At 42.8% G+C, this 71,769-nt stretch overlaps 1 protein-coding gene across 3 annotated transcripts; it reads left to right on the top strand.

Moving 5' to 3' along the window:
* Positions 1-20,351: 20,351 nt before the first annotated feature.
* ST8SIA5 (ST8 alpha-N-acetyl-neuraminide alpha-2,8-sialyltransferase 5) lies at positions 20,352-66,494 on the top strand. Of its 3 annotated transcripts, none has more exons than XM_050328796.1 (8): positions 20,352-21,399; positions 35,819-35,926; positions 47,361-47,453; positions 49,662-49,748; positions 52,933-53,077; positions 55,362-55,474; positions 58,559-58,651; positions 59,717-66,494. In XM_050328796.1, the coding sequence occupies exons 1-8, from the start codon at positions 21,269-21,271 to the stop codon at positions 60,177-60,179; spliced, it is 1,233 nt and encodes a 410-aa protein (XP_050184753.1). In that variant the 5' UTR covers positions 20,352-21,268; the 3' UTR covers positions 60,180-66,494. The 3 variants fall into 3 exon arrangements, with proteins under 3 accessions (XP_050184753.1, XP_050184754.1, XP_050184755.1); XM_050328798.1 differs by lacking the exon at positions 20,352-21,399 and adding an exon at positions 21,985-22,107; XM_050328797.1 differs by lacking the exon at positions 35,819-35,926 and having other exon boundaries at positions 20,357-21,399.
* The last annotated feature ends 5,275 nt before the right edge of the window (positions 66,495-71,769 follow it).

Here is a 71,769-nt window from a genome sequence, read left to right as displayed (position 1 = left end):
TGTTGGCAAGCTGTTAACACCTGCAGTGAACAGAGTTGCCAAAAAATCCTGGAGTATTTAAACAGTTCAATTACATTTTCATATGTTAAGAGAATGGTGTGAGACTGTAGAAGCAAGATATAAAGGGGGATCATAGTGGAAACTGACTGTGTAATGAAGTGTAAACAAATCAGAAGTCAAATTAAGTCCTATTAAATCTAACTCAAAGATGATTTGCCTCAACTTGACTTCTGTGGGGTTGGAGGGTGTTTTCTCCTGCGCTACCTAAATAGTATCTGAGCATTGTGCAGATGCTGCTGAGTTAATCAAACAAACACTCATTTGAGCAGCAATATGAGTTTTTAGGGATGAGTGACCAGGGCGTTTGCTGAGGCTGCAGGTCACACAGGACCCCCTCAAATTAAACATCCCATGAGTGGGTGGGAATGGCAGAAAAAGAAACCTCTCTCTCGGCATCTGACCCTACAAACGTGACACTGGCTCTGCCCTTGAAGAGGGAGATTTAAGATCTTGTTTCCTGGCTTCAGGTAAATTTCTTATCTAGGATCTGGTATCCACTATCCACCAGCATGCTGAGAGAACGCAATAATGAATTTTTCCATCACATGCAGGGGAGGCTGATGGCAGCACTGAACCTCTCTGGCATTACACGCTCTAATTACACGCCAGGTTTTCAAGAGTGCTGAGGCATCACAGAAGAGAGAAGAAAGATAAAAGGCAAGATTCCAAAAAAAAAAAAGAAAAAAAAAGAAAAAAAAGACGGGCCAGGTCAGACAAACACCAGCGGAGGAAACGCAGCTCGTTTCATGGGCACAGAACAGCTGTCACAAACACAGGCTGCAGTAGCTGGAATCCCTGCAAATCTAAATCTCTGCCTTTGAAAAGTGATTTTGTTCTTGGCTGTTATTGTGTTTACTGTAATTATAACTTATTTTTAGGAGTCCACTTCATGTTTCAGGCACAAGTATGTTTCTGAAGTACTGAAAAACAGCAGTGTTCTCTTGTCAGGAAAAGTGAGAAAACGGGAATAGCCAGTATTCGCATTTATATAACATCTTCACTCAAAGGATGTAATACTAAGTTGCCCAAGATCCAGGGAATTTTCATTAAGAGGTTGTGTGATAGCTGCAGATCTATCCCTGACTGCACTGAATGGGATGGAGTCCATGCAGCCTCAGACCTCCAGGATTTGCATGGGAAAGAAAACTTGGAAAAATGGGAAGGCAGAGTACTCTGGATTACACCAGGGGAGCCATGCATTAAGAAAGGGACAACCTTAAGCTGTTGTAAAGTTGCCAGGTGGCTTTTACAGCTCCGGATTACCTGCCCAGAACTTTGGTGCTGTAGACAATATTGGTATAGGATTTAATTAGAATAATCCCTTTCTGTTGAGTTCTGGGAGCACCAGTTTGGTAATTTTACCTCTATCTCCTTTTCAGACCGGCTTTTACTTGGAAACTATTTTTTAAATTGGGATGTGGGAGGCTTGCTAGGTCACTGAAAGTGACAGACTGGAGGTTTAATCAATTTCTGGGAAAGAGGGTGCCAGAGGAGGTGATGCAGGACAGGTGAATTGCTCTAATGGGGCTCAGAGTCATAGACCGAGAAAATTACTTTTTATTGCCTTTGCTCATCATCGTCATTTCTAACCCTCAGTGTTCATTTATTAACTTTGCAATGATTCTCCAAAGAATTGGGCTGCATTTGCCTCACAAAACGCTCAAGAGTGTGATTCTTGCTGTTTGGGTATTAAGACACTTAGTAAAATATTTAAATTTATTGATTATACCTGTCAATACAGTCTCTGTTAGGAAAATTAGCTTTAATTAGTTTAAAAAAAAAAAAAAAAGCACTCACTCATAATCTCACTGAGTCTCTCTGGGCTTACCAGTGAGGATGTAGAATCACTAAGGAGCTTCTACCCCCTCTTTTGCAAGAACAGAAAGGGAAGTACAACCTCTGAAGTGAAATCTCAGCTACTACCTTCGCCCTTTAAGTTGGAAGAGAACCCGTGTGTGTGCCAAGTTTAACCACAGGCAGTATTTTTTGCATTCTTAGCGACTCATGTGGTTTTAGTAAAACGCCACTTTTTGGAGCTCTAGGACTGGGCAGATCAGCAGTTCCAGTTTGTGAGCTCAGTTATATATATATCCCATCTAGAGATCTGAGAAGGAAATAGCTGCTGGCCTGTTTTTACTGGCAGTGTGAGAACTGTGTGCTCAGTTACCAGTTCCTTTTTGCTGCTGCTCCTGTCAATATCCTTTTTTGTTGGATGGACTGGATGTTCCATGTGATCCCAGCAAGCAGTCAATAGTTTGTAGTTCCCAAACTATTAACTGCTATCTTCTCTGTTAAAGGTCTTATGTTTCAGTCATTCTCATTTTACAGTTAATTTTAAAACTTTATTACTTTTAGTATTTCAATTGTGAAATACTTTTTAGTGTCCTAGTAAGGGGCTTTTGTCTATCCTTGCTTAAATTACATAATGTATGACATTTCAAGCTTGCAACATTCTGTTCTGAAAAGTGAGTATCATTCAGTTTCAGTGTCTGTGTTTGTACTTGTTGATTTAAAGGTGACCATATATACACTAAAAACCTCAAGTTCAATGGGTAACTTAATTTTGGAAATAAGACAACAACTGGTGCAATTTCTTAGCATGGGCAGCCTCCTAGACCTGCAGCTGAAATTGATACACTTCCCAGTTAGACAGCTAATAATAAAAATACCAGTTTCAAAGAGCAGGTTCAAAGTAAGTATAGATCTCTGTCCACTTCACCCCTCAGTAGATCTGTTTTTCAAGAAGTTTGTATTCTTTACGATGAAACCGAAAAATATTGCTGTGCTGTATGTTGGAGCAATCCACATCTTCTGGTGGTTTCTGGCCTGGAATTAAAAAAAACCCAGAAAACCAGGAGTGTCGTTGGTTGCAAAGCAGTTTAATCTCAGCAAAAAATGACATGGCTCCTGCTTTTCATTTAAGCTTTTGATATCTCTTAAGGTTTAGAACAGAATAAGAGGTATTATTATTTAGGTAAATGAATCCCATCTGCAGCACTTTTCATTATCTGACAAATTAAAAAAAAATGACTTCATTTGGAATTGTTTTTTATATGAGATTTTCAGTGTTGATTATTTTTTGGCAGCGCTACATAGATAGAGAGAGAAAAAAAAAAAATCTGTCCTGAAACAGATTAATAAAGTTCTGTAGAATTTCAAGGCAAATTTATTAAGTGGACTCATGGGAGCATTCATTCAGCATTACAGGAGGTTTCTAGGAGAAACTGTGGAATTTCCTTGGTGTGTCTCTGAGCAAACTGCCACAGTTTAGAGCAGACCTTTCTCCCAGTGGAATGTAGGAATAGAGAATGTCCAGAAGTTCCAACCTTCAAAAAATTGTCCCTGGCCATGGCAGGTGGGGGTTCAGACCAGATATTTTTCCAAAATTTCAGTTCAGAAAAAAAACACAGAATGTATCCTTAATGCTATCAAGATTGAGTGTCAATCAGACTTTTTATTTGCCACTTCTAATGTAAGAAGCTTTTTCTTAAAAAAAAAAAAAAATCTTCCTGTATAATGTGACATCCAGAAAAACTTAGTTTCTATTATTTGCAGTAAACAGAGCAAAGACAGGTAAAGCAGGCTAGTGCCTGACCTTTGGTTGTTTAACATGTAAAGAGAGGACAGTGGGATCATGAACTTAAGGAGGTGAGTACATTTTTTTAAATGACATTTTCTTTGTCAGATGGTAGTCTGAAAGTCTTCTGTACTATTTTCAGTTAAAGTATTTGGGTGAATGGACCTTACATTACTGTTTTGTGTTAATAATTATCAGCGTAAAACAAGAACAGGGCTTGTAGTTCTCCTTAATCTACATGTAGGACATTCCATTGGTTCCCAGGGAAACCATTAAGGTAGGATTTGAAGAGTGCAAATGAAAAAAATGTGATGAAGCACAGTTGGAGACACAATCTCTTACAGAAGACTCCGAGAGTGAGTGAGTAACCCTAAATAATAACTAGATTTGAGGTGGAGTTTCCCATTAGTGAATGAGGACCTAAGAATTGATCCTAAGAGAACGCAGAGTATTAAATGATACTAAGAAAAGTAATTTTAGAGAGGTGACGTAGTGTTTTCAGTCCACATAAGACTTTAATCCTCAGACCTACTATTCTAAAACTATCAGCTGGCGTTAATCAGGAATGCTTACAGCAGGGATTGAAATGACCAGTTCACTCCTTTTTTTTTCCAGTCAAATTTTGCTCTCAACCACACTGCTGCCCCGTGTACTTGTGAAGGTAGGATTTGGTACATCATTTGATCTTCTTTTGATTGCAAGACAGATGAAAAATTGTGTTTGGCTCATTTGCTATACAACCTGGTTAGTTTTCCCTCTAGATATTCACTAGACTGTATAAAATCCACCATTTTTTTAGGTGATTTAAAATATGTTGTCAGAGTGTTTTTTAGATATCTGGACAGAGCTGAGGAGCTGTTCCTAACCTTGTCCTGTAGTGGAGTAGTTCCACAGGAAGGGGAATTTTTCAGTCTGGCTGGTTCATGTCACTGAATTTGTGCCTCTGACTTCCAGGTACCCTCCCAGCCTCTTACATCTTCTCCCCTGGAGTTTTCCTTATGCAAGGCAGGAGGGATCATACTGGGGTTGTAGATTAGACCCTGGGGACAGGCAGGAAGGCAGGCAGTGTCACCTGCCGAGTGACACAATTTCAACATCACTGTCTTTATCTGCAGGGAAGCAACACCTCTTATTAACTAACCCGTGTGGGGGTGCTCACCATCCTTTCTGGGTCAGATGACCTCTTTCCTTGGGGCTGGAAGGAACTGCCTTGGTGACAAGATAAGCCAAGTCCTTGCCTCTCTCAATAGCTTGGCTCTGTTTTTGCTCATGATAGATGACTCTCCAGACTCCGAGAAAGCTTTGTCTATTACCCTCCCACATCAGACCAACATTTGATCAATAGCCAAAGTCAGTGGCTCCAGGTTGTTGTGGTTTTCAAATCAGACAGTGAATGATATGTCTGTTACTTTTTCTGGAAGGGACAAATCATAATGTGCCACAGCCAGGGCTGGCCATTGCATAGCCACACTAAAAGCTATCACTCAAAAACTGGAGAGACTCTTAAGGTTCATACCATCTCCAGGGGTTGAAAGGTTGCCCAGCTGGGGATGATGAGTCTGGTCCTCTCTTTCACAGAAATTCCAAATGGTTTAGACTGGAAGGGACCACAGTGAGTCATCTGGTCCCACCTCCCTGCTCCAGCAGGGCCATCCCAGAGCACATGGCACAGGATTGTGTCCAGATGGTTCTGGAGTATTCCCAGTGAGGAAAACTCCACACCTTTTCTGAGTAACCTGTTTAGTGCTCAGTCACTACACAGCAAAGAAGTTCTTCCTCATGTCCAGGTGGAACTTCCTCAGTGTCAGTTCCTGCCCGTTCCTCTTGTCCCATTACTGGGCCCCCTCCACCGAGCAGAGCCTGGTCCATCCTCTGACCCCTCCCTGCAGACACTGACAGACATGGGAGAGGGCCTTTCTCAGCATCTACTCTCGAGGCTGAACAGCCCCAGCTCCCTCAGCCTTTCCTTGTCAGGAAGATGCTCCAGTCCCTTCACCATCTCTGTCACGCTCCACTGGACTTGTTCCAGGAGCTCTCTGAGCATGGAACGCTGCTGGATACCCTTTTTCCTGTGCAAGCACATCCCTCTCTGACCCATATTAAAAATATTTGCTGCACACTGGCATGTTATGAGCTTCCTGGTGGACATTGTGCACTTCTCCATGTGCAGGGATGCTGGGTGGACATGCAGGAGCCTTGGTACAGTACAGCTTTGCAGTGGGTGGGGTTCATAACCAGACTGTTGTTCTAAAGGCTTTTAGCTTTTAGTAGTGGAAGCATCATGGATGAATTCTTCATCCACTCTAACTAGATGAAATTTCATTTACCGTCAGAGATCCCTGCTTTTCAAGAGTTTATTCCTGTTCATTTCATGGCTGGAGACTTGAAAAATAAAGTTCACATCTTGTTAGTTTATCGTCATTTTGAGAACTCCTTCTCTGAAGCCCAGGGTTGTTATTTTGCCTGAATCTTGCATTGTGTAATAGGGAAGAGTTTGTGCCCTTCAGAGTGGCCTTAAATAGCAGCAGCACAAAGGGAAGCGATCAGATGCCATTAGCAGCCTTCTGCTGTATTAATGGCCAGCAAAATCTGGTGAAGGTGCCTGGAGCTTTCTAGCATCACTGCTGTGACTTTGGACATAATTGCCCACGAGCAGCTACACAACATCCAGCTCTGTTACACAACACGCAGCTCAGCCACAGCACCCGCACGTCCCTCCCCACCAGCTTTCACAGCTGAGGCAAACGGAGGCCAAGCCCCTCTCCTCAGGTGTCACAAGGTGAGGCAGCAGCTCCCCTGTGGTCAAAATCCTCCATCTCCACGTGGCTCCCGGGCTTTCTGTCCTGGCCACGTGAGCGAAATGTCTTTATCCTGCTGCCTGCTTGGGCGGGATGGTTTTGTTGGAAAATCAGCCAGTGCTGTGCAAAAATAGAGAGATGTGATGCTGTGCTGTCCAAAGATTTCAACATGGCTTGCTTGAGAATGCCACAGGTCACTTTTTTTGGCCATCATTTTGCAAACACTTTCAGCTGGCAGAAGAATCCAGTATTCTCACCCCTTCATCTCTACCTTCCTGCCTAGCATCCCTTCTTCTGTTGTTTTGGGGTCTGTTTGTGTGCTGGGAAGCTAACCTTTTAAAATTGATTTCCTTCTGGGTTTATTCTAAACTGGATTACCTCTCTGTTAATCATGAAAACCCATGGCAACACTGATGCTGTACAAGAGAACGAGCAGTGCAGGAGCAAACACAGGTAGCTGAGAACACGACAGGTTTTATTTTTCCATTTGTATTTCAGCTTAAGCCAGGTTGTACTGCTTTTAATGCTGCATCTTCATGTTTTCTTCAACCATTTAGACACCATTCTATCCTGGCACACAATGAACTTTTCCATAAAATATCGTACTCTGGAATACCTGATTTGAGAAAATCATGTTTATTTATTTTCTTTTTAATTATGACCTATTAGACCAGATGCTGCACTCTCATTAACCAATCACACGGATGCAGGAGAGTCAAAGAAAACCCTATCTGTACCCAAAATATAAAATAATTATATAATTTAGTCCCTTCCAAGTCAGGAGATGCTGTTTCACTCCAGGGTATCTTTCAAGCAAATGCACAGACCAGGCTGCAGACTCAGAAAATGTGAGGGGAGGAGAAGAGGCCTTTGACAACCTCCCCAAGCTGGGAGGCAAAGGTCAGAGAGGGGAAGGGAGCTGTTGTACTTTGGATGTTCGGCTTGTCAGAATTTGTTTAGTGAAAAAACAGAAATGTTTCCCAAAGCTCCTTTCCTGGTCCCTGGATATATCTGGGGTTTTTTTGTTTGTTTGTTTTTTGTTTGTTTGTTTTTTTTCTTTTCAGAAAATGAACTAAAATAACACAGGGGGAAAAAGTTAACTCCGTAACATCAGACACAGACAAGGAGTGATATCCACTTCTGGCTACCCCATTCTGTCTGAGAGGGGGGAATTGCCACCCTCTGCCCACCCTGGAAGGTTTGAGAACAAAGAGGTTCCCAGCAGCACGTTCAGGAGATGATGTTACCGTGGAACCTCTGGAAAAGAGGATCTGAGCAGCTCCTGGAATTGCCTTACCCCCAACTCAGTGGTCATTCTGTGATGTAGCTCATCTTCAACCCGAGTGGGATTTTCAGGGGGAAACACAGACTTTTAGCCATGACAGCCTGCTTGGAACCAGTGAAAATCCCAGCTACCTTCCCTCTTAACTTGTCACAGAGCATCTGTAAAAGACTGTACCCCAAGCAAAATGAGTCAGGGACATGTGGGGTTTGAGATTCCGACAGAGCCTTTCACAAGGCTGAAGCAGGAATGGGAGTAGGGAAAACACAACAACGTCACTTGGAGCCAAGCAGGAACTCATCTGCACTAAAAAATACCTCCTAAAGAACACAGTCTTTCTTCTACGCTTGCTGCCAATTGTACTTGATTAATCAGGTTTCTGTGGGGGTGTTTTCCTTCGCTCCATTCCTAACAGCTTATTTTTCCATAAGTGATCTCAATCTCGTCTCAGATAATTTGTCGCCCACAAGATCATGACTCTTCCAAAAAGTTTTGACACTTTGCCCTCAGAAGCCAAGAAAACTCGTGTTGAAAAGTCCATAAACACCTTTTTCAAGGCATCAGTCCCACAAAGGTGCATTTTTTCTTTTTTAAGTGATCACGGTGTGTTTTCCTCCCCGCTAAAAAGGTGGGGCAGGAGTTTGACTGGGTTTGATTCCCGTGAGGCTGATTGAAGTTTTCCTGCTGGAGTCCAATGGATAGTTTCAAGCCAGGGAGCATTTACATACAACACACCTGTTTCCAATAGCTCCACCACCTCTGTAAAGACAGCTGCAGCAGAAAGCCCTGCTCACCCTGGGGAAAACACATTTTATAATAGCTTCCCATCCCCCGGCCAGATGGGATCAAGCTGAGGCAGCTGCAGCCCAGGTCCCACGAGAAATACTACAAAAAGTGCAATTAAAATAATTAGTTAATGCCTTTTTATCCAGCATGGTAACAAATAGGGAAAGGAGCTTGAAACAGCTATTCTGTGTATCAGTCCAGTGCGATATTGGATGCTTCCCAGGGTTGCTGTAAGCTCTCCCTAGGGCCTTAAAAGCTTGTGGGTGCTTGGCCAGTTGCTGAATTAAGGATTTCTGTTACTGCTGGTAGCAGGGGGTGGGTTAAAACCACTTGAGGAGTGGATTTTGCTGTGAGAACATTAAAAAAAAAAAGGAAAAAAAAGTGAGTCTGAATTGATAATAAAGTGATTTAGATTCTGCTCCCTCCCTTGGAAATCAAGATTGCCTCCCATTGATTTCAGCATGTACTGGCTTAGGTTCTGATTAAGCAGAATTTGCCTGATGATTCAACTTTATGGGGGATGTACAAACAAAAAATACATGGCCAAATACGTCCCTGGCACAACTCAGTGAAATCTGGCATTTACCCAGTCGTTGGCTGCTTGTTGTTCGAGGGTTTCTCTGCTACCCTTCACATTGTACAGCAAGTGAAGGTTTCTTTGCAGGCATTCAAATTCCTTTTCCTGAAGTGTTCTTAGTAAATAAAGCAGTGCACCAGGAGCTCTGTCCCCAGTAAGCTGTATTTGTTATTGCCATAGCAGGTGTTATTTATTCTGTAGGCAAGTGAGATGGCCAAAGGGTGAAACATAACCTAAAAACCAGGGAAGAGTCTCTTAATAATCTTTAGATTCTTCAATTTAACTCTCAGACTTCTTCCAGGGGCTGAATTATGCAAACATGAGTATTTTTTTCATTTTATATTCCTGTCATCATTCCCTGTCATCCCTGTGGGGTGACCTGGAGGTCAGGCATGTTAGTGAAGAGCATGAAAATAAGGAAACGTTGAATAATAAATGCTTCAGGTCATGCAGGCTGTCCCTATCTCCCACCTTCCTGGCAGATGATTGCAGAATAGCCAAGTAGAGGAAGGTCTCAGTGGCTCACACAGTGGTTCAGGGGTGTTTGCACTCAGCCTGTGAACCTGTCAGTGCTCTTACCCTTTGTATGGGTCATCAAAGGAGTTTTCAAAGCACAGTGAGCCCTTTGCCTTGAGGCTGGAAGTTTCCAAAACCTACATGCTATATAACCAGGCATTTCCTTTCAGAGGCTTCAAATTATTTTGTTATTGTTGCTTTTGAAATTCTTTCAGTTCTATGAGAAAAGGCATTTTAAAGTATCTGATTTTCTTGTGTTGTCTGGAAATGTAAATCCCGGCCTCTCCGCATCCCAGACCGGGATTTCTTAATGTTACTGGTGGGGAAAGAAATATCCCAGATTCGCCTTGTCTTCATTCTGTCTGTGAGAGGAGGGTTAATAATAAAAGTGGGAAGAAGGGTTAGCAAAGGGGAGTGCTAATCATGTGGACAGAATGCCAGCAGCAAAGCTGGCACATGTTGTTCCATTCGCATGAAAGTATGTTTTATTCATTTGCTGATGGTCATCTGCAGTAGCTACGAGAGAGAAATAAGAGGGCCAGAGTATAGCTAGGTGAAATTCCATGGCTTTGCCCCCCTTCGATGGTATGAGGCTACAGGAAACGTGATCTTCTGTGGTAGCTTCACTCGATTTAATATAGGCGCTTTCGGGGGATTAAATATTAAGGGGAAAAACAATCATAACTCAATTCTGTATGTTATTTACTTGACATCAACTTGTTTCCATGCTGTTTTCACACTAGGCCCTCTTGCCATCCCGCCAGCAACTGAACTGGTCACCCCAAGCTCCCACTGTAATCAGGAAAGACAAAAGCATTTTCAGGATGTCAATCATTTGACACGTCTTTGAGACACCTTGGGATTAAAAGAACTCTTTTCTCCATGGAGTGTGTTGACTAAATCTCAGCTAACTGCATGGAGGGTTTTGGTAGGTGTAGGCACATACATTGGTGGTGGGAGTCAAGTATATCTGTGTTTAGTGCCAGTAATACCAAGATTTCCTGGTTCCCGTGAGCCGTGATTGATTTTGTCTGTCTTAACCAGATGACCCAGGGGCATGTCATAGATGGAATTGCTTGGGGAAGTGAGTCTTGTGCCCGGTCAGATGGACCCTGCTCTTGTGGTCTTCAGATTGACAAAACTGCAAGTTACAAGACAGAGGAGGGTTTTTTTGCCTTATGCAGTAAATGGAAAGTTGTCCTTGTTGCTCCTGCAATACACCTGCAAGGCCAAGAAATGCTATGATTGCTAGTTCAGAAATGAGGGAAGAGATGCTGAGGAGGATAAAGAGTGCACTGCACGTGGAGTGTGAGGTGAGCTGATTAAGTGGTAGATGACTCCACTCCACCGTGCAGAAATCCCAGTTCAAGTGCTGAAAGCAGAAGTGTCTTTTTGCCTTCCCAAGCCAGCACTGTGGTGCAACTCTGCCTGCAGTCACGAAGAAAGCCTGGTAAAACACAAAGCTCTCAAACCAAGCCTTCAGCTAAAGAGCTCCTGTCCCCTCTTTAACGAGGATAAGAATGAACTTGGCCTTTGGAGTACTGGGAGAAAGTTTAAGGTGTTATGTTAAAAAAGGAGCGGATAGTTCTGCAAAAATAACAAAACCGTTCACAATTTTTTTAGTTGAAGCTTTTACATTTAAGATTAGTAACCGATTAAAACCGACGGGGAACGAAGCCCTTGGAGCTGCAGTTTGAAATCAGCCTGGGTGGATATTGAACTGTAACTTTTTTGCAGCTCTGTAACTTTTCACTGTTTGCTGGGGAGATAACACTTTTAACAGGAACACGTTAATTTCTGAAGCACGGACGTGCCATAATGGGAGAGTGGAGATTGCAAGGAAGGGCAGCGGTTATGAAATGCAGAGCTAATGTCTTTTCTGCGTATTTTAGGGAAGGGTGATGTGCTGGCTCCAGGTAGCAGCTGTTGAATTCAGGTGTAGGGCTGGTCAGAACTTGCAGTGATTTGCCAGGTGCGTGGCCCGGAGCAAGGTGTGTATTCCTGTGGAGCTGGTGACCATCCAGATTGGATCATGTGCCACAGCAGGATGCTTGTTGTGAAAACACTAATTTTTGAAGTGCCAGCTGGCTCTGCTTCATCATCTGGAAGGAGCAATGCTGAGGAAAAAGGTTTGTCCTCCCTTTCCCCAGAGAAATGGATTGTCTGTGTGTAAACTTGGACTAAAACTTCCTTGGATTTTCAAGACAAAGCTGAAGTGGTATCCAAGGGGAGGGGACAGCACCTGAGCATGAGCTGTCTGAGGGAATTAGATGACTGTGCTGTGATGAAAGACCCTAAGTTTCCTATTGTTTTGTATCTGAAATGGTGAATTTTTCCATCTGGGAAAAGTCAGTGGAAAACCTCTACCTGGTGCAGCAGATTATGAGGGATGTCCCCAGGCCTAAAGGAGGAAATTCAAGAGAAACTGTGAGACTAGAAATCTGTAAATTCAAAAAAGGCTAAGGGTCACTCTTCCTATACCCTTTCCACCTTGCTTTTAACTTCTTTGTCTGACAATTTAGTGTGATTATTGCCCCTCTTATGAAGCAAATATTTGGCCTGTGATTCCAGTGGAGGTGAACTCACAGCTCCGTTCTTGTTTGCCAGCTACTTCCACAGACTGCAAGGACCCACAAACAGTGCTTGTTACGACTTTTGTTGTAACATCAGGGAAGAGCACTCCTCACCAATTAGCCAGTTCTTGGACCTGTGACACCTTCAGTGTAATCTGACACAGTGGTTCGTTGTGTGAAGTGCAGCATGGGTTACAGAGGAGGACTAGAAATACCGATTTGGGCATTCCTGTGTCACCCATCATCCCGTGAAACGGGAACCAAAATGACATCACAAGATCAAAAGGGCAGATTTTAAAGTGCAGATTTTAAAAGTGCAGAACATTTAATTATAAACAGGTGATGGAAAAAAAAGCAGCAAGTTGATGCAGGAATATTTTCATTGGTGAGTTTTCACTGTTGAATGTCTCAACATACTGAATCCCATTTGAAACTCATATGCAATGAAGAATATTTTGGTAGTCTCTGAGCCCAAACAGCCGTGGTTTTACTGTGTTTGAGTCCCAGATTTATCTTCCTCCTTTACCCAGGTCCAAAGCCTTGCTCTCTCACTGCCACTGGCTATTTTCTTGCTGCTGCTTGCTCATGTAGATATTATTTATTGTCATATGACAGAAACCAAAATTGCAGTTCAGAAAATGCTTTACCAAGAGTAATTTGTTCCCAGCAAGACCTTTTAGCTGCACAGTAACATGAAAGCATCAAAATGCCAGGAGAACATTACAAAAATAAACTACCCTGGTGCTAAAATAAGCTTTAATTGATTGAGAATTGCACTGAGCCTGACAATCTGAACCATTTATTATTATTTTCCTTTCAAGCTTCAGCTACATGTGATTTAAATTGACTGAATTACAGTTCCCACATACCTTCCTGCCCACAGTGCGTGCGAGAAAACCCACGCACAAATTTCTTAGCTCCAGAGGAGCCTGCTGGATACACCTGGAAGAAAATAAAAAAGCTGATTGAAAGTGAAGTTTAAATAAAGGGGACAGTGATGGGAATGCTCTGAAAAAAAACCCACCCCAAAACCTAATCTGGCTAAATGCCATGCTGTGCTTCCCTCTCCTCAGAGGAGAGCTCTCCAGGGGATGTCTCTCCCTGGCAAAGGCATTTCCTTAATTTCTCTTGGTAGATCCTGTAGGCCTGTTGCAGCTCCCTGTGTTGGAGGTTGATATTGGCTGTGGATAAACTACCATTCTGTCTTCCCCACTTTAGGTTCTTAAATTAAAACCACAAGCACTTGACTGTACTCAGCTATTTAAGTGAATAACCTGTTGCAGGCTCTCCAGCAAAAGGTCAACATGACTAAGGAAGACTGTGTATAAATGTGAAATACTTTTTGTCTGATGGATAGGAGGCTGTACTGGGGGTCCTGGGCTAGAGAGAAGAGGGTGGAATATCGTAAATGACAATGGGATCATCATAAAATCATGGAACCTCAGAATGGTTTGGGTTAGAAGGGACTTTAAAGCTCATCTAGTCCCACCCCCTGCCATGGGCAGGGACACCTTCCACTATCCCAGGTTGCTCCAAGCCCTGTCCAACCTGGCCTTGGACACTTCCAGGGATGGGGCAGACCCATTTTCTTTGAGCAACCCATGCCAGGGACTCACCACCCTCCCAGAGAATAATTTTTTTCCAGTGTCCCATCTAACTCTGCCCTCTGTCAGTGTGAAGCCATTCCCCCTTGTCCTGTCACTCCAGGCCCTTGTAAAAAGTTTCAGTCATGGGATTTCTTCTTGGCATTTTGTTGCAAAGGATGGAAGTGTGGTCAGACGCTCATTAGTGGTAACTGGTGGTGCTTTCAGAAGTGTGTCAGCCGTGCTCGTGGCATGTTTGGTTGTGTGAGCGGGGAAGGCGCAGACCTCTGCCTTCAGCCTGGAGAGGGTTTTTAGGCTTATGCTGGGGCTCATGGGTAGCTGTAATTTCCCCAAACGCCCTACCATGTTCAGGTCAGACAATCCCCAGACCTGACCCAAGCTTTGGCTGAGTTTAAGATCTCATTGTAAGTCCTCATTCGAATTTTAGGCCTAGACAACTCACTTGCAGCCAAAAGCTGAACAAGGGTTTTCATCCAACTCAGGAAATTTCGAGAGGAGGAAGATGCATAAGTACCTGTTTGTCTGTGGCCCTCCATCTCCCTGCCTGTGTCAGCACTGCCTGTGACAGTGCTGTGATATTTATGTTTAGAGCCAGCAAAGCTCAAGTTGCTGGTAGAGGTTAGGGGTGATCCAGGCCCTGTCCATGGATGAATTTCTCTCCCCTTGAAACTCCCAGGCTTGTTTGTCACCAAAATGGACTAGGTTTGCCTTGGTTTTGCATCCTAGCACATCTGAAAGCTGAGCAAGTTGAATGCTGTCAAACACGACTTCTAAATTGCAACTCCTGCTCTCTGCCAAGGGGGCTAATAAATCCAAGGGGGCTAATAAATCCAAGGGGTCTCATAAATCCCTCTCTCACCTTCCCTTCTTGCCTGCTTAAATTATGAATGCTTGTGGCAAGAAGTGGCTCAGCTAATGCCCAGCAGCAGTGTCCAGCTGCTCCAGGAATGGTCTTTGTTTGTTACCCTAACACAGATAATCAAGACCCAGGGATTCGTGGCAGATCAAAGGTCCAAAGGAAGGGATTTGAAAGGGTGGCCAGTTTTATTAACAGCCATCTCTGTAGCCACATGCATGTCAGATCAGACACTGCAGGGCTTAAAAGTTGAATCCACACTGTCATAGCATGGGCAGAAATATGTGTCTGGTCACAGTGATGTTTCTGTTCTTTAGGAGGTCTAAGTGGTCCAGATTCCAGTGAGCACTTCCACAGTGACAGAAGAGCAAAATAATAAATGTTTCACGAAGAATGAGCATTTTTGAAGATCACAGAAGACAGATTTTTTTTTTTTAATTTGTAATTTTTGTCGTGGACTGAACTGAGCATGGACTAGCATGGATTATTTGAAATATCATGATTTGTCTGAATATTTGCTTCGGGTAGAGGAGTAACTCAAGTGAACAGGTAGACCACCCACGACAACACTGGTTGCTACAGGGAGGAGTTAGGAATGTTATCAGTGCTGTAGGACGATATCATAAGGAAGGGTTCAAAAACTGAGTGCCTGAGCAGCTCGAAAGGTCATGTGAACAGAAGATGGTGGTTAATTCAAGAGGAGTATACTTCATTCCTTTGAATACAAAATTAGTGCATAACTGAGATAAAAACGCACAGGTAACTTTTCCTAAATAATTTTCCATAATATGTCTTTTCTGCATCTTGATTCTAAGCATAGTGTAAAATTTTTGAAGTATTTAATTAGCTGATTATTCAGACAAATAGTTTCTTTTTCATATTTACCCCCAGTTCTGATTAATTCAGTGCTACTCACTGAAAAAGCAAAACTTACTCCAAAATCTGACACATTGTCTGTGAAAATTAACCTTTGTCACTGCAAATGACTTTATATACCACACTATAGATTTTTTTAAATATCTCAGATTAACATTTTTATTTTTGATGTAAAATATATTGTTAAAATAGTGAAATAATTATTACTTGTGTTTTTGCAGCATTAGATATATATATAATACTTATTCTGGTCATGGGAAATATTTGTTCATTGTAGTGTTAATGCTGGAGTGTTTTCTTCAAAAAGAAGTATCAAACTTTCAACTGCCATTAAACTAGAAAAGTGTGTGCCACTGATTCCAGCACTTTCCAGGCTTTCAATGGAAGGTTTTAAACAGGGTTTTGATGAACTAAGTGGGAGTTATGACTTGCTTGGGATAGAGGCAGGATCATGTTCCTCCTCTGAGAGCAACTGTTGGCCATGGAAACCCTTGGACTCCTCTGTGGTTCTACCAACATCTCAGTTGTCTTGATTTGGTGCTAAATCCAAGGCTCCCAATGCTCCAAAATCGAAGTAATGCTTTCAGCAGATGATTCCTGTAAACAGAATTTCATCCTGTTCCTTTTTTCCCGCAGGGACCATGAGGTTCCGCAGTTCTCAACTATTTGCAGGGTTGCTGTTGAGAGCCTGAACAGGATCATAACCATCACACTAAATTTCCTGTATTTTCTAGGAATCTGGAAATGCCAGTGGCAAAGCAAAGCTCTCCCCACCATTGATCCCAGCTTAGTTTTGCACTTGGCTATACATTTTAGCAAAGGAACTGTTAATAGTAAATGTACAGCACGACAGCCATCGAAGTCTCTGCATCAGAGCTCCCTACCGGCGGGAGGAAGATGTCATTCCTTTGGGGAAGACTTCATTCCTTTTCCAAGAGGGATGGTGTCAGCACCGTAAAAGAAGGGGTATTTTATGTTGTTCTCCCTATGTGACCCACAACTGGAAGGAAACTGGCCATGATTCAGCAGATGATGTAATGTATATCCAGTGTACAGACTATATGTTATCTTCAGGACATTTCCTCTAATTCAGGCATCTCCACAGGTAGCAACCAACCTGATGCCAAATTAGCCATTATCATCTCCCTGTGGCTTAACGCAGCTCAGAAGGAAATAAATATTTACATCTTAGCTGAATCCTTTCATCTGCCTTCAATATCTCAGTTTAAGACATATGGATTTGTGGCAGTGATGGGGGACTAGACGTTGTGTTAAGCACTAGATTATGCTAATAAATTCATGTTTTATATCTGCAAAAGAATTAATATTGATAAGCATATGTTTATGAGTTCCATATTCAGCAGAACCTACTAGTCATATACCTATGTGCCAGCTCTTTGCAAAGTCAGGGATCTAGCAGTTTACACAAACGTAGAAACTGTAAATAGACGTGACTTAATTTTAATTTGGGGAGGAAAATGAGATGTGAAAAATGTTCTACTCAAATCATTTACAGCCTGTAGTATTCTGCTATACTGGGTGTGAAGTTCGTTAGTCAGTGATGAAAAGGAGAGCGGCTGAGCGGGCAGGGAGAGAAAAAAACCCTAATAGGGAATGTGAAGCATGTTTTGTTTTACTCTGAACCTGTGCAATACTGTGAGTTTAACATGTCCAGTTATGTGTTCTGTGGTTTAAACCACCAAGAGACAGATTCTAATATCCCAGGCACTAAGTGCCCTTGCTTTCAGCTGAAATTAGAATGCACGTTCAGTCAAACACTAATTCAAATGACAGGTTCAGTAAAAGATACTTTAAAAAATTCCCAATCAGACCTGCCTATCAGAAATGAATTTTTCTGATTCATTTACATTAAAAAACAAACTACAGCTTAGTTGTAAGGGCTGTACATTGTCCTTTCAGCAGAGAGAGAGAGGTAGAAATGTGCTTATTCTGACCCCCCAAGAGAAGTAGAATCTGACTCTAACAGGTTTTGCCCTTTGGCCAATTCACCTTTCTTTGTGTAGAGCTTCGGTAGCACGGCCTTGGTTTCTGTGTCTTCAATATTTAAGTTCTTTTCAAAAGAAAAACTGTGATCTGCTTCATTTGGACTGAAGAGCAAATGATGAACTCCCATGGGAGGTATCACCGGAGGGAGCATGTTTGTGTTTGTGTTAGAGGACTCAGAGTCTCCCTGCTCAGGCTGGAGGAGTTTCCTGTGACAGATTATCTCTGATGATATTTAGCAAGCAGCTCACATGCAACAAATAAAGGCCAGACATGTGTAAGACTGACTGCTTATGGCAACTTCATGTTAAGCAAGGCTATGAGCGGTTCCATTTTGCCACATCTGCTTCAGCCTCTGAAGTCTGTGCTCCATCAACCAACATGGGAATACCCTTTCTGAGCCTGTGTCCGTCATCCTGGAAGTGTTATAGAATCGTGTAGATGTAGCCCTGGAGGACACAGGTTGTTGGTGCACCTGGCAGTGATTAGGGGCTGGTTGGATTCGATGCTCTTGGAGGTGTTTTCCAACCCTTTTCAAAATCTAGAGGGCGGTCTTTTGTTGCCTGTTGATTGCTTAGGTGCAGGGTGCAAAATAATTCAAAAGAATTAATTTTTTTTCTCTTCAGAGGCCTGATGCTTTCAAGGTGGCCAGCAGCTGACAAGCCAAACTCTCCAAGGGACCTGGGAATGAGTGTTGACATTGCTTGTTCAGCCCTTCTGCATGAACCATATGACTGTTTTACTCACAAAAAATACAGCAGGCAACCTTGAGCACCCTTTGAAAAATTGTCAGTAGACATCCTTTTCTTTTTATGCTGGCACAGAGCTGCTCTGCTTCCAGTTCTGCAGTGCTGTTGTCGTACTGGGCTGAAGGCAGCAAACAGATTTCTGTTCCATGTGACATCAGGAACGTTGTCTGTGCGAGATCTGGCACAGAAAACCCTTCACACTTACAATAGATATCTTCATACTTTGCTTTTTGCTTTAGGCCTGCAGCTCTGCTGCTCACAGGCCTCTCAGGTGCTGTGTCTTCTGGCCAGCTGTGATACAGCAGAGAATGATGAGAAGACACAAAAAAATCAAAGACTGACAGAGTACATGGGCTGTTTACTGCAGCCCAGGCTGGCTGTCAGTCTAGGAGACAGAGTAGCTGCTCGGCTCAGGAATTTGGTGCACTACAGCAGAGATGTCAAGAAAAAAATCCCTCTGAATAGAGGGGAATAAAGGAGGAAAGGCTCATTGTGATTTCACCAAAATCTGGGTGATATAAGAATATGCAAAACTGGCATTACACCCATAGGGGGTCATAAAAAGCCAAATTCTACTCTCTGATACTTTGCTTTTATTGTAAAATAACTCCTGGAGAAACTGAGGAAAATTTCTTCTAGAGGACTTTCAAAACTACCAGTAAAAATCCAACAATTCAAAGTATTAAGTTCCTTTCCCTTCACATCTGACCTTATTGGCCTTGTCTCTCAGCTTCTCCATAGAAATCTGCCTGTGTAGTATCTTGTGGAGTCTCAGGCTGAGATTCTGATGGCTGTTTCTGATCTCCTGTTTCTTAGAAGTGTATATGGTTAGAGCCACCTAAATGGTACAGTTCCCATATGGAAACAGTCTCATACTATATGGGCTTACATAAACTGATCATTAAAAGAAACATATTTGACCCTAGAGATGATGACTTTCACAACAGGGATCAAACTGGTTTTGCTGTTTAATTTGCAGTCCCCTGGTATGTGTGTTATTCCCAGTACAGTACAAATGAGTGCATCCCACTCAGTCATTTTTCTAACTTAAATACTGGTTTTCTTTCCTTGGTTCTGCAAGACCCTGAACCGCAAATGGTAGGAGAGTGTTTCCAAGGAGGTATTGGTATGTCCTTGCCCTCTGCTTCTGCTTTTCCCTGTGTATCCATCACTGGCCACTGCCAGGGACAAGGCTCTGGGCTGGATAATCTCAAATCTGACCCGGGATCATCACACTTTTTATATGAACAGGTGATAATTTAAGCATTTAGCAGGGTTCAGAAATAGAGGTGTGGGAGCTGTGAGCGGGACTGAAGAACAGCATATCTCAGGGGTCAGATCCCTACAACTTCTCTGCAAAGTCAGGGATGTCTAAAGGACTGGCCTCCTGCCTGCAGGAGTTCAGGGTGACCAGGTTCCTACCTTAAACACTGGTGCTATTTTTCTGCTTAAAATTAGGCAAGGCAAAGCCTGCTTTACCTAGTGATTGTCTTGCCTAGATTTCTTTAGCCCTGGCTTCGGGATCTGGGTGAAAGGGTTGCAGAAAGTCACCTTTGGCCCTTCTTCGCACGCAGCACCAGTTACAGCTGAAACAAAGTCCATGAACAATCTCTGTTTGCTGCTTCACACAGCTGGGCTGCTGGCACACTAGAGCACTTTGCATACGCTGGTTTAACTGTTGGAAAATCTATTCACACAAAAATCTTCCTATTCTCTTAGACAAAGGATTTTCCCCCCCCCCACATTTTGTTGTCAAAGCCCTTTTCCCATCTGTTATTGGGGCAAAACAACCTCCTAGTCTGCAAGTTTCATTCATTGATAGAGCTTTTCACTGGGACTTGTTTTAAGAAGCCAAGGGTCGGGGGCAGATTTTGCTCCCGGTGAAATGAACAACAAAACTCCCATTGATTTCCCCGTGATCTGAAAGGAGCCTCTCCTGACAATGGGGAGATTTTTAGAGGAGTTACGATGGCCGTGGACAAGGTCTTGTTGCTTTGCCCTCTCAAAAGAGAACTGTTCCTGGTGGGGGGAACAATCAGAATATTTGTCTCTTTAAATGAATGGTTCTCAGAGCCTGCACTGAGAGGCAGGCTCCCTCTCTGCGGCTGTGAGGCTACTCAGAGCCTCCAATAAATCAGCATGCAGGAGCTGAGAGCTCTGTCCTTGAAGAGATGCACAGTGACCTTGCTTGTGCTTACTCTGGAGGAATAACCAGGGGAAGGAGAGGAGCCCAAATAGTGAGCGGTGTACGACTGACGGCACTGCATGCCGCATGCAAATGCTACGGCAGGGACGGCACGCTGCTGCTGCTGCACGGAATGCAGCCTTCCCGATATTCCTGATAGCCTGACCAGATTGCTGCTGCCTTTTCCTTTTCCTTCTCTTTTTTTTTTTTTTTTCTCCTTCTTTCTTTTTTTTTTTTTTCTTGCAGGAGACTGAATGAAACCCCTCATGATTGTTACATGCCTGTTCAATAATAGCACGCCCCAGTCACGTCTCCCTGCGAGCACATTTCGTTGGAATCACTAAGCAGAAGCAGAGAAGAGCTGACGACTATGTGTTTCCAACGCAGGTTGCCGGAGCCCCGTGCTTGCCATTGGCTGCAGTTTTCTGGTTTATTTGCAGCTTCCCCCATCTGGAATATGAAAATGGGATTGAAGTAGATAATTGCTAGCAGCGGGTTTTCAAGAGAGGCTTAGAGGGAACAGAATGCCTCTCTCACAGCATAAGCTGCCTGCGCTGGAAGAGCTCTGAGAGATGATTTTAGATGTTACCCACGTCTGAATCTCCTGGAAACTTTACCATGGAAGCAAGCCATTACGCACAGTCCTGGAGCTAACATCCAAAAGGGGCAAGGAAGGGGCAGCAGGGCCAAACAATGGGATACCTTGTCCTTGGATTGCTCACACAAAAGCCAGCGAGCTTTCCCCTCCGCTTCCCAGCGAGGAGGGCATGAAGGCGGCAATGAACTGAATTTTACCCAGTGGAGCTTCAGTGGCTTTCAGGAAGGATGGGGTACACTGACCCTTCGTCAAGCCGGGATTTGCTGGGAAACAGAACTTTGTTCTTCATATTCATCTGCGCCTTTGCTGTGGTCACCTTGCTGCAGCAGATCCTCTATGGGAGAAACTATCTCAAAAGGTAAGGGGGGGATTCTGGGGAAGAGGAAAAGTTGTCTGATCGGACTGATGGGGGCTATAGAGCTCCAGGCAAACCATTTTTACAGTTCAAACCACTTCTTGGTGTTGTGCTGACAAAATTAACATCTTGTCTGGGAAGGTGCATCTGGCATCTGTAATGCCTTAGATTATGAATGCTGGAGAACATTAGGCAGAATATAACATTTTCTGAGTTTCTTAGGTTATGTTTTAATCCTCAGCTGTCACAAAAATACGAGTTCCATTTAACCTAAAGTGACTTGCACCACCTGAGTATTTGCCCCTGATCAAACCCTGCCTTATGGGCTTCCCACTCTGTGTAAGTTCAGGCTGAAACCTCTCAGGGGGGTTAAGGTAGCATGCTCATTGCTTAGACTTTAATGTCTTTAGAAACAAACATGCAGATGCAATTCCTAATGTCAAAGTGGCAATTTCACCTTTAGAAATAACTGAGAGAGCACTTTATTTTCTGACTGCTTTATTCCTATGAACTGCAGCTGAGGCTGCCCTGCTGTAGAGCACATCAGTCTTTCATCTGAAAATGGTACTGCTCTTTTCACAGGGAACACCAGTGGGGATCTCTGAGTGTTTAACCTTGACCCATGCAGAGTTTATTTTACTTAAATCTTGTTTGAGGAGTTACAGCTTGTACAATTTCATGAAGAGGAATGTGCATCTTTCATGCTTTGAGGTAAATGGGTTTCAGTAGTATAGGCAGCTGCTGTGGAATTTTTTACTGGAATTAAGCTTCATTCTGCCAGAAGAGATCGATGGTTTGGTTCTTGCCTTGTTTGCAACCCGTGTAGTTGTTTGCCTTGTGCCAAGAGCAAGCAAAATGCTGGCAAATCAGCAAACATTTCTCTCCGGGAGGGAAAACCAAGCATGATATTAATATGTATAGACAGGAGTGTTGTTTATCCACAGAGAAACTTGTGTGCCTTGCACAGCCCCCTTGGCTGGGGGGTGCTCTGCCTGCTTTTTGGGCACCTCAGTTCCAGAGAGATGTGATTTTCTCGTTTGGAAGGAGCAAGAATGAGCAGAGGTGTAGAAAACATGTTCGTTTGGCTTGGAGGAAAAGGAGGGGAGATATGATAACTGCCTTGAAATACCCAAACTATTTCTAACAAGAGGGAGGTAATAGACACATGTCTGTAAAGACTCACAACATGATAGGCTTAGGCTGTAGCAGGAAAGATTTTAATTTAACCAGGCAGGAAACTTTAAAAAAAAAAGGCTGTTCAAGGAGGTATAAAATCCCCATGTTTGGGGGCTTCAGGAACCTGATAGGCAGACAGAGGTAGTGCCAACCTGCCTTGGTGTTGAGGGTGTGACTTTATGGCCAGTTGAGGTCTCATCTTGCATTATTATCTCGGTTTTTCCCATTTGGGCTGGAGGCCTGGCAGCCCTACCAATCCTTGCTTTTCTAAGCCAAAGTGACTGCAACAGGATCAGAGAGATGAGAATCCCAAGCACAAACTGAAATCAAAAATAGACAGAGTAAAGATAAAATGATGAGAAGATGCAACCAAAACTCTTCCAGTGAGTGATCTCTGTGGCCTGTCTCTCTCCTGCCTTGTGCCCTGGGAGCCTCTCCTGTCATCATGAGGGAATGAAAAAAGACTGAAGTCCAATTCCCAGGATTGCAAGGAGAAAGTCTGGCTCTGAGCCCTCTGCCATCAAAGGGGCTCAAGCAGGGACGTGTGCATACATTTTGTCACATGGACTGGAAAACACTGTCAATTTATTTATTTATTTATTTAGCTTCTTGCTTATTTATTTTCTTGCTTATTTATTTATTTATAATTCCAACTTGTAATTATTTGTTTATTTTCCCTTTTTCTTTTTTTTTTTTTGTTTGTTTGGTTTTTTTGTAAATCATGTGAAAGAGTCTCAAAGAGGGCTCCTAGCCCCCTCACCCCCATTCAGAGCAGGGACAAAGCACTTCAGGTCCCTTCTTCTGGGAAATGGCAGCTCCCATCTTTCATGGAAATCAGAATGCAGGACGTGGCAGTCTCGGGCTGTCGGTTGTTGACGACAGAATGGTTATTTATTTAGCAGCCTACGTTGTTGCCGTAATATCATCATGAAGTTGACTCTTTTCAGTTCTACTTTCCCTCCCTCAGTCTTAATGCCCTGAAGTACCTTCTGGTGAGCATTCCCAGGCAGTCTGACTCCAGCCTGCTCTGTGCAGGGGTAGCTGTAACCTTTAATTACACTTTTATTCTACAAACCTCTGGTGTTAAGTCCCATCCTAGAAGAAAATGCTGGCTGTGAGGTTCCTTGGGCAGGTTATAACCAGTACCTCAGGGACCACGGCGGAGCTGGTGCTTTTGGAGATGATCCTTGCGGAGCTGAAGGGGCATATTTGCATCTCTGGTGCCACTTGCCGAGCTGGAGCCTGGGGACGCTGCCTAAACCTGCAGCCAATTTGCTCGCTGGGGTTCCACGTGCTGCTTGTTTGGTGATAGCCTTTACTTGCATCCCGACACCTGCAACAGGAACAGGCCCCCAGGCCTCTTCCCAGGGCAGCGGGAAGAAATTCCCTGGCGTGTTTAGAGAAACCTGAAAATTGCCCTGAACTGCTGTTTTCCAGTAAATGTACAATGCTTTTAAGTCTAAATATAACAACGGGGTAGCTCTTTTCTCTGTAAGAAGAGGGTGGTAATGGGTAAAGGCCAGCAAGGTGTGGGGAATCTGACCTAAAGCAGGCAGCTTGGGCACAGACCAGGGCTCAGGACTGGTCCCAGAAAGCAGAGTAGAGAAAGGCACACTTTTCTGGGAGAAAGATGGGAAGGTTAGCTGTGAGCTGTGCCATGCCAGATGCCCTCAAAAGCAGGGAATGGGCTGGTTTGATTGCCACAAAATCCCACCTGAGACTGTCCACAGAGTTTCCACGGAGGCTCATGGTCTGTGTTTGGCCATGGCCGTGTTCCCAAAGCATCTGTGGGGGTGGCAGGACTGCAGAGAGGAGAGGAAATAAACTCTGCTCAGTGAAATTTGATAAGGGGCCCAGCCTCTGGTCAAGTCCTCTCTTTCCCCTTATGAGATACTGATGATCTCCTGGCACTGCTGGAAGAAGGGGAGGATGCAGAGATTGAATTTCTAGGCATTCACACCTTTTTAACCCACCATGTAATGCTCTCAGTTCCTTCCTCTGCTGTTTTATAGAGGGGTCACTGGAAAGCAGAATCCTGCCCACCTTTTTTTTTTTTTTTTTTTCCCTTTTTCAGTTTTCCCCCAAGTGGGATGGATGTGGATGCTTTCACCAAGGCCAGTGCCTCATCCCTGTAGTGGCAGTTGAATTCCTAACAAGAGAGAGAAAAACTGCAAGCTGGAGAATGACATGGGGGAGCTCTGGTCCCTGTAGCTTCTGATCCCAAGTAAAAAGGATGATGAAATGAGATATAATTAAGGGACTTTAATACAGATCTCTGGGGTAATTATTTTTATTTTAGGATTAATGTGATGATTAAAAATCCGCTGCATTGATCTGCTAAAGTAGGTTAAATGCTGTAGACTTCTGCTTAAATCCAGATCTGCCTCTTGCTTTTATATTGACTCCCCTTTCCAGTGCTCGCCTTTCAGCTGAATTCTCTTTTGAATCAGATGCTCAGCTGAGGGCTGGCCTTTTTTTGTCAGCTCTTGTTTGGCCAGCAGGGAATAATCCTGGATTACATCAGGAAACTGCCACTACAGTAAAAAAATGTTGAAATCTGTCTTCATCTTCCAACCTGTAGCATGGGAGACATCAATAGGACAGTCCTTCCCTTTGGCAAGGGAAAAATATGAGAGCAATACTTTGCTATACGTCAATACTCTATTGGCAGAAAATTCACTTAATTCTGGGTGTTTTAGCACCCTGACTTCTCTAAAGGGTGAGGGTTAGAGTGTTAGTTGAAGAAGGGAAACTGCACCTTTAAAACTACTTTTTTTTTCTCAGCCAAGTGAGGAGAACACATTTTCAAAACTGTTAAAGACTCTAAACAAAGATTACCCTGGGGCCTGCCAGAGGGGGTACATACAATATCTCAAAGAATCACACAGCAAGAGGCAGAAAACCTTCCCATGCAGGCAACCTGGATTGTTTGAAACCTTTACATCTTTTAAATGAGAATAAAACATCGCTCTTATGTCTTTGTATGCCCTAATTAATATCAGTCTCGTGAGTTGAGGTAATACCTGCAGTTTTGTACATCCAAAGCATTTTTTATTCCACAGTTGCAAATTAAATTCCTAGACATTCTTACCACTTTCCTTACCACGTAAGAAAGATGGTTTATGATAATTTTTTTATGGTATGGGCAAATAAGGAATAAACACACAGAATAAACCAACAGAAAATAAACCTGGACTACACCTTGAGAGATCATTTGCCCTGTACCACAAGATCATGTTGTACTTGAATCAGCAACAGTAGGAGTTGCAGGGGCTGTGTGTGCCCTGAGTTGTATTTTGTCCTAAACTGGGTGTTTGAGGAATTGCAGCCAACTCAGGTCAGCTAAAAGCTCCTGCCTCATTCCTGCCCTGTGCTCCCCTGGACTGTTCATAACACTCTGTGGAGGTGTTAACAGCAACCTGAGACCACCTATCCCAGTGTAAAAAGTTTCTTTTCATTGAAATATTTTCCCCAGGAGACATAAGCTGAAGGTCACCTAGTGAGTCATCTCTCTGGTCATGTAGCTCTGTGCCTCCAGTTCCAGCCAGAGGGAAACACTCTGCCAGAGAAATGACATGTATCCTGTGAGTCACCTCGATGAATCCCTCACAAAGCTTCGGAGCAGATCTTGATTTTGGGTGTTGTTGTTTTTGTTTTTGGTGGTTTTTTTTTGTTTGTTTTTTTTTTTTTTTTTGGTTTTTTTTTTGTTTTTTTTTTTTTCATAGAAGAGCACTGCAAACTTCAGGACAAAGCAAAGTCTTGAAACAATACACAGTTCAAAAAATATGTGTATTTATGGGATATGGTCATCCCCTTAAACTGTCTGTGTGTAATTTGGCATAACAGGAGAAGCTGAGAATCCAGCCATGCTGTTCTTGCTACAAGGTATTCCCAAGGGCATAAGGACTGGGGTCCAGGCATCTCTGTTGTGCCTCATTATCCTAAGAAAGACAAGGAGCTAAATCAGCTCCCCAGGAGGTGAGAGGAGCCCTGGAGCCTGTATTGGGGGTCACAGGATCAGGGGAGAGGTGGCAATGGGATGGAATGGGCAGAACAAGCAGGGAGCTGATAAACTCAGCTGTCTGCAAAGTCATAGAATCGTAGAATCACAGAAAGGTGTGGATTGGAAGAGACCTTAAAGACCATCTCATTCCAACTCACTACCATGGATAAGTCCACCTTCCATTAGACCATGTTGTTCAGAGCCAAGACAACCTGGCTTTAAACACTTCCAAGAGTGTGGTATCCACAACTTCTCTAGGCAGTCTGTTCCAGTGCCTCACCACCCTCACAGCAAAGAGTTTTTTTCCTAGTATCTAATCTAACCTTGCCCTCTGTCTGTGTGAAGCCATTCCACCTTGTCCCGTCACTCCATACTCTTGTAATAATGATTCCCTCTCTTTTTTGTCAGCTCCCTTCAGGCACTGGAAGGTCACGATTAGGTCCCTCGGAAGCCTTCTCTTCTTCAGGCTGAACAAACCCAATTCTCTCAGTCTCTCCTCACAGCAGAGCTGCTCCATCCTGCTGATCATTTTGCTGCCCCCTCTGGACTTGCTCCAACAGATCCATGTCCTTCCTGTGCTGAGACTCCAGAGCTGGATGCAGTCATCCCTCACTGGTCATCCCATTTCTATTCTCATTGCTGCTGTTGATTGTTTCAGGCAACGCTCCTGAAACCAAAGCCTTCCCTTCTGCTACTTAGGAGGGGGAGTTTTTGACCCAGAATTTTAATTTGCTTTTAAAGGAAAGCATCGAGGGAAGTTCCAGTACCAGAGTATGAGGGGATGTTATTTCCTCTCTTGTGCTCCCTGGCAGTGCTCCCTAAGGCCCTGATGCAGCAAACAGGCAGGGTTTGTGCCCCTCCTCCCTCTAGGCCTGCCATATTTCTAGCACTGTTGCATTTCACCTCTGCTTTTAAGATGGCAAAACCACTCTGTGGGACAAAGTAATGGTTTGGTTTTACCAACACCCAGCATTCAACACCCTCTCATTCAACACCTCTCAGTGCAGTCTTGCCTCCCTTTGTAGGAAACCAAACCAGTGTTCCTCTATTGGGCAGTGCTACACCCGAATCCCCCACGGCTCCCAGCTGAGAGGGATCACATCTTTGACCACTGATCTCCATGGCCAGTTGCTGACCTGGTCTTTCGGTCTTCCATTTTTGACCTGATTGGAGATTCCTGACCGTTCTTACACTTGCTGGATTTGATCCAGACATAAATCACTGTGCAAGGCTTTGTATTTTCTTGCTTTTTGCTGCACCTCATTCTTACCCTTGATTGCTTTTTCATTTCATTTCTCAATTTTTAATTCAAGTGCATTCATTGCTCAGCAGTCCGTGCCTCCCTCAGGCAAATTGTGGACTTAACCTCTCATTTCTTTGAGGCATCTTTGCCCTCTGTTGCTTGCATACATTTTGCTTTTTCATCAGCCCTGCAGATAGTCACTGTCCTTCCATGTCCTTTTTATTTAGTTGGTTTTATGCCTTAGTTCTCTTGAGGAAAACCTTAGAAGCAGCCTCTGTCACTGTTATGGCATTTTCCATCAGAACAAATAAGCCAAATCCAGACTTTCCACAGCCCTAGCTGAACATCTTAGATCATCAGTAGTTTTGAGGGCTTGCTAAGTGGTAGGAGGAGATTGTGCCATCCACTTCAGTGCATGGAGAGAGGGAGCATTGCCTACTCCTGTGCCTGGTACTGGGTACACAGTCATTGACTCTGAATGGCATTTTGCTCATTGTTTTCAGCATGAATCCTCAGGGCAGGGTAGGGACACTTGACCTGATGCCAAGTATATTAGTATTTGAGATGCAAAGCAATTAGTTTAGTCAGATCTCTAGTGCTATGGTGAGATTGCTTATGGTACTCAACCCGCATCAGGCACCTCTGCAGCGAGATACCATCTCAAATGTCAAAATTTGCTGGTATCTGAAAACATTTGGGATTTCCTGTGAGTCTCTGTGCTTGGGGTTTGGTAGTTTGTTTTGTTTTTTTTTCTTGAAAACAATGTGCCTCACCATCAATTAATTCTATTGTGGGTTTTGTGTTGCCCTTAAGTATTACAAGCAATAATATTTTAATTATTTAATATTTTATTACAAGTAGAAATGATAAAGATTATCTATTACTCCTTAGATATTTATCTTCCAGCCACAGATGAGAAAAGGTAAGATTGCATTGATTTGAAAGGACTCCTTTAACATTCTTGATGTCCTAGTCAACATTTCATCCCCTATAAGCCCACTAGTTGAATGTGGTGTTGGGTCTGGTTTATCTTTCTTGGTAAGTGATTTTGGACTGAGCTTTTCAGGCACTGCATGTGAATATCTGATGCAAGACTTAACCCAGATGTGAAATGTGATACATGAAACAAAAACCTTTTCTGTCTTATAATGGTTATGATCCAGAAGCTTCCCACCTGTGTTTCCAATTTTGCTTTTTGCACTAGTCAAAATATACTCCTCCACCACTTTAATGCTATTGTTTCCCTCTAACACATAGAGCCAAACTTGTCCCTGGTACAATAATGTAAGGCCAAGTGTGTGGCGTAACCAGGCGTGCTCATTTCCCACATCCTCCCTCTGTATTTTGTTTTTCATGGGACCCACACTATTTCATCTCTTCCTTTTGCTGTGAATATACCATTCCCGCTCCTCCATGTTTTGTCACACATTTTCAAAACCTTTTAATAATCTTGTCCCAGTAGGATGGCAAGTGATCAGCTCAGTAATTACCCACTGTCAGTCAACTTGCAAAGCTGTAGGTCACCCAGACAAAGATTGATCTCTGTTAGTGCAGGGACTAGGAGGAAGTACTTATCCAAGTTAAAACTTGCATTTTGCTAATTTTACTGGAGAAATAACTATTTTTCTAGACCAGACTGGTCAGATTCAATGCTGCTTCCACTGGATGCAAATGTGAGTTTTCATATGGATTCACATAAAAAGGGCAGCATCCTGCTCAAGGACATGAGTTGGCCCCAGAAATGCTTTCTTTATTTGTGCCCTGCCTGGTAGGGTTGTGTCCATGGATCCCCAACTGAAAGATGTCAATGGACACATGGTATTTTTCTGGTATTATATAACACAGGTGAATTTGACCTGGACAGCTATAGGCAGATTTATGTTTCTTTCTTTCTTTCATCTGTGCTGTGTCTTTCTAGACAGCTGTGCCCTGAATATTTATTTCAAAATGGATTGGGGTGTTTGAAGGGGTATTTAATTGTTCAGGTTCGCATTTGTCTTGTCCTTGTCATCTGACTTCATTGTTTTCAGGGGCTGAGTTGGACCCTTTCTTCAGGAAAAAGGCTTTGGACACACAGGCTGGACTTTGCTGGGCTGGGTTGATCTGAGTGTCTCACTGTTACCTCATGGTAACTTTACTCCTTTTGAGAACCTCTGAGGTCTTTTCAAGTGCAGTGTAAATAAACTTGCTGTTTCTGGCCTGTGCAAAATAAAAAGAGATCCTTGTTTTTAATCCAAATCTCCTCTTACTGTTATCTCTGCTGGCTGCTATGCTTGTCTTCACTTGTGCAGCAGTCTGTCACCCTGGAGATTCCTGATGTTCCCCTTACCCAACCTCCTCTTACTCTCTGATTCCTTTTAGTGCGTGTTTTCAGTCACTTTCATCTGCAGGTCACTCATGCATACCACTGTTTTCATTTTATTTTCCGTACACCCTGTGGACACAGTGAGTCATAGTTTCCTTATTTTGCAGAAAGAAGGAACTGGATCTCTGGCAAGATTAACCATCTGACTTTCCAACACCTCTGTGACATCCCTGTTAATAGGCTGGGGGCATCACTTTCCATTTTCAAAGAGAGTAGCACGATCATTTAACACTAAAGTCTTCAGTTCCTCCTCCTCAAGGGCACAAGAATTATGAAACGGGGAAACTGAGGTACAGTGCAAGTGATTTTCCAGTGACTTTAGGAAGCCTTTGCGTGGCCTGGACTGTCTGGTTGTTAGGGCAGGGGCTGGATATGTGTTTGAGTAATGTTTGACAGTGAAGTGCAGCATTGTGACCAGGCCTGTAGAAATAAGATTGTAAAATTACTAATGATACATTAGGAATTAATGCATATACTATTAGCTTATAACTTAAACAGAAGGAGGAGTCACAAAACCTGGATTTGCTGTCACCTCCTAATGGCCTCTTTGCTAGGGAGTATGCAGGCAGAGAAGGAATATGAGAACTGCCAGAAAGCAAGGGCAGGAAAAGTGAAGACAAGTAATAGAGGGAACTCAGAAAGAAAATTAAGTATTTTGCCTTGCTCCTGGGGACATTCATATCTTCCTTCCCCCTTCTAAAAAGGAGGCTATAGACTCCTCTGCTTGCACATGCTTGACCACTTGTGTAGGCCAGCAAACTGAGTCAGGTCTTGGCTTAGCATCACTGACAAAAGACAGCATCATTTTCCGTCTGGTTTTGCTTGTTTTTTGGGTTTAATTTGCCTCTGGTGGACGCTGGATGAGGACAGTGGCAGCTGTCACCTTGAAAGACGAGTGGAAATAGCCTGCTGGCTGGGATTAAATGGCATGAGCTGGTGGTATTTGGGGAATGGGTTGCCACTGGAGTGGCAGGTGCTCTCTCCTTGTACCACCTGTGTGATGCCCACGTGTCCACTCTGTTCTCCTCACCCAGAGGTGCTGATCACTGTGTTACTCAGCCGCTTGCACCAAACTGCTCTTTTGCCCTCAAAGCCCATGGATCTCCCCTGAATAAACTCTGCTGCATGCATGGTCATGGACTGCTCTCTGGACAGAGCCCAGACAGGAGCTCCAGCTGTGCTTAAAGCCTTTGGGTCTTCTTCATTTATTAGCTGCAGAATAGCTCCCTTTTAAAGCCTTGCCTTTGAGTCTGAACCGAATTTTCACCTTTACTTTCCTCATCAGAAAGACAATGAGACCCCCCTGAGGTGGGATCTCAGTGTGACAGCAGCGTGGATACAAAGCTCCTCGCTGCAACCCATCCACACGTTCATTCTTGCCTCGTAGTTCAAAAAAACCTCATAATTACCTGACATCCTCGGCTATTAAAACCTCTGCCTGTGTGAGAGTTGTTTTTTTGTTTGGTTTGCAGCAACAGGCTTTTAGTATTTGCGTCCTGCTGTTTCCTGACAGCCGGTTTTGACAAGCCCTTCAGAATTACTGCTGCTTTGCTAATTTTCTGGTTTTTCACCCCCTCCTGCTATTCTTACATTACGCCACTGTTTATTTGACCACACACTGATTCAACATTTACAGTTACCAATTAGGATCAAAATATTGCTCTGACATTTACCTGGAACTCAGGTCTTTGTTGCTAAGACATCCAACTTCACAGAGCCTTTCTCTAACGCAAGGCACAGCATTATTCATACTCTTATTTGTTAGAGGTAATTTCCGTGATTAATGATGTCCATAAATGACGTCCATCTTCCTTGGTGAGCAATTTGCTTACAGTGAATGGGCAAAACACAGCATCTCTGCACTAAGAGTGTTTCTGGTTATTACATCTTTTATAAAGTCGTCATCAGCATCACAGGTTGCGAAAACATAGTAATTTTAGAAGTCATCACATTAGGGCAAATTGAGCAAATGGCGAAGTTCCACTATTGGTAATCACTGGTAATGATTCCAGGTGTAAAATTAGCCTTTTTTTTACTTTTTTTTTTTTTTTTTTGAAACTGTTTGACATGAACTATCTCAATCACATAGTAGACCTCTATGTCTGAGTCATTTCCTCAGCTTTCCTCCCATTCTTTTAATCTTTCTTTACCCTCTTTTTTATGCTCTGCTGCTTTTTCTCTTCCTTTTCTGTGTTTCCATCCTGCATGTGCTTTTGTACTGCAATTCTGACTCACAGAAGCTTAATTTGCCTCTTCTTTGTTTACCTGTTTAAATGTAGTTAGGGTTGAAAGTGAATGAGGTAGAATTTAGCTACAGTAATATGCCAAAGAAATATACTGATGGAGCAGGCCTAGTCTCTTTTCTATCTTCCCAGACTGTTTGTAAATTTGGCCAGGCAGCTTTTATGGACACTTAGAACTCACAACTGAGAGGATTAGAACATTTTATGTTTTAAAAATTGAATTCTCCCAACTCAAGGCTGATTGAAATCAATGGTAAAGCTCTCACTAATCTTGTTAGAAAGAGAATTAATTCAGGTCAGTGTTTTTAAATGTCTCATCCTTGGTTTCTACTCAGTCCTAGCACTACAAACCATTGTTCATGGGAGGTCTTCTTACTATGAGGAGGAGGTTTATGGTACCACCACTACAGAAAATGCAGAGCAGCAGCTGGGTCTCAGCCTTGCAGGCTCACAGTGAGACAAACAGCCCTATAAGTTGTGCAGTGTTTCTTTGGTGGTGTGTTCTGTGCATCTATAAATTGTTAATCTCCAGAGTACCTGCTGGAAGAAGAGCCCTGTGGGACCTGCCTGGTTCAGGGCTGGACACTTAAATTTCTCCTGACCCTATAAGCTCACCTCACAGCTCTGTACTTTGTCCTCACCACAGAAGGTGTCATACCCAGACCCTTGCTTGCCCTCGGCAGATATTTTTGTACCTTAATTAGATCCCCCTTCCTGCCGTTTCAAAGCTAAGTATTTTAAGCTGGCCATCATAAGACATATTTGCCATTCCTCAGGGTTAGTCCTCCCATCTCCCCTTGGATCTTACCCAAAATGTGAATGCCCTCCTTTAAACTTGGTGCCCCTGCTGCAGCGCACACTGTTCCCAGAAAACTGTTTGATGAGAGGAGGGCATTCAAGAGTGATTTTACTGTTTGTTCTGCTTTATGGACAGATTCACCCCCCTCCACCTTTGGGCATTTACTTAGATTTCCTTCCAGCTGTTACATGTGGAGTAAAGAGATAGAAAAGGGAAGGAGTTTACCGCATGTTTTAATTCTTCATTTAATCTGGCTATGCTTTCAGGAGAGTTCACCTCTGAAGGACACACAAACACCAGCTATTTATCTGAATTAATGCTCCCCGTTTCAGTTTGCAAGCAAATATCTGAGCCACAAATATCTAAATTAAATCCAATTAAAAAGTATGATTCCAACTTGGTTTTCCCACACTTCTGTTCTCTCTCCCCATGTATCATTTAGTTCTGCCCTTAGCAATTAAAAGATATTTTTAAGGCCATATATTTAGATGTCTTTTACAAAGATATACATTCAAAGGATGCGTGTTTCTATACCAGTTACAGTGTGGCAAAAAATGTGTTAGACTGTGGCACATGGGAGACAATCACAAGGGTTTCTTTTAGCAAGCCTCAAAGTGAACGTGTTTTAGTAATTTTCTCATGTTTTCTTCACATCAGTATTAAACTCAGAAATTGTACCTTGAGCAGCGTCAGCTGATTAAAAACTGCCAGAGTAACATACAAGGTATGGGGCTCCCTGATTTTCCAGAGCACCTAATTACCCTGTACCCATTATAACATAATGTATACCCACTAGGAATATACCCATTATAACATAATGTATACCCACCCAGAATCCAAGAATGGTTTGAGTTGAGAGGGGATTAAAAGATCATCTTGAAGCTCGTCTTATTCCTGCCCCTGCCACGGGCAGGGACACCTTCCACTATCCCAGGTTGCTCCAAGCCCTGTCCAACCTGGTCTTGGACACTTCCAGGGATGGGGCAGACACAGTTTCTCTGGGAAATCTGTGCCAGGGCTTCACTATCCTCATGGGGAAGAATTTCTTCCCAATATCCCATCTAACCCTGCCCTGTGGCACTGGGAAGCCATTCCCCCTTGTCCTGTCCCTCCATCCCTTGTCCCCAGTCCCTCTCCAGCTTTCCTGGAGCCCCTTTAGGCCCTGCAAGGGGCTCTCAGGTCTCCCTGGAGCCTTCTCTTCTCCAGGTGAACCCCCCCCAGCTCTCCCAGCCTGGCTCCAGAGCAGAGGGGCTCCAGCCCTGGCAGCATCTCCGTGGCCTCCTCTGGACTCTCTCCAGCAGGTCCACGTCCCTGTGCTGTTGTTCCCAGGGCTGGAGGTAGCTCTGCAGGGGGGGTCTCACCTGAGAGGGCAGAGGGGCAGAATTCCCCCCTCCCCTGCTGCTCACGCTGTGGGATCAGCCCAGGGCAGGGGGTTTTCTGGGCTGGGCCATGTCCAGCCTCTGCCTCATCAGCCTCCAAAGACCTTGTCCCTAGGGCTGCTCCATCTGTTCATCCCCAGCCTGGATTGATCCCATGAGATGACCCAACCCGGGAGCAGCACCAGCACTTGGTCTTGTTGAAACTCATGAGATTCCCATGGGCATATTTTAACAGCCCATGTTGTTCCTTCCTGTTTTCCTGTGCTGCCAGTTAGACTAGATGGTGGATGTGGTCTGAGAGACTCTCCAGTCCTTGTAATAAGCCCGTTGACCAGAAAAACTACAAGGGTCCTGGATGCCCTTTCTTTTGGACAAAGGAGATTGTTCCCTGGACACCTCCACACAATCCAGCTGAAAGTTCACTTTCAGTATTGGCAGCACCAAATGTTCATGCCTCTGCTGCCAGGCTTCCGAAATAATGAAATGGGGTTAAAATGGAGAGTCTAAAAATAGCAATATCTGAAAGGTTCTCTTTCCTTGACTTCTGAGCCAAGGGAAGGATTTGAGTGTTGTCCAATGTTTCTGTAGCATTTTTAGATTTCTACCCAAATATAGGGGTAGTTTCCAGAAGACTGCAGGTATCATGGGGCTTGGAATGAACTTGTGAATGTTTGCAAAATGGGCAGTTGTGATGATTGCATTATGCATTGGCTTAAAAAAATGTCTTCTGTCCAAACAGGGAAAAGAAGAAATATATTGAGACAAATCCTTTGCTATCATGGCCAACAAGTTAGAGGAAGGACTCAGTGCCCATCACATTTAACAACTACTGTAGGTGTAAAATTGAAATTTGGAGCCGCAGTTTTCCACATCTCCAGCTCTTTGCCCTTGTGTCTTTTGGAATAAAATTTCTACCTTGCTCCACTTCATGCATATGTATGTTGCTTATGAGCACAGATGAACACTGAGCCTTCAAATTTGGATGGGGAGCCTGATTTTCTTTTCAGACAAGGACTTTTATTGTCCATGGGAAGTGAAAATTAATTGTTGACACTAGTAAAGTGATATCTTGTGCTTCTTGCTATCTTTTCGTTGTTTTTGGTGAATGTGTCACAATCACATTTCTACGTTAAGAAATAGGACATGAGAACTCATGCTGATAGACTTGACCTAATGAATGATATCAAATATCAACTGCCTCGTTTTCTTGCTAGAGGGCTGCAGTTTAGCTGGCAGAATGGAGAGGAATTGGCAAATTGGACCGGCACCTTTAATTTCACGGATGACGGAGCAGTGAAGAGTGGCAGTGACACAGGCACCAGGTACCAACACCCGAGGGAATGACTACAGAGATATTTCTCTCCTTGTATGAACCATAAATGTGAGCACAGGCCGTATGAAAAATGAGATTTGCAGTGTGCTTTGGCTGCTTGGCACTGCTGCCCACGGCACAGGAGATTTCAGGGGTGCCCAAGTGCTGCTGTGCTGTCTTCCCTCTTTGAGGCCTCGGGGGCATTTTGGAATATGCCATAAGCATTCATGCAGGAGAGTGACTTTTGTGTCCTGGCCTCTCCTATTTCCATTCCCCTACCAGTGCTGTGTGTTGGGATGTGGCAGTGGGAGAATGTCCCCAGCGCTGGACAGAGAATATCTCAACGTGACAGTATTGATGCACACAGAGCACACTGGAGAATCTGCTCTTTATAATAGAACGTTAAACATAGTTTAACTTGCATTCTTTCCAGGGTCTAGTAGAGGAAAAGCATTCTGTCAAGATAAGACTGCAGTATTTCCTCTACTTACACCATTTGAAAACATGAGAAGCACTGATGTGCTGTTGCTCTTTTTGTACTTACTAATTTGACATGGGATCAGGTGTCTGAAGGGTCACGTACATAGTCAGGAAACTGGCAGCAGTTGTGCCTAAAGAGCTCCACAGATATCACAGGCCATCTGCATAAACTCAGGCACAGGCATAGGGTGAGTATTTGGGCTATCTCCCTGGAACATTGTCAGTTGCAGAGGTTAAAAATCCCGAGTCATGGGTAGTATCAATTTCAACATGTAGCAGGGAAACCTTAGAAACACTGTAAGATAGAGAAAAAACCCCACCAATAATTCAAAGAACCTTACATTTAATACTCATGTATAAAAAAAACTGAGTAAATTGTTTATTTTATTCAAAATATTATCATTTTGTAACCATACACAACTACAGCTGTGGAGCTGATAGCATTTCAAAGGCAAGCAGACGTTACGGAGTCTAGCCTGCCAAAAATCATCCTGTCACTGAACTGCAGCAATGCTGCAGTTCTTGTTAAGGCTCTTGCTGTAATGTGATCCTGTACGAGTGTTGCCTGCTGCTCTGCTGGTTTATTTAGTTAAGATTCCTTATAAAAAGAACCAAATCAAGCTGAAGTTTTTCACTCAGAGAAAGGGAAAAAAAAAGATTCATGGATGTATGCATGTATTTATCTTCTGTTTTTTTACTCTTTTAGTGTAGGCATATATAGTCTGTATGTACAAACTCTTCAGTTTAGGTACTTGGCATATAAAAGAATGTGACACAAAGACACATCTTTCTTCTTGAAGGCACAAGAAAATAAATTAATATAGATTTCCCACTCAAGACACCTTCGACAAAGGCAATTGTACCATCACTGACTGCAGGACAGGGAACCAAAACCCCTGAAAGCAAATTATATCCTTGTGAGGTTCTGAACCACAGGACTACTCTCAGTCCCTTCAACCTCTTCAAGGACAAAGAGGTTCAAGTGGTTTTAACACAAAACACTCAAACCGCAGGCTCGAACCGCACAAGCTAGATATAAACTTAAAAGGTCATAATATCAATAAAAGGTAATAATATCAATAAAAATGCATCTATCACAGTCTGTGTCATGTGATATAACACACATCTCTGTCTTCACTGGAACAGGCTCCCCAGGGCAGTGGTCAGGGCCTCAAGGCTGCCAGAGCTCAAGCAGTGTTTGCCCAACACTCTCAGGGGCAGGGTGGGATTCTTGGGGTGTCCTGTGCAGTTGGACTTTCATGATCCTTGTGGTTCTCTTCCAACTCAGAATATTCTGTGATTCTGTGTTAATGACAGTGGAGCTGAAAGTTGGAGGGGCGGGGGGGGTGAGTTAGGGGTAACTCTAACTGCAACATATTTCATATTTAAGTGTGTTGTAGATATTATTTATTATTTTGTCTACTGTACGAAAGCTGAGAATACAGGAAAATAAAAAAGTGCCTCATAAATGTAAAGATAAGACTGTGTGGTGACTCCTGCATGTCAAAAGTTGTTTGCTATTTACCTTTGATCACCTTGCTTACTGTGTTGTCACTAGACATCTCCTGAGAGTCTTAATCTGACACCCAACTTCAGGCTGTTGATATAAATTGAAAACAAGCCTTACCCTAATGAATAATTCTTTCCACTGAATGGAAAACTTGCAGACTACGTTTTACTGAACTGATTTTACTTGTGTAGATTTACAGGACTCCAGCGAGATGTCTGAAGTGCACAAAATTAATTATATGTCAACCTAAGCACAGTAAATACCTTTCCCTGCATGGCTCTGCCAGTTACAGTGTGCTAACACCTCCTTTAAAAGGTTTGGTGCTTAAAGATATTGATTGAAATATATATTAATATGCTTTCCATCAGGTTGTATCATTTTTTATATATATATAGACATGTTTAGTCATGCATAGTGGTATCAACCCATACATATTATAGAACTACTCTTTATCTTTTAATTACGTAACTTAATACAGGATGTAGAGACACTGACAACTCATTCTGTGGGAGTGATTTGTTAGATGAACATGAAGGACTTCCAAAGCAAAGGCACACTGAAAGAATAAGTGCATTAGAATTGAAAGACAGCCAGACTTCATGAGAATAGTGGCCGTATCAAAACCAGCGAACAGTGAAGATTAAATGTTGCATGAAACTGATCAAGAAAGACAGAAGTTAAGATTATTGTGTTATCTGATTTCAGTAGAAAATTTCACAGAATGGTTTGGGTTGGAAAAAAATCTAAAGCTCATCTCACTCCACCCCCCTGCCATGGGCAGGGACACCTTCCCCTATCCCAGGTTTCAAGCCCTGTCCAACCTGGCCTTGGACACTTCCAGGGATGGGGCAGCCACAGCTTCTCTGGGCAACCTGGGCCAGGGCCTCCCCACCCTCACTGCTGAGAGTCTTCTAGGTAGCAAAGAAGTTGTGAATACTTGCAAGGAGTAGAAGTGAAGTAAAAGTGAAACACTCAGGAACTCCCCAGAGCCACAGGGATTTCAAACAAAGGAGGACTAAATGGGCTGCAGCACTTTGAAACACCCACTCAGAGGCAATGTCAACCAGTTGTTGAATACTGGCTTATTTTAATTCTTATGTATCAACCATTACTCATAGCTCTATCTTTCGCATTTTTATTTTGTGATAAGTGTTATAAATCTTGCAGCATCCTTGTGGAGAATCAAGGCAAAGGGTTCTGTCTGATGATGGTTATGAGAAGTGATATACACAACCACTTCTTAGAGCCCCGATTCCTCTTTTCTCCTTTTAATACGTTTTGCAACTTTCTGGGATTGTGAGTTGTCATGCCTAAAGGATTTTTCATTGCTAAGAAGATGCCTTAACGATACAATGATTTATCTGCCGTATTAGTTGGTTTAGGTTGTTCTCTTCAGTCTACTGGAGCTGAAGATAAGATTTAATGTAGGACTTCACCGTTGAGACCACAGAAACCTTTGATGGGTGAGAGGAGATGTGATCTTTATACTTTTGGGCCTGTCAGTTCTCTAGTATGACAAATCTGAGGCTTTATCCCCAAAATAGAAAGTAAAATCAACTGGATTCATCAAATACACATTTACAAGAATGAATGTAAGGGCTTGAGCCTTTGACTCATCCTCAGCTGAGGATGTTCCTTAAGTCACACTGCGGAGTTTCTCATAAAAAGATACTAAAATCTGAAGAGCCATAAGAAACAAAAAAAAACCCAAAAAATCCCCCCCCCAAAAACCAAACAAAAAACCCCAAACAAACAAAGCCCAAAAAAACCCCAACAATAGCAACAACAAAAAAGTGCAGTTGCTTGCAACAATAAGCCCAAATGATCCTTTTGAGATGTTATTGATGTATAAGTGTTGTCATGAGTTTTGTTATGCCTTCTAGGTGCTCATATGGATAACAGCATCAGCAGCTTATTTCAGTCAGAGTGATGGGAGTGGGCTTGATTAAATCAGGCAAACAGCAGTTTTTTAAAAATTGGTGACTTTTGAAATGGCATTGGTAAAATAGGGCTTCCTGCAGCATAGTCTGCTGCTGCTTGTCACCAAACAGCGTTGTTCTGATGCAGTGGAAGAAAAGAAGAACCAAAGTGTCCCTAAAACTACAATTCAGCGTTCTCTCCAATGCATCATTCACACATTGCACAGTGGGGAAACCTCTGAATGAGGATGGGCGGCAGTCTGTGTGAGAGAGGACCCAGGAAGCACAGGGGGTAGTGGTGTTGGTTCCAAAGCATGGACTGCAAGGTGGGCTTATCTCAGGTGATAAGCAGGAGGCAGCCTTGCCTTTTCTGTGTCATTTAGAACTGTTTTTTGCTGGAGCTCTTGCTGTTACACCCACGGCTGTTGCAGTGGAGCTGTACTGGGTAGTGTGTTAGACTGAAATTTGTAGAGAGGCTTGTGCCTCAAATAAGCGGACAGATGGGAAGGGAACAACGTGGCATTGGCAGGAGTGGATGTTTGGTCAGTTCACACTTCTGATGCGGCGCTGGGCAGCAGAGCCAAGCAATCCCAGGTGGTCTGTGTGTGGAGACATGAAGGCAGGAGATCACAGTCAGAATGGCAATGAGCAGCCAGTGCCAGTTTGCCAGGACCTTCTGCAGCTGTGATGAAAAACACATCCTTGGGGGATGACAGCTACCATCTGAACTGCACAGCTGTGTAAAATGTCTGTGAATTCAGGGGACCAGGCTAAATAATGAATCCACAAAAGGAGCACCTCTGAGGTACGATGGTTGGGTGCATGGGTGCACTTTTTTAAGGTGACTTAGGAGGTTCAATGAGCCACCAGTGAACTGCTTTAAAAGACAGAAATGTGAAAGCCACTCCTCCTCTGTGAAGATCAGACTTAGGAACCTAGGGGCTGGCCAGTGGAAGCACTTGTGGTTTTCTGAAAGTAAAAATCTTTTAACTTGGAAAATAGGCATGGCATCTTGGTAAACTGCTCTTGCCTTGGTGGATTGGCATTTCTGTTGCCATCATCAAAACCCAGAAAAACTTATGACCTTGTTAAGGATATTTCAAAATATCCTAAGTGAATGATCAGGGGGTTCATGAATCAATAGCTTTTAACCACAGCTATATGAATCCCCAGGGAAGCGTGAGTCCCTGTACAGGAATTCAAGATCCTGAATTTTAATTACTCCGATTCTTCTAGAAAGGAAACCTGAACTAAAGATGCCATTTCTATCTTTAGCTTCCAGGCACTGGATGTGATTTTTCCTTGCTATACTGCATTGAAAACCTTCCTGCCACAAGTAATTGCTTCCTGGTGCAGTATCTCCTTACTCAGTCACCATATGTTTAGATTAAGCGTCATACGCCTCTCATAATTTTTTAGAACCCATATAAGTTCTGCAGGTCCTTTTGTAACTCTTGCCAGCATCTCGAACCCTCAAAGATGAAATATCAGAACTGGATGCAGTAGTTCAGAAGAGCTGTTACCACACAATGTACACAAAGGCGTATGGCCATTTTCTCTTGCTTACATTTTAGTTTTTTTACCTGACACAGTTTATTGTTCCTATCTACATACACATAGTGAAGGTTCATGATCAGTTAGACACCTAATGCATCTACCAGCACTAGAGATTTAAGGATTTAAAGGATTTAAGCCAGTTATTGTCAGTGGCATTGTCATCAGCAGGTGGTAGCCAGCAGGAATGTGAAACATCTCTTTCGATATTTGTTGTCTCCAAGAATGACACAGCCAAGTATTTTCATCAACCTGCGTAAGAGAACACCACTGCTTCTCCAGTCTCCTCTGCTAAGCCCACAGTTCCTTCTCTCTAAGCTCAGTCTTTCAAGCACCATCCTGTTCTGGGCAAGTCAACTCAGGCTCTCACAGAGTGAAACAACACAAGCAGCAATGTGATTTTTTGTGCCACAGCCTTAGTGAAGTTTTAATTAGTCTAAGGGCATCAAATGGTTCTGCTTCATTTGTCAATTCTCAGAGCAGAGGGATCTCATTTAACATCAGTACATCCACAGGCATTTTCTTTTGCAAGGTGTGGTATGAAAGGTCGTTATGATTTCCATCAGACTGCTCCTCTTCTTGGTGGTAATTATGGTCTAGGCAGGGTCTACAAAAAGAGGGTACAAGTTCTCTATTCCTGTATGCCACAGACTAACATGTCAATCAGCATCTACCTCAGTTTCCCTACCTGCAAGACTGGGATCATACCTTCCCAAAGTAATCTTGGGAGCACAGGCCACGTGAAGTGGTAGGAAACACTCTTTGAGGGAGAAAAATCACTGCATTGATGTCAAGCCTTGAAACCTTTTGACCAAACCTTGTAGTTTCTGATGTTGTCACATAGAAATATTAATAGAAGAAAAGTTTCACTCACTCACAATGGCCTCTGGTGAAGTCAACACCTACCATGTTCTACTCTGGGTGAGTTTTACAGAGCCTCTACAGCCATGATATGCTCCAGGTCAGGAGCCTGAAGTTCTCCCACTGACTCTGCCAGATTTCAGTCACCATGTGCTTTAGGGAACGTGCTCTGGCCCATTTGCAAGGTTCCTGAATAGGGAAGGTGAATCTACACCCGAAGTTGGCTGTGGATCTGCCCATACTGATGAGAGCAGGCACTGCTAATTGGACAGCACCCTTAATAAGCATTTAGTAGAAGCCTGCAGGGCTTGGTTCATTTATTCTCATTCCTTAGTCACTGGATAATGTATATTTTTGGAAAGATCTTTGTTTTTCCTGCAGGGTAGGTGGAATCCTTCCTGTGATGCTCTGCAGCCTCACTGCAAACAGCGTTGAGAACCGGCACCGCAGGAGCGAGCAAAATAAATGGGAAGGCAACTTCTACAGGGGAAGAGATGTTGTTAAATCTTGCTTAAAAGATACCTGACCATTACACTCAATTATATTTTAAAACTTTTGTTCAACATATCAGACTAATCAGTGTCTCAACCCAAGCGTCACTTGAAGGCAGGGTTGAAGTCTTGGGCTTTTCAACTCGTGTAGCGTGATCAAGAAAAGCTTACTTCTGATCAAAGCAGCTGCAGCCCAACTGCAGATGATCAAAGACCTAAGAGTTAGCTGGTGTGCTGACAAACCAAATGTGCCTCTCGCTAGGGAGTTCAGTGGGCTGCTCAGCTGGAAGCGAGGTTGCAATGAGGGATGAGAAGGTTAGAAAAGAAGAAAGCCTCAGTCAAACATGGAAAATTACAGGGTGAATAGCATCTCATTTCTAGGCACTCTAGATCTGAGAGCCACAGAAAACCCCTCCCCTCTGAGAACCTGCAGCTTGTGTGGTGTTTCCAGGATTTGATCCTGGAAAAGTGTGGTAGATTTGAAAGCTGCAATTGAGGTGAGTGCACACAGAGCACTGAGTGGTGTGCACTGTCCACTACACACTGGTGCCCTGAGAAAGGACAATCCTACATGCAACTGTGCTGTTTGGTGTGATTCATTTGTAGTTGTGCTCTCTACTGCAAAGAACCATGAATTCTTGCATTGGCTTTCCTGTAGACTTGTGACCTTTGAGGCACAAAAGTTATTCATATTTCAGCAGGGGAAGCTAAGCCAGTGAAGGGAGAGGACATTCTTTTGGTGACATCAGCTCTGTTTTATGGATAATAAAACTTGACTGGCATTCTTGTAAAGCTGAAACACAGATCTTTTCCATAGCAAAAGGAGTAAGTAGTGTAGTCAGGTTTGTCACTTGTCACTAATCAAGAGCATAAATCAAAATAAACTGAACTACACCCTTGCTTCTTAGGTGGAGATCAGACCGAGGAGGATGATGGGGAGGACAGTTTCCATTTGGGCTAATTAAGCTTTCTGACAGGCAAATGCATCTTCCTTCACAGGGAACTACATGTTTTGAAGTGGGAGTTAATAGGCAGAAGGAGCTCTCAGAGCCCAGGGAGTGGGTGAGACTGATGCTTCCTGCGGGAAAGCATGGGGGCCTGGTCTCCAAACACTCCCAGTAAGACCAGACCCTGGTAAGAGGAGGAGTCAGGTTTAAAGGACATCTCTGGGGGTTGAGGGAACCCATGTTCCCTGTGCTAGAGGCTGGTGTTGTGCAAAAGCTATATTCCAGGGAAGTACAGCATGAAGCACTTCTGTGGGAAGAGGTTGGCCAGTGCTCCAGGGAGCTGCCTCTGCTAATTTGACTCGGTGTCTGCAGCAGGAGAGGAATTGCTGTGAAGCAAATGAATAGCATGAACACTCCTGGGAGAAAGAGGGGAACCTTCTTTTTTTTTCCCCCCTTACTTTATTGACCAGATACTGCCTTGAAAAAATCCTTAATGCTGTTGCAGCATCATTAATGCTTTCAACCTCAGTGCTGCAGCATCAGCAGCACTAAGACTAAGGAGGCTTCAGTGACTGGCTGCCTGCTTCAGTGTGGTTCAGGGCTTATGAAGGACAGCCCAGATGATGATTGTTCCGTGGCTTGGGCACACTGGGTTAGTTTTAGTCGAGCTCACCCCGTGGCCAGCAGCATTTTCTCCCCTCTCAGTGCAGAATGACACGGCCGTCGGTGTCCCCTGCCTTTTCCCCAGGAGGGACGTGTCCTATCCGCAGTGTGTCACCCAGCCTCTTCCAAATACCCTCCCTCTGCACTTCCATGAGGTGGCAAATGGTGAATTCAACACTCCCAGTGGCTCTGCCAGGGAATCTGGAGCTATGGTGAGAGTTGTAGGACAGTCCTGTGCTCTCCGAAGCTGATGGAATACCTCTACTACAAATGCAGTGCTGCCTCATGGATTGACCCCCTTTCAGACCCAGAAGTGGTTTATTTTTTTACCCAGTCCTTTCCTCTGTAACCTTCTGCCACTTTGGTAACACATCCTTTCTCATTTCTATTTTCGGTTTGCGGATGGCGTAAACAGGCAACGATCAAAGGGAACGGCTGGGACACAGGAAATTTCATCTCCATTTCATAAAACGACATCTTTGACTCCAGTGCCACAGGCTGAAGCCAGCTCTGCGCTGCTGTGGTGCTCCCACGTGACAGCATGTGCTGCCTGAGATCTGAGCTGCCGTTCTCCAAATTAGCAGCAGAGCCAGAAGTGCACAGGAGAGAGAAAAATACATGTTAATCTAGATTTTTGCTGCTCTTATCTGTACTGAGGCACATACAATGTACTGAAATCCAGTGATAGGTGACAGGCAAGGGTTAGACTGATAGAGGTTGCTATCCCCCCTACATCTTAAGAAGCAGCAGTGGTGTGTAACAGCACTGAGCGTTTTGTGGGGGTGTATCCTGCCTCCAGCAACTGTGTAGAACATGCCCATTTAGGGTCCCAGCATTGTCTGACTCAAAGAACCAGAAGTAAAGGAAAAAAAAAAGAGCAAGAAATCCTATGATGCTCTCTAAAGAGAGATATTTTGGTTTAGTTTGGGCAAGTTACCTGGAGTACATGCACACAGGGCTTTGGCCTCGTGCTGGCAGGCAAGCTCTTAATCTAATTTCAGTTGAAGCAGCTTTCCAAGTGCACAAGTTCCTCAGCTCCATCCCAACAAGACAAGCACTACAGGAGCTCTGTCAGTGCAGTGGATTTCAGCTGCTCCCCAGTAAATGCTCCATGCCCAGGTGAATGACTGAGCTGGAAGGAGAGCCCAAGCCTCCTGGTGAGAGCTCAGGTGAAGATTCGTGTTGGATCTCCCTTCAGCAGGCTGAGGAAGTCTTTTCACAGAGTTTAAAATATTTAAATATATAATTTCCTCTACAAAACTAATAAATTTTTTTTTTGCCTTGAGGGCTAGGAAAACACATTTCCAAGTACCCATATTTTTTAAAGGTTGATGAGCTATTGTTCTTTTTTTTTTTTTTTTTTTTTTCTGACAGTAATCGTTTTACTTCTTTATTGGGAATTTATTTTTCTCCTCCTGCTACCTTTTAAATATGGGCTTCCCCCTTGCATTCTCAAGGTTTGTGCCCCTCACTGAATCACAGAAATGGTTGGTTGGGGATTTGGCAAAGCTGAGGTAGTGAAAACCTCAGGGAGAGGTGAAGGAGACACTTCCTAAAGCAGCATTTGACAGGATAGAAACACTCCCAGTTACCAGCAGATTGCTCTGAGAGGCAATTGGACTTCTTCCAGTCACACACTATAGTCCTTTTCTCCTTTCTGTGGGTTTCTCTTTTCCTTGCTTTATCACATTGATTTCTGGATTGACTTGAAGGGCAAAACTCAGAAGCTGTTTGATTTTAGATGCCTCTGGCCTTTGGGGGCCCTGTTGGAGATACCTGCACAGTCTCTCTTTCTACAGTTCCCCATGGAGATGTGAGTGCTTAGCACTTCTCCAGAGCAGATTGATTTTGGATCCCCAAAAATTCCAATATTAACTGTAAAGGTGAACTACGGAGGAAACTGACAAGGGTTTTTCACAGGCAGAACTGAACACACGTGTTTGGGTCACACAACCCCAAAATATTGCATTTCCAGAGATGGCTTAAGTAAAGCTCTTCCAGGAACCTTTTATTTTTATTTCTTATTGAAAATTCAAAAGATAGTTTGGACTTATAGCCTGAGGAATTCCCAGATTTTCTGGGATCCATCAAAAGAATTTGCTCTAGCCTTGTTCATAATACCTTTTTCTCCTGGTCGTCTTCTCTTGTTTCTTACTTGTCCCCTTAAACTGCTGCATGGATATGTGCAGGTCTTAGGAATTAGGTTTTAATCCAGACTTCTAATGGTATGTGGTGAAACTGATACAGAGCTCGGTTTAAACCCTAAATCTTGTTTGCTCTTTCGATACAGACTCACTGAATTTTCTGGACAGCCTGAGCTTTGTCTTGTCCCTAAACACGGGTAGCTACCATTGTGTTTTGTTTCCCCTTCACTCCAGTCCAATGTGTAAGGTGGAGAAATTTACCAAAAAAAAGTAAAGATTTGTGCTTATACTTTAATTAAGAATAACACTGTTGTCTGTACTGTGTCTGAGTGTTCAAATACTTTCATTCTCTTTTTTTTTTTTTTTTTTTTTTTTGGAGAAGAAAATCCTTGGCTCCTTTCCCCTCCAAATGTAGCAAAAGACTAAATCCTAACGAGTGGCTCAATTGCCATGGAACAGCCTCCACAGACAGGATACACCATTAGCACTTTGCTTTCCACCCAAGAACAACGCTTATGGTACTGGGGGTTTTTTTCAACTCCGAGCACAGTCAGGCACCCAAAAGATGGAAACAGTGTTCCATAAGTGATTGGTTCCAGCTGCCAAGTGCTGACTGCTGGAAAAGGCAGCTGGTCCTTTTGGTGACCAGATGAACTCCTGTGGGGATGGACAAACTGGGCGTGGGTGACTATTCCACAATCAGCAACAACATGTGCGTTCTCCTGCAAAGGAATAACCCGCCCATGAGCCAGGCAGCGTAGTCTCAAATTAGGCAAAAATCATAAATGACAACATTCAGCAAAATCCTGTTAATGTGTAAGACAAACATTCCAGCCTAAACCTTATTTATGGTATCTTCTCTTGTTCTTCTTCAGGTATTTTGAGTTTTATGAAGGGCCTTTGGAATACAACTCCACCAAATGCCTGGAGTTACGGCAGGACATCATTGAGGTGAAGGTTTTGTCAATGTAAGTATGAACCAAAGCTTGCTAAAAAGGTTACTTTTCAAGCAAGATATGATAAATGATAACTTAAAATGACATTGTCAGAAGATGCAAGTCCTAGGAGATCCTATCAACAGGGATCTCAGCAGGGATTCCTGAGATTCTCTTGCATGTGCAAGCAGTATTTGAGTCTGACCTGAGGTCCATTCGAAGAAAAAATGGAGGCTTTTCCCACACATTGAGGCATTTTGGTCAGACCCAGTATTACTGTTCCGAGTTAAATACAGTGTTTATAGTGTCCATTTCCAGTAACTGAAGAATAAGAACAGCCAGACTGACTCACAGCAAGTGTCTCTCTAGCTCAAGGCTCTGTCATTGGTAGTGGCCAGCAGTGAAGGCTAAGAAAGGAAGCAAAAAGGTCATCCCTTCCTGATAACGAACACTGGCATGGGGACTTGTGGAGTGGCAGGTGGAGTCCAGACTGCAGTAATCAGAGTGGACAATAGGCTTCTCTATTAATTTGTTTAGACGTTTTCTGAGACCATTTGTATTTTTGACCTCCTCAAGCAGCAGGGAGTTTCACAACTTCATAAACCTCAGTAGAAAGGAAAATGTCACTCAAGAAACAGCAAAAAACCATGTAATTTGTGCTTTGTGGTCCTACAAGGATGTCAGGAAATGAATGAGACGTGTCTGTGAAGCCATAGTGATGGAATTGGGGAGAAAAAGAAAAAGTGAGTTTGCCAATGGAACTTACTGGACATAACATTCAACAGTCAAGGCTTCAGAAAATACAGTTTGTTGCTCCAGGTCTGCACGATTTTGGGCACGTCTCCCTCACTGGCTTTGTGCACAGAAAAATGTAGGTTATGTCCTTGCCTTCTGTGTTTGGTACTGGATTAAGGATACACGAGTAACACACTTTGCACTGCTTGCTGACTTGCAGTGCTTAAAAATAAATGGAAGGGGTGAGAATGTCACACCTCTGCCAATGTTCTGCTGAAGATGGGGAGTTTTGAATTGCCTCTTTTCTTTTTTTTTTTGCATGCTGATCAGAGGGTACAGATAATTGCTCATTTTTCTTTATCTTATCCAAGGGGCCAAGGCAGGTAGTGGGCTCCTGCTCAGATGATTTATCCTTACTTCTACAGTAGGTGCCATCTGACATTTAAACTCTTTTACTATGCTGGGCTCTACTGATGTTCTTGCTTCTAATGTGCTACATTTCCAGAGTCAGACCTTATGGTAATGGAAGATTTCCAAGTTAATGTGCTCTGGTGGGCTCCAGAAAGTACAATATGACCTAATTCCTTCCTGTAACTTCCACAGCCTGGGAAATCCTAAGTTCTACTCACTCTAAATATATAATTATCTTAAAAGTCTTTGCTTTATTCAAATATTCAAAGCCCTCAAGCCTGAAAAGAACTAATTAAGACTTACCAATCTAGCAGAAATCACAGGCTTCCAAATTTCCTTAGCAAGATTATGCAGTTGCTCCCTCCCTCTAGATATTTGCAAGGCCTTCTTTATCTCTGTTGTCTAAATACAGCAGGCTTTAAAACAGGAGTGGCTGGAATTGGTGATATCACTAAAAAATATCTTGTATCAGGCTACTAGAGATAGGAGTCTCATTTTCTAATGTGACTGCAGGTATATTAAGAGAGGAAGAGGGAGACATCCTTATGTAAAGAGCTTTTCAAGTCCTTGTAACATCACAGATGCTTTATCCCTACATGTGTGCTCTTGCAGTTCAGAAAACAAGTTTACCTACAGTGGCATGGTGTAAGATCTCATGGATTAAGTTAACCTCTCCAAAATGCAGCCACAGTTGGCTTAATGTATCCTCTTTTCCAATGCCCTCTCCTGGGTCCTTCTGAGAAGTGCAATTTTTCCCCCCCAACCCCAGCCCAGTTGCCAGACCCTCATTGGCTGCCCAGCAGATTTTGGTAGAGTAGATGGTTCTTGCTCAGTTTTGCATTTATTTATCCTGAAATAATGGAGAAAGCCTACCAGGGAACGGAAATCACTCCCAAACATCAGTACCAGTTGTAATGTGGCTTAGAGAGTCCATGTTAAAGCAGAAAAACAAACAAAAATGACACATTTTGTACCAGCTAGGCTGACTGGTCAAAAGCCAACAGTATGGTTTAGGAAATGCCTGCAACTGCTTTAGGAAATGAAGTCCTTCTAATAAACTGATTTTTTAATTTTTCTTTTCATTTTATCTTTCAGGGTGAAACAAACCGAATTGTTCGACAGATGGAAGAGCTTACAGATGTGCAAATGGGAGATGAATGTCACAGAAGCCAATTTATTCAAGTAAGAATGGCCCACATTAGTGAGACTGAGTAAAATATATTTTAGTTTGAGTTTAGCTTCCTGTAGAGAGATCAGACATTCAAATGGGTAACAAGAGTAACCATTACAACACTACAGCTCTTGGAGTGCTGCCCCTTTGAATAAATATGGACCTTTTTTCTACTTTTAAAATCTCAACAGCAAGCTAAAAGGATGCTTTTCTGTTATGTGGAAGAGTCTTGAAGGAAAGGAAAGGAATTTGACAGGGGAAAGACTTACAGGTATGATTCAGGCAGACATAGGATGGAGACAAGTCTTAAAGGCTGCACCTAATATGCCAACCCAAGTCTCTGGTCATCTGGAATACTAGAAATATTGACACTGCAAATGTGGCCTACAAAATATTAAAATTGGTCTCCTTCTGTGGTGTTTCAGGTATTGTCAGACCTCGTTTATGACTTCCTTTTGGTTTTTTTATTGGCTTCTCAGCTATTACTCACAGGCTATCTAAATATTCTTTCTGGTCTTTCAAGATCTCTGTTTGTTTCTATAGTACTCTGTATTCCTTCCTGTGGATTTGTTTTTGCTGAAGGTCCTCCATGATCCTCTCGAGACACAGCTTTCGAAATTGGTCTTGTGAGGGAAATAGCAGAAAGGAGCCAAAACAATTTTTGAATGTTGTACATTGATATATTCAAGTGCCGTATTCGAGTAGGTTTAGACAAAACACATTATTTCAGAGTGAGTGTTGCAGAGACTGGTTAAGTCTGTAAGCCACTGGTACAATTCAGAGCTGTTGTTTAGAATAAGCCCCCCTAGCTTTATCCCAAATTCTTTTGCATGATTCCAGGAAATGGCTGTCAGGAGTTAATGAGAGAATGTGAGAATGCATGTGCTGAGTTAGTCACTGACATCTTTAAAAATAACATTGTTAGTCCCAGGCACATAGCAGGTTTTCCGATGCGGTCTGCACTCATACATTTTTTACGGATGTTTTACTTTATTTTTTTTCTGGAAATTACTTGGTGTGGGCAATTGTCAGAGCCTGTTTTGAAGAGAGGAGCCATTCAGGATCACAGCTCAGTATCTTAAAGGTAGTTTGGAGTAAGAGAAGTAATGATTGTTCCCAGAGTGCAAGGAGCACACTGAGGTATGAGCCCAGCGCAGAGGCAGGAGCAATGACAAAGGACCACCTAAAGACCACCAGGGCAGCAGGAGCATCAGTCTGTCTTGGGCCACCAACACCAGCACATAAAACAAATGTGCATCCTCCCTGTGCACTGAGAGAAAAAAGGAGAATTGATTTTGAGAAGAGAAAAAGAGGAGAGATTGATGTACCTCTGTGTCAGAAACTCCCACTGGCACCTAGGTGTAACCTAGCCCTTGTAAGCTGGTTCCAGGAACAACAATCATGCTAGCCATGAAAAAAAAAAGAAAATGAAATGTTCAAAGTCTGTTTCATTTTTGTGCAATGAGACAGAAACCAGGGTGTGTGAGTGTGGGGGGGAACTGCAGTCTCTCAAATCCAGACCAAAGTCTCTGAGTTTGGAGGTTGGTTAGTAGGAGGCTGAAAGGTATAACAACACTGAGCTGCGGGATTTTGAACTTTGCCAGTTCTGGACCATCTGGTGAGATGGGAAGAATCCAACAGAAGTTAAATGGTAGCTACTTAAGCAGCAGGGAGGGAGGAAGCACAAAAATCACACTAGTGTTTATATCTGAAGACTAGGGAAAGTAATTTCATTGAGACTCTTCCTCCATCAGATATCAGACATTACATTAAGGAACACGACTCTGGAAAACCAAGTGGACATTAAGGAACAACGTCTCTTTCCATTCCTTAATGCAGAGCCATAAAAAGAGGTTGTTTTTTTTTCCAAATCCCAAATATCACAACTTAATTCCAATACTTGCTTGTAATTATTTAGTAATTTTGCTGTTGGAGATTATTCACTGACTTATTCAGTCTCATTTGCTGCCTTGATCTGATCATCATATTGTGTCACTCCACATGAGTCAAGTACATAACAGTAATTGGACATCACTGAAATGTTTGCATAATTCTGTATTTGCTTTCTGGTGCTTGTAATAAAGCCCATAAAGGAGACTGGGTTATTTTTTTCAACTCACAATGAGGCCACACACCCTAGAGGCAAGGTATTTAATCTAGGTTATTTGAGAGCCATTTGGCTTTGCCTTCATGTTTGTGCGTTTGCCATGACATGTATTTTTCATTGAAAGTACGAAATGCATTGACTGGGAAATAAACTGTCCCTGGAACAAGAGGGAGCTTTCAGTTCCACCAGTAATAGAAGAAAAGCATTCAGGGAAAGATGGGAGCTAAGAAATGGAACCTTATTTGGAAAGCTGCTTTTCCTATTTAAATTTCATAGGAAAAGTGGTAAAGGGCTCAGAGCTGAAAGTTTTTTCTCTCGTGTCGCAATTCCCATTTTTGGGATCTCATACACTTCTTGTTTGCATCAGAATACCTGCCACTGTGTCCCAGGGACACAGAACATTTTGGCCATTTGTCTGAGATTTTGGAGTCACAGCCATGACCAAACTTGCCTGGCACTCACCCACCCACCTGTCAGAGCCACATCGTCTTCCTGGTGCACTTATGTTGGGCCAAAGGCAAAACTAAGACCTTTGAAAGCTTTTTTTTTTAACCCTCGAAGCGTGTTGTGCCCCACAGTAGTCTGATAAGTGGAGCAGTGCTCTTTGGTATTGCTGTGTTTCAGTACCTGCCCTGCCAAACATCCACATCCCCAGATGAACTGCTTAGCCCCTACATTTCCTGCCCAATGATGAGAACATATTTTGGAAAGTGTGGAAGATCTCTAAAGCAGAGAGGGTCTATTCTTTAAGGTAGTGTCCCCAGGATACTGGGGGCAGTAGCTCAGCTTTAGGTACTGGAGCAGGGCAGAATTTCCACATGTATTTCCCACAGCCTAGAAAAGACAGGTACAGGTGCCTCATTTATTCTCTTTTTTTTTTTTTTTCCCCTCCATAATTTTCTCAATCGAGGAAAATTTCACCAAATCCAAAATTTTCTGAAGGAAAATCCAGCAAAGCACCATTTTACCTCTCCTATAGCTATTTTTTTTTTTTTTCTGAAAAATCCCTTTTTAGGAGTGAGAGCAATTGCAATCCTATATCATGCCATCAGCTCCCTGATCTTATTTCTCTCTTTCTCATTTCACAGGTCTACTTTGTCGAGGTGTTGCAATGCCCCTGCCTTTCTGTTCACCACCCAGAAAAACACTCCCCTGGGAACTAAACTGAAATATGAAGTGGACACTAGTGGAATCTTCCATATCAACCAAGAAATCTTCAAAATGTTTCCAAAGGTGCCTCTGCCTATTTGCAGAATCAACTTCACTATACTTGCTGCATTGGACACTATCCTAAGGCCAAGCATTTAGCAGTTGACTGACATTTCTACAAACTCCTTTGCTTATACTTTGTAAATGTTTCTTTCTTGTACAATATTTCAGCTGATTATCCTATTTTTAGGGGTCATCTGCAATATATACAATTTCCTGCAGAGTATTGCTGACCTAGGAGCAAAATAGGTCACTACTGAAGTGGCTTAAGAAAGCTGAATAAAGAGACACTCACTGATCAGAACCTTTCAGAGTACAATATTCATGTATAATAAATCCACCATTTGGGGTAGGCCCGCATTTCTTTTTGGCATGATTATTTTATAATTCATACTCAAAAGGACTGACTATTTTTAAACCTATTTCCATTTGCAGATTATCCGTGAACAGGCAGCACAATTTTTAAATATATAATTAAAAATATAAATAATAAATTATAAAATATAAAATACAAAGGGATTACTCAAAACATTTTCAGCAAGTAATCCCTGACCTCAGGGCCATTCAAGGTTATAAGCAGTGGGCAATTCCCACTGCACATAGTGACTGATCCGCAGGAATGGGCTTATGTGGCTGCTGATTTATCACAGGCACACCTCATCAATTTACAGTGGCATATTTGGAGGGGATAAATGAAATCAGACAAAAATTCAGGTTAAGTACTTAGATTTGTACCATTGAGCTTGCCCTTCAGCGTCTAACTGTTCTTAATCCATTTGCTTTCCGAGCACTGCTGAGAGGTAGGGTAGTGCTGTTACCTAAACGTGCTCATGGGGGACCAGGGAAAGGCTCAGACCCAGAAAAGCACTTTGGCACATGCAAGAAATGGGCAGATCTAAGTCCAGGAGTATTATCTTCAAAACCCTGCCTGATTATGCAGATGATTGCATGGAGGACTAAACACCTACAAGAGTGTGCTATAGCTGCTGTTGTGTTTAGCCAGGTAGGATTGAGGATGCTTTTAAGGCTTTATCACACGCCAAAATGCCTTTGGGATTCACTGGGCAGCACCTATGTGCCCAAAGCCATCCCACTGCGCCAGAGCAGGGCTGCAGGGTGGCAAATGTAGATGCTACAGGGCTGAAAACACAGAAGCAACACTGGAAAGGCAAGAGCCTTGTGCTGAGCACAGACACCTGGCTTCTGATTTCCCTTTCAGAGCTGCCGAGGCATTCTGTGTTTAAGAGATTGCCGCACAAAGCACCGACAGCTCCATATTTCCTCCCTGCCAGACAGCTGCTGCTTTTCTCAGACAGGTGTAATTGCATGCCCTTTTGCCTCATGGCTTATGAATGCCGTGGAAAGATCCTGGGAATAATCACCCAGAAATGTCAAGCCACCATTGCCTCCCTCTGTAGTTCGCGGTAATGAAATTATTGATAAAATATGTATGTACCAAAACCAGCACTCTCATGCTTATATAAGCACATCTCTCTACATATTCATAAGGTGTAGCGAGGCTCAGCTCTGCGTCACAGCCCTCTCACCCTAACAGCCCAGCCTCTTCCCAGGATGTGATTTTTCGCTCTCTCTGGCTTCAGCAGCAGCTGCATGTCTGTCTGTGAGGACAGAATTTTGCCCAAAGGTTACAGAAAGATGAGGGATGCTCCTACACGAGTCCAAGGAAGTGTCTGACCAAAGGCTCTAGTGCTGGCAATACAAGTGGTAATTAATAATCATTAATACTCTTAGTACAATTTGTGGTAGTAAGCACTAAAATTCGGGCTGTTTTCTGATAAATGGCTGTAGTACACTGTCTGACTTGGACTTCTTGGGTTTTCCTGGCTACTCTGGAACTCTGCGTGCAGACTTCCCAAAAGGACACAGAACCTGAGGAGTGAGAAGTTTGCAGGCAGCTCAGAAAACATTACCTGGGGCTCACTAATTCGTGGTTCGTGCCGTCATGTGGTCACCAAAAAGGGAAACCGAGTGCCTAAAAGCACTCCTTCCACTATTCAATTTGGGAAGAAAGCAAGTTATTGTTTCTCTTCTTTTTTTTTTTTTTCTTTTCAATCTGAGTTAGTGGCCCATGCTGTCTTGAACCACACAGCAAACAATCCCATCAGTTCACATACAGCACGGGAACACTGCACCCCAGAACCAGCATCAGCATCCTGTGGTGGATGCACCCGCAGCAAGGTGCACCAGAAAAAAAAAAAAAAAGAAGAAAAAAAGGAAAAAGTAGAAAAGAGACTTGTTGCCCCCGTGTTTTGTGTTGTTTAACCATTTCCTTGCTGTGCTGTTGCAGGACATGCCGTACCACCGCTCCCAGTTTAAGAGGTGCGCAGTGGTGGGGAATGGAGGAATTCTGAAGAACAGCAGGTGTGGCCGGGAGATTGACAGTGCAGACTTCGTTTTTCGGTAACCACCACTGCTCCATTTTGCTTTTTTTTCCTTTTCTTTCCTGTTCTAATGACAAATAAAGCAATTCAAAGCTATTCTTTCTCACGTGGAAACAGGGGATTTGCTAAATTGGCTGTATCAAGCCTGCTTCTGGCATAAAAAGCCATTTAAAAAAAAAAAAAAACCAACAAAACATCTCACTGTATAATATTTATTTAAAAATTATGCTTTGAGGAATTATTTCTCCCTAACTCCAAGTCATTAATCACTTTGTTGACAAAGTCTGATGTCCTTCTTCAGGATGCCCCCTGTCCCTCAGGCCATGGATTTATCTTTTCGTGGACTTTAGCCTATAAGCAGTGTCCTGTGAACCTGGCCACGGTTTTCTGGGGCAGATCTGAAACATCTTGGTCAGATGTTAGTAGCTATCAGCTCATGTGCCTCTGAAGTGTGTTTCTGAACCGGTGCAGAGCTCAGGTGCTGTATAACAGGAGTTACAGTAATCAATAATCAGTCCAGGGTGTGCAGAGACAGGGGAATAACTCTGAAGGTTGAGTGTCTTCCTAATGTAGAGTTGTCCAGGTTTTGCATAAACTGGGATGTCCCACGACTGCTGGTCCTGGATAATGGAGTCTAGCAGCAGTTTTATAATCCTTAATATATATGAGAAAGATTTTTTTATTTATTTTTTATTATTATTATTCATATGCATGACTAATCCCTCTCTAAATCCTGTTAAGCTCTTTGCCTGGGTCATGGCATATGACCACTGGCTCACAGATTCACGACCTGTTCTGGAGAAAAGAAAAATCTCCTTATTTTTGTCGGCCTATTTTCTGATTTGGGGTATGTTGTTGTCAGTTTGGAATAACTGTGCATAAAACAATTCATTTCTCTGACTTCATACGAGCAAAAATGAGGTCAGATTTTGGCCCATTGAAGTCTTAATTTAATTTGACATCATATTAGTCATAAAATTTTGCCGGTCCTACTTTCAGTATTCATTGTTTTCAGACCCTCGTGTTTGCCTCATTCCAACTTCATAGAAAATTATTAACTTAGTTTCTGATGAAAAAAAAAAAAGAGTCTGTGGAAGAGTCCAAGCTTCACATCATTTGCTTCTTAAAAGCCTAGTGTACCCCATACGTATTAAATAGTTATTGTAGATTCCCTGTTGTTGTGTTGGATCACAGCTATTAGTATATCAGAAAGGAGCAGTGCATTCTATACCTGGAGATGACAAGTTTTTAAGCTGAAGCAGAAAAATGGACATCCAAAAAACCTCCTTGTTTACTTTTAAGGATTTCTAGTGAAGGTCCCTTTTTTCACCACCGTTACTCTTCCTTGAACTGCACCAAAACTGACAAAAAGTAAAGAGCAGATTATTACAGAACTTAGAAATTGGGTTGTATTTGTTAATAGTAATTAATTAAATAGAGGTTTAGGTAGAACTGAAATGTGAATAAACATATCCTTACTAGTACAAAAGAAACCCCTGGTTCACTATCTCCAAAATACATGGATTATGCACAAAGGTGTGCCAGTGTTTTAAAACTCAAGGTGTGTGTATTTTATATATTCTATTGTATTGTAATTATTTGCAGTTACCAGTAGTTATTGTCTATCTCCATCTACTGGCCAGAGCAGAGCTCTGTGAGGAAACACTGGGTGCGTTTAGAGATGGGACTGCTCTCCTCGCAGGGGCGAATTTTTCAAGTGCTATGAAAAAAAGTACAGTTTACACAGACTTTATCATTTTTGTAAGGAATAATCAACAAATTCAGTCATTCTTAGCCCTGATGGAAGTTTACCATTAAAAACTATTGAAGCTGATTATTTGAAAACCCTTTTCAAATGGTCACAGTGCCCAGGGCTAGGTGGAACTGGGGATGATGGAGGACTTGAGAAGAATGTTGCATGACCTAGCTGGAAATAACATTACCTCTGAGAAAGATAGCTAAAAAAAATTATCTGACCTGATAAGAGGGGACTCTCTGGAAGGCAGATGTGAACCTCTTGAGTCTCAGAGGGATTTTGAAGGATTTTTGTGCTTGCCCTCTCCCTTTGACTGAGAAATCACCCTGACAGCTGAACTGTGAAAACACTAAGCATCTCTTACCCTAAATACCTTCACGGTTTTCTCCTGTTCAGCCATGATCTTCAGAAATATGGAGAACTCTGGGAATTAGGCACAGCAGTATTTTTGAGATGTAGGGATCTTTACCGTGATGGCTTTTATCGAGGCCTGTAGTTCACTTCAAAAAGTTTTCAAAATCAGTAAGTACCTCACACTAGTTTAAACTGTGTGTAAAACTAATTGTCAGGCCACATTTGTTGTCTCTGAAGCTTTTTCTTTCAGCTGTGTTTCCTGTGGAAGTGAAACCTGTGTGATAGCTCATGTGTGTGTGTGTTTCAGTAACATCAGCATCTCTTGAGGGGTGCTCTAAATTTTCTGGGATGATGTATCTAGGACACGGCCAAGGTGAACAGAGGCTGGGCAAAGTCAGGGTCTGCAAATCCTCACAAGTTTGATCTCAGTAAGTTTGATGTCCCATGGTGAATCTGTATAGTCAGAATTCCTGCTATTCCACTGCACTGGGAGGTGCTTATAAATTCAAAAGGAATGAAGTAGGTAGTTTTGGATTAATTAGGACTGGATTGATTTGTTTCTTGTGGAACATTTCCCCTAAATTCTCTTGGGTATAAAACCAAAGCATGTTAAAGGCGATGTTATAGATATAGTTTATTAATTATTGAAAACATCTCAGCTATTGCTCAGCAAGCCTTTGATTTTACAGGCTGATTGGCCTTGAGGCTTCAACCCATTTCTCATCCTAAAATGCTAGAGTAAATAGGTAAACTGCTATTAAGGAAGCAAAATGAGCATTGGCTACATCTGCCAAAAGGGATCATCTTTCAGAGGCTGTGCCTTCACACAGCCCTCAAGAACTTTTTACTTTACTGCACAGTTTGGGCATCAACAATTCTCAATCTATTTCTAGATTTGCTCCTTGGCAGAAATGCTGAAATCAATTCTATTTTCTAGTCCTGAAAAGGTTCAAGGAATTTTTTAAGTGTCTTACTATTTTCTTTCCTTTACAGATGCAATTTGCCTCCTATATCTGAGAAATACTTCATGGATGTTGGGGTAAAGACGGATGTCGTGACTGTCAATCCCAGTATAATCACTGAGAGGTTGTTTCTGCTTTTCATATTTTCATCTCTTTTGCTTTTCCCAAATCTACCTTTCACTTAATATTAACTGCTACAGAGAATTTTTTCCCCAAATATTACTTTAAACTGACACTATGAATCATACATTTAATTCTGAATTGAATTTATTCAGTATATGGAACAAGTAACAACTTGTAGTCATGTTAAACATTAAACCTGCACTTTGATGATAGGAAAGGGAAGGTGATGAGCTAAAATTAAAACAACAGAGGCATCCTTTCCCTGGAAGTCTTAGGCATTACTTGCAAGCCCCAGGCAAACATCTTAGAAACATTCAGGGTGCAATAAACTAGATTATAGAATCTCAAATTAAATTTAGTATCTTAAATTATAGAATCAGGGTTGTTAAGGTCGGAAAAGACTTTAAAGATCATAAAGCAAATAAAGCAACACACGTTGTCATACGTTTCAAAGAAATGCCAGTTAAAGTTTGTGGCCAGGATTGACTGGGTGATTTCAATTTCAAATTTGTTAATAACCCATTGCAACCTTGCTGACAGTTCTGGGACCATGGGGCTAATTACTGCTTTCCTCTTTTATGGGCGAAAGTGTTTCTTTTCGCAAGCAACATAAAATTAGTTGTTTGATTTTGGATTTCTTTAAAATGTTAAAATTAGACATTTTAGACCTTTCCTAGCTTTGGTGTTTGCTAGCTTTGGTGTTTTTATACAGCTCTGCACTGCCTAGTGCACTATCCAGCTGTTTCACACCTTGGAAAAATGACACGTGTCTAATAATAAAATGAGAAGTGAGACATGCTCATAAACATCTGCAAGGTTTTCCTGCTGTTTAATGAATTTAGAGCCAAAATAGAGCACAAGATGAATCTTTTCATCCCCTGAACTTTTGGCCTGCGTTTCACACTGATGCCGTAGCTACAAATCTAGAACATATCCCCCTTGATAACCGAAACATCACTTCGATTATCTCCGCACCGAAAAACACCGCGGCAAAAGCGCGTTGGAGGTTTGGCTTTGTGCTGGGTGCTGACTGACCGTCCTCTCACACCCTCCTCCTCCCCTTCAGGTTCCACAAGCTGGAGAAGTGGAGGAAGCCCTTCTACGACGTGCTGCAGGTGTACGAGAACGCGTCCGTGCTGCTGCCGGCCTTCTACAACACCCGCAACACGGACGTGTCCATCCGGGTCAAATACGTCCTGGACGACTTCGAGTCCCAGCAGGCTGTTTATTACTTCCACCCCCAGTATCTCATCAACGTCTCGCGCTACTGGCTCGGCCAAGGGGTGCGGGCCAAGCGGATCAGCACCGGGCTGATCCTGGTGACTGCGGCCCTGGAGCTCTGCGAAGAGGTCCACCTCTTCGGCTTCTGGGCCTTCCCCATGAACCCCTCAGGGATTTTTATAACTCACCACTACTACGACAACGTGAAGCCTCGCCCCGGCTTCCACGCCATGCCCTCGGAAATATTCAATTTCCTCCACATGCACAGCAAGGGGATCCTGCGGGTTCACACGGGGACCTGCAGCTGACAGGGACGCTGGGAAAGCGTAACAGGAACTCGATGCCTGTGTATGGTGTAGGAGGTTTTATCACACGTGGAGATTATGCAATAATTGTTTGATATAATTTTCCTCAAGGCATTGCATCCCATAGGATCTAGGATACCAGCATCTCTCCTGCTGGCAAAGTTGGGTCCGCAACAGTGTAGGAGGAGCAAAGCTCCTGTGCCCCGGGGTACACGCTGCCCTGGAAAGCAGGTCAGATAAGAAGCACATTTCCAATAGATTTAGGGATAAACAGAGCACATTAATATATTTATCATCTCACTATCAAGAAAAGCACCAAACTTTTGAGGAAAATCAGTGGTGGGGAATTTCAGTGTAGACTGTACGACTTTACATAGGTTTCTGAATCGAGTACCTTGGGGCATTGCCAGGTTTTATTGAGAGCACTGCTCTCTGGCATCTAGATTTTTGAAAATACTCTTTAGCATTATAGCTTAATGGGGATATATAACTTAAGACCTTTGTTCTGTATTGTCACAAAGTGTTGTTCAAAAATAGCAGATAGATATATTAGGAATAAACAAAATCACTTTACGAATTTTTTCAGCCAGGATAGAACAGAATGTTAAACTCCCATTCACAGTAACAGGTGACTGTGTGAATCATGTTGTGATAATTGTTTTAGAGTTTCTTTCTTCTTCCTTCTTGTGTCATACATTTCTGTTCTCCTATGCTCGATCGTGTTTTCTTTCTCCTTGTCTGTGATGCTCTCCTTCTAGTTATCCCACGGGCAAGGTGTGTACTCCCTCCTGTAGAGACCATCTCAGCTTCAGATTGGAGTCCTTGTTGAAGAAACATGCTCCTTCACACTCCTGCAAGGTTTTCTCAGGCTGAATAGCAAGGAGCTTACACAGTTATATTTTACAAGTTGATTTTTTGGTTAAAGTATCACAGCATATGATAGAAAAAAACATCATTTCCTCACTGATTTTTATTAAAGACTTTGTAAGGGTGTCTGAATGTTGATTCGCTGTTGGGCAGGTAGAGTTAAAACTTTCAGGTATCTGTAATAGGTAATGTCAGGAAATGAAGTTAAAATACAGAGAAGATATTTTGTGGCTTAGATTATGATGCTTATTTTAAAGTTATGCATCTCAAGACGTCAGATGTCTTAACATGGCATTTCTGTATGTTGAGAATGTTACTAGGATAGTAAAAGGGCTGGTGTATTCTTTAAATGTTGTCAGTGTAGCTCTGTCAGTTATGCCAATCTTAATTTTTCTGCTACAGCTGAATTGGCAAAATCCTGATGCAGAAAAGGTGCTACAGGCTGATGAAGTTTATTTTGCTGTAGTACGGTGCTGGTTTATGCCTTTTCATACTGATTGCACACACGCAGGAAGGTGAGGTTTGCTGCTTCACGTGTGCTGGCATAAAGAAACAGAGTTTCCCTGTCTTAGTTCTTAGTCTGAAGCACTTGGGCTGTTGTCCAGTGCCTTGTCTTTTCTGATGTAGATTACAAGATATTTGATCAAGGATTTGAAGTTTAAAGTTCTATACAAGGGACACTTTATTTTTGTTGTTGTGTGGGGGGAGAGGGTTTAAATCCAAACCTGGACTTGGATTTTGTAACGCATGAATGCACAAAGCTTATTTTAAAAGCGCCCTGTGGCATGCTGAGAGTTGTGAAACTTGCTCACACTACAGATAAAATGATCACAAAGGAAGTGGAAGCTGATGGTCTCCATTTCAAACGTCCCTACTGGTTAGCAGTGACCTGGATGGTATGAGAGAGTGTATTTAATTTCTTTACACTACACTCCAGAGGTCTGATTACCTTAAAAGCTACTCATATCCTTGACAAAGGTGTCAGAACTCACTTGAGAAACACCAGCCAGGGGTGGGTGAAGGACCAGTGCTTAAGCTTTATATATTTGTGTTGTGGTGGTTTTGATCTTAGAGTCACACTGCGTGTTAGTGAGCACCCCCTGTATGGTCTACCTGTGAAGTAGGCAGCACACTAATGAACCTGTGGGTGAAGCGGTTCCCTTGGTTTCATATGCAAAAGAGATCATCGTCTTCGCTGTGTTTCGTGAATTCGTGTGCAAAGGGCTTTGACAATGAAGTGCTGTAATGAAAGTGCTATTTAGAGAGCAATGACACCCTGCGGGTTGGCCGTCTCGCTGTGCATTAAGCTTTATGACAACAGTAATGACACTGAAGCTGGCACCTACAGCCCTTACTCCTCATTCTGCCTGAGTTTGGGACTGGTAGTGACTTCAGGATTGCTTTGCTGCTGCTGCTCTGCTAAGGCTACCTTCTCGAGTAAGGGATTTTTTTTCTTTACTGAAAGTGATCGAAGTGAACAAAACCAACTGAAAGGAGTCTGGTACGTTTCAAAAGATGCTTCAAAAAAGATGGGAAAGCACTTGAGAAGCACCTGTGTGTTGACAGAAATGGTGCAAATCCCTCTTTTTGGATGCAGAAGTCCTTTTGGACAGACAAAAGGATAAGCCAAACTTGTATTTACAGTTCATCTGTAATTACAGGGTCACAGACATTTCCTTTCCCTTGTTTGCTTCATATAAACGAGCAATGTAAATTCACTGTAATAAGTGCGGTTTTACTGTGTTTAGATTTTGATTGCTTATAAATCTATAGCTACTATATTTTTTTAATGATTTTGAGAAGTGTGTGCAGGATACTTGCACGTATGCACCAAAGGCCCAATCTTGCCACATTTATCTGTAAAGAGCTCCCACCCAAGTGGGTGGGTTATTTTATTTGTGTAGGGACTGCAGAAACAGGCCCAGATGTGTCTGAGAAGGTGTATATAGGTGTATAGATAGATAGAAGGAGTGACTGGCAAGCCAGTGAGATAATTAAAGAAATATATATAAAATAGTCCTTGAGATGAAAAGCATGTTGCAACATGTTCACTTTCTGATTCATTATTCAGGTGTTGCTAAATTAAAGTGACTGCAAAACTACGGCATTTGTCAGAAATGCCGTCTGCAGAAGGGCTTTTGCAGAAAGAAGGACCCTCCTTGTTTTCTGCCATCATTCTTTTGTGTGCTGAGCGTAAAAAAATACTCTTTGACATCAGTGATTTGTCTGAGTTTGAGGAGATTTTGTTTTCCCTTCCCCTGTGTGGTCAAAGCTCCAAATGTCCAATCTTAACCTTTGAACAAGGGGATACCTGAGTGATAAGAAGTGACTGTCAGGTGTGTTTGCTGCAAGTAAAGGACGTGCACAGAATGTCATGCTTTCCCACAGAAAAGGCTTCAGGCCCCAGAGAAATCCACCATACAAAAGTCTGATCTGTCCAGGAAGAAAGTCTGTCGGCTGCCTGGTACCACATCCTGAGCTCAAGCTGTAATCCCAGCTCAGTTGACAAGGCTATGAAATCTGAGACAGGGAGGGAGTAAATATGATAGTTTAATCCCCAACTCCTCGTATTATTTAGGAGAATCTCATAAGAAGTTCCTGAGATTTGCACACACTGGCAATGCAAATCCAGTTGGAAAAATATAGCTAGGATTGCTTTGACTTTGTTGTCAGGTCAACAGAGGAAGCTTATGGATCTGCCAGTGCTTTCGTCAAAGCAAAGGAAGTATTTAGTCGGAATAGTTTAGCTGATTGCTTTTGATTTATGAAATCCAGCTTTGCTGTTGGACAGAATGGATTCAATGGTGATAGGGCCATTATAATATTTTAGCATATTTTCTGTGATTGCAACAGGGTTGTCAAAGCCAGCTCATGAATTGCAAAGGGAGAGCCATGCCATGGCAGCTCCTCCTGCTGGGATCTTGGGGAGGAGAGACACCATGGGGGGTAGGTCCCTGGTAAACTGGAAAAGCAATGTGAAGGGAATATAGGAGATTGCAAGCACAGCTCTGGTCCAGAGCCTTTAGTGCTCTGGAATAATGTGGAATGTGGAATGCCATAGCAGAGGTGATAGATGAAGCTTCACAGCTTGTAGCAATCAGGGGTAGCTTCTCCAGTCCCCAAAAAAATCTGCTCCCATGCAGGCTTGACTGATGATAAATTAAAGGTGATGTTCACTCAAGATGGTCAGATGTAGGAAACGGAAGGAAATCGGCTCTAAGAATAGTCCACTCTGTGGGGGCTTGGTGAATCAGTAGAAATGTTGCTCAGACCTTGAAGGCAAAAACACTGGTAGTGACGTAGCTGTGTGGGTGGACTGCCCGTGCTCAGCTCTCCCTGGCAGCAAGGAGCAGTCTCTGGTTCGTGTCTGAGGGAAACTGAGGTGGATAAACACTGAGACGTGGCACGGAAGGGAATCTGTCCTTCTTAATCCCCTGAGGATTGTCCACTTGTCCACCTGGGTGGTAAACGTGGAGAGCTCTGAAATGGGCATTTGGGTGCGCTTTCATGAGTATATGAAGAGGGAAAGAGTAAAATTCGGCAACCCCTGAAGGGCCAAACTGCCTGTGAAATTCTGGAGTGAGCTGAGGTTTTGGGAATAAAGAGGTCAGTGTTTACGTGTAGGTCCTTTTCTGAAATCTGGAAATTTTGGTGTACTCCAGAAACAGGCCCTAATCATGGGCAGGAAGAGCAGCCTCTTGTTTCTTACTCACTTGACTTCAGATACATTTTTTTTATTATACTTTAGATATGGTGCAGCAGCAATACCATGTTTTTAATGTGCATAAAGAACAAGCTTATCTGGAAGCAGAAGTGTTGTGACTGTCACTCTCCCTTCCAGATTTCATCAATTCATCTTTTCAAGCTCATCTATGCAAAGCACTTCATCGTGGTAGTGTAAATTGCTGTATGAAATCACACATGAGCCCTCTGTACCTGACTGTATATATGTGAATCACAGACCTGAAGAAAAGAGGCTGTTTTTTTTTTTAATGCTTGCTTTAAAATACCAGCATGGAATTCATCAGTGATATGAATGCGTTCAAGGAAGAATGCAGCCTGTTCGCTTTGAAGCCAGCACAACATTTGGATTTGGCTTCAGTAGAAAGAGAAATCAGGTCTTCAATGTTTGCAAGTCAAGCCAACAACCTGCTTCTCCCCCTAACACCTCAAAGACTATTATCATTTTATGTCTTATTATCATCCTGTCTAACGTGGGTGAGGCTGCTGGGTATCCCTGTGTTGTCCACATGGTATTCGAGACAACAACAAAAAAAGCTGTATTCAATTTAAAATATTACTCAAGTGCTTTTTTAAAAATAAACGTAAGGGAAATCCAAATGAACGCCAGGGGTTAGGGTGAGAGAGCCTGGGTCCCAGGCTGTCAGCACCTCCAATGCTCCCTAAAGCCCTGAGCATCCTACAAACATGAGAAATGAGGGACTGGGACGCAGTGGGAAGCTTAAGAAGGACAAATATGCCTCAGCACTTCAAGGGTTGAGAGATGTAAATACATTACCGACGTGTCTGACTTTCTATTTAGAAGCCATAAATGTTCTCAGTGTTTGATCTTCGGGTAAGCTGACGTATGTTTTTAACTGTACTAATCACTGTAAAATGTGTTAGCATGTAAAGCAGTGACAAATTAAGCCAGAAAAATGTGTTGGCTGGTTCTAGAGATGTCTGTTCTACCTGAAACTGTCTGAGGGACCAAGACACTGAAGTATCTCCAGTGCTCCAAGTGGCTTGTGAAGACTTTGGTTATTCTCTGTTTTAGCACTGTGGAACAAGCAGAATTGGGTTAATCCCTATTTGTTAACCTTGTGTTGGCCAAGTGATACACACCTTTGTGTGCATTAGAGTCTGTCCCCTTAAAGACAAGGAAAACTTGTCCTGCTCTGTCTGGGGCAGAATGTGATGGTTTTCGCCCTATTTCTTGGTCCTCCTTGTTGTCATCTACGAGGTCCCTGATCAAACTGCTGCATCCAGCCCATGTAAATCATATTAAACAGCTGCTGCCTGTTGAATATGCCCCTGGTTTTCACCTGGTTGAAAATAAATCATTAGTTCGGGAATACTGGAGTAAAACTTCGTGTCTTCGTGTTGGGAGAGCTTGGGTTATGACAAAAATAAAGCTGTTTCATGTTTCTTATTTCTGTAAGGGTGGTGACGGTGAGGGTGGAGAAATCCATGCAGAGCCATGTTGGTTTCATGCCAATGTTAATCCATTGACTCACTTTTCTGTTGTCTAACCTACACCCTGTAACTTTTGCTTATTATTGTTTTGTGGCTGTACTATGGTTGTAATAGAAAGCCTATCAATTGTTGTAAGCCATAACTAGAACAGTAATCAGGGTATTTTTGTTTTTTTGGTCTGTGTCACTGTGTTTGAAAGATGATTTAATTCTATTGAATAAACAAACCACTTTAACATTTTTCTGTGAAAGGAAATCTTTGGGCCACTTGTTGTGCATTCAGTCTAATTTTGTATTTTCTGCTGTTCCCTGTCTCTGAACAGGGCGAGAGCTGGAAGCTCAGCTGATAGAAATGGGTTCAAAAAAAGTAGAGAACATCACTGTGGAATTATATGATGATACAGAATCGTTTAGAAATATGTAAAAGTATATTTCGGGTTATAAAGTGAAACATATTGAAAATTTGGTGTTTTGATCACTGAACATTCAGTGCATATTCTGGATTGTTGCCTATAGAATATATGGGCACAGTAAGGTAATTTTTTACTGAAAGTAGTGATCTGTGCACAGACAACCTTTGAAAAGCTTCTGCAGTCCCAGGGATTTGCCTACCTATGCCTTTCTAACAGCTCTGTCCCTTACAGTCCTCATCCTTCATATGAAATCATCTTCCTTGGATCTGGTCTGTCTTAGTGAGGCTAAGTCTTACAAACTTCCACTTCCATCAATATTCTTAGAGAATAAAAACATAAATGTAAAAATGTTCGTGGTAATACAGAATAGCAGATGAAACAACCATCTATTTTTTGAAATTGGGTATTTTCCCAACTGGCATTCTATTGTTCCTAGATTATAAACTGAAGTGGGTGTAGGTAATAGAAATAATACAATCTGGATATTAGTGCTGGTACAAGGAAAATGTAAATGACTTTGAAGAGGCAGAGCTGTAGTGAATGCTGGAGGAATCAGTTCTCATTCCTGCTGACATTAAAACTGATGGATGTACTTCCTTCCCCCAGCTGCTTGTGATTATTGTTAGTGATTATTCAATCAAGGAAAGGAAACATGTGGAGAGGGAAAAATGAATAGACAAATTGACACTGGATGATATAATTTCTGTCTATCACATTGCAAATTGCTCGGCTAAGCAAGCAATCAGAGAATGGTTCATTTCCTAAAGCCTGCAGCATCCATCATTTTCCTTAGTGGCATTTGCAGCCTTGGCTCTGAGAAAGTCTCAATAAAAAGCGGCAGTGAATTACAGAGATGCTTCACCACAGTCTGACAGGGCCCAGAAGTGGGCACTTAGGGAAGGAGCAGAAGAAATAGGGGAAATAATAAATGGCCCTTCTGCTGGTATTCCCTCAAAACAGTATTGCCAGCTCGTATTTTCGGCCTTGGCAATGCTATGTGGTACTGAGTGTCAGGTTCCAGTTCTGTGTTCACGATGAAGTGATTCCTTTTGCTTTTGTGAGCTCCCAAGGGCACGCAGAAAGGTGTCTTTGGATTGTGCAACCTGCCAGGTTGAGCCAGGGTAGATATTATTGTTCTCCCAGCACAGGCATCTCAGACAGCCCCTCTCAGAATGAAAGTTTTATGTATCTCTATTTATCTTCTGCTTTACTTTTTTTTTTCCTTGTTGTTTTTTGTTTTGTTTGTTTGTTTGTTTTTCCCCTATCTTTCCTAGTCCAAATCTTCTGTGTGTTGAAGCGTTAGCAATCAGGTAATTTTATCACCTAGTTAGTTGTTTTCTTGCTCTGTGGTTTCAGTCATCTTTTAGTCATCCTGGTGGGCCTGGCTAAAGGAATAAAGCATTTAAATCCATAAAGAAACACCACTCTTTTCTTCTACACCTGAAAGCTACTGAGGTAGGAAGTTCAGGGAGCGTGAGTTTTTTGGTAAAGGTGGGATGCAGAAGGTTGGTGTCTCTGCAGACCTCAGGGACAACAACACAACCTCTGGGTCGTACAAGGGTCCTTGCTGTGTGATATCTAGTCCTGCAGGGGAGGGACAAGGGACACTTGGAATCCCACTGACTTCCAGGAATGCCTTTTAAGACCCACAGACATGCTGATATATTAAGGGTCTTCCAGATGCAAGGTGTGCTGCCGGGCCACCAGGGTTAACTGGTCTGACAGAGCATGACAAAATTCATCGACAAAAATGAGCTTTCTGCCAATATTATTGCATCTTTAGAAACAATAAGGGCTGAAACCCACTGTTTTCCTTTCACAGGGTGTCTTTTGCTTATTTTTGGGAGGAATAGATGTTGTCAGCTGTACTGACAGCCAAGGACCATCCCACTGTCGGTTTTCAGCAGCCCTTTCTGCCTTGCTGGGCTTGGAGTCAAATTTTGCGAAGTGAAGTTCATCCTTCTCCCAGACGAGGTGAATGAAATGCTGTGGAGGTATCTGAGCTGATGCCTGGAGCTTCAGTATTTTCATCTCACTCTCTGTTTGCTCAGCAGCACCGATGGAGCTGTGGGCTGCGGTCAGGTCAGGCAGGCAAATGCCTCTCAGGCAGTGGAAGTCAATCTTGGCTAGTGTTTCTGAGCATGCTGTTTCCCCTGAGAAATGCTGAGGCACTGATAATTTCGCAAATAATTCGCCATCTTTGCCGCTCAATCCGGAAGCTGCCAGGCGATAAAATGAAAGTCCCCAGTGCCCTGCTCTTTGGATGTTTCCATGAGCATGTGGCACAGGATGATAAATATGGAATATGTGTCCCTTCCACCTGAAAAGATTAATGACATTTTTGTCTTCCTGCAGAGGTTTTATGAAGTACTGTCTACTTGGAATGGGTTTTGGGGTTTTTTTTGTGTTTGTTTGTTTCAGGTTTGTCTCCTTAATTGCATCTCAGAAACTTCAAGCGGCAACACTTGGGAAAGGTTTGCAATAGTGATGGAATTCAGTATCTCTCTATGTGGAAAAGGATAGAATAGACTCCTTTTGAGTGGTGGTGAGAATGAGAATTAACCTCCATCATATATTTCTCTTTCTCCTTCACGGAGTATCAGTTTCCTTGTGCACAACTAGTGCATCCTGAACTTGCAACCAGAGATGTTCTCCTTTTCCCTCTCTGGCTCTGATAGTCCAAGTATCCCGTAGATAAAACTGGTCAAAGCCAAATATTTTGGAGAAAGGATAGCCATGTGTCTGGGAGGGAATTCCATTCCATTCCATTCCATTCCATTCCATTCCATTCCATTCCATTCCATTCCATTCCATTCCATTCCATTCCTTCAGGATTAGCTGTGGCAGCACTACTTAAGACAGTAACATATTTGTTCATAAATATCACAGAATCACAGAGTGGCTTGGGTTCAAGGGACCCTAAACACCATCTCATTTCACCCCCTGCCATGGGCAGGGACACCTTCCGCTAGCCCAGGTTGCTCCAAGCCCCGTCCAACCTGGCCTTGGACACTTCCAGGGATCCAGGGGCAGCCATGGCTTATCTGAGCAATCTGTGCCAGGGCCTCCCCACCCTCACAGCCAAGAATTCCTTCCCAATATCCCATCTAACCCTGCCCTCTGTTAGTTTGAGACTTGCTCCCTGCCTTGAACGAAATTTAGCACAGGAGCTGGGAGGCAGAAAGGAGAGACTGACAGACAACCCACTGGGCACTTACACAACCTGTTCTGTAAGAAATCATATCAACAGGCACTATTTACTCCAAATCCTCAGCCCAATAGCTGCTCTGTTAACACTTTATTATCCCAGTGCATAAGCAGGCACTTTGCCAGGCTGGTGCTAAACTTTGTGACAGAGAGGAGGCTGATCAGGAAAGTACAAATGTAACTCCATGATTCTCCTGGAAAAGTAACATGCATTTGCATCTCTATAGGCTCTTACAATTAAAGTTTTTGGGCCAGTTTTCAACCAGCTCACCAGATGCTGACTGTTCTCAGCAGGGTCTTTAATGCACTGAATTCTCACCAACTGTGTATCCTCATGGCACAGCTCGTTTCCAGATCCAGTGCTGAGTGTTTCTGACCACCCATAGTGCAAATCTTTGGTTAAGTATTGCTAAGCTGTTGCTTGAAAAATGTATTTTTATGATTAGCAAACTTTCTAGCAGTAAGAGCAAAAGATTTAATTTCTGGGGAGTAATTTCTCTCTGCCTTAACATCTTTTTCATCTATTAGCCTTTTTCTTTTTAATTCTATACTCACAATGAGCAGGAAAAGTAAATAAGGTGCATTCACTGAGCAATCAAAGAAGATATTAAAATAGTTTGGCCCCACCCCCTTATCCTAAGTAAGATTACTTTGATTAAAAACTATTTTTTCCTGTATTGTATCTTTTTATACTATGTGGCTATTTAAAGCAGCTTGCTATGAAGGACACCTATATGTTAAAGGCTCCCAGTAATCCATCCACAAATCACATAGACTTAGATGGGTATGGTTGAGTTGTTAGCCTTGATTGTCTGTTTTTAAGTCCAATCATACTCTTTGTGCAAGAAAATGGAATGTGGCTCATCTCACAGTGTTAAATTTCATCATTTTTGAGTGAAAAATGAGCTTTCTGCTGAGTAGAGAGCTCAGCCTGGCTTTTTCTAAAGCTGAGGTCGAGATCTTCCTTGTTGGACATTTGAAACACAATCCCAGGGTGTTAAGAACCCGACAAATGCAGAGATGAGAACTCGTCTCTTTGGCCATTGATTTCCAGCAGCCTGAGGAGCATTAATGAACTCAGCTGTATATTGTTCAGACTCTCAGTTTATAGATGGAAAAGCAGAGAGAGGGAAAGGTTGAGACCATACCTCCTGCAAACTCAAAGCAACAATACTTAGCATGACATGAATCTCTCCTCATTTTAGGCATGCCCAGTGTAGACCCTACATGCGAGTTCCTTGCCAAGAACCCGTATTTAGAAACGCCCCCCCCCAAATTTACCAGTTTAAACCAGGAACTGGTTTTGTTCTGCCCAAATGGCATCAGACTGACTGCAGTTCTCCTGAGTGCCTCATCCTGCCTTTCTTCTCCTTGCCAGGAGGGACCAGAGCTAAGCAGAGACATCATCCTCGACCTGTCCAAGGTCAAAGTTAGGCTTTGTTTCCTCTGAAAGATGAACTCATGTCCTTAAAGAGACCTGTTTAAAAAAAAAAAAATAAAAACCTGCTGACCTTTAAGCTTGGAGCTGTCTGCTGATTTGCATAATTCCAAAACCAGTGAATATCCAGTTGATCTGTAAGGCTGTAATTTAGGAAGGGCACTCATCCCCACAGAGCCAGCTTGTGTTGCAGAGCAGTTTGTGCCCGTGATATGGGCTCTGATATTGGGACCTAATTGCTTTTCTAATATCCATGTATTATTTACACCATGCTACTGTTGCAAACTCCTTCTGACTCCAAATCTGTTGTTGCTGTAATGTATTTATTGGAGCAACACAAGGTCAGGCTAACCTATTCGTCTGTAAATGACCCAAGTGAAAGCAATAGTTTTAGTGCTGGAACACCAAGGTAAGTGAGATTCAAATCAAGACCCTGAAGTATTAATTTACTTTATTGCCATATATTGATAGGT

This window comes from Myiozetetes cayanensis, unplaced genomic scaffold (genome assembly GCF_022539395.1).
Source record: "Myiozetetes cayanensis isolate MyiCay16 unplaced genomic scaffold, myiCay2020 scf4, whole genome shotgun sequence".
NCBI lineage: Eukaryota > Metazoa > Chordata > Aves > Passeriformes > Tyrannidae > Myiozetetes > Myiozetetes cayanensis.
This window is presented reverse-complemented; position numbering and strand designations above follow the sequence as displayed.

Coding starts and splice junctions, on each gene's coding strand:
- ST8SIA5 (XM_050328796.1), top strand. CDS start 21,269: ATGGGGTACACTGACCCTTCGTCAAGCCGGGATTTGCTGGGAAACAGA. Junction 53,078..55,361: donor TCTTCAAAATGTTTCCAAAG/GTGCCTCTGCCT, acceptor GTGCTGTTGCAG/GACATGCCGTACCACCGCTC. Junction 55,475..58,558: donor AGTGCAGACTTCGTTTTTCG/GTAACCACCACT, acceptor TTTCCTTTACAG/ATGCAATTTGCCTCCTATAT.